A 72,089-nucleotide genomic window follows, 5' to 3' on the forward strand; every position below is an offset into this window, starting at 1 on the left:
TTAGGTTTCCAGACCATCAATACTACGTCAAGGGGAAATGTTGGGATATAAATTTTCTGTTCAGATTGTTCCCCAAGTGCTGTATCTTCACCACCTTTCAGCAATTGTCCCTCAATTTATTTAAGAATGCTTGGACTGAATGGTTGATCTCCACAAAGCTTTTTCTTCTTCTTCTTTGGCGATCACTCGTAGCTGAGTAAGATTGTCTCCCATGAACATGGTCTTAACAGTGAGTCCGTAAGTGTCTGTGGAGGCCAGTTACGGATCCACACATCCTTCCACAGAGGGGACATAGGTTTCTGGGCAGGAGTTGATCACGGTGAGGGTTTGCCAAGCGTGCCTTCCTCTTAGCACGTTTCTCCTTTTCGTCCTGAGTTTGAGCGTCTTCAAAGCCCATGACAAAGGCTGTTCTCCCATTGGAGTGCTCGCAGGCCAGTGTTTCTCAGTTGTTGGTGTCCATACTACATTTTTAAAGATTTGCCTTGAGAGAGTCTTTAAATCTCTTTTGCTGACCACCAGCATTACGCTTTCCATTTTTAAGTGTCGGAGCAATGATTCTTCAACATTAACTTCGTTGGGCTGGCCATGTTGTGCAGATGCCTGATTATCAACTTCCAAAGCAACTACTCTATTCCCTACAAAGCACTGTTTCCTCAACTAACCCAGTCAAATGGGATTATTATTATTATTATTATTAATGAGCTGTAGTAACCAAAGACTAGTTTTCTACAAAATGTTCCAAAAGGTTCTTTAGTTCAAACTTGTGTTAAACACCAGGTGAGCTTATGAGACTTCCAATATCAACACTGGCCCTACCATCTGTGGAGTCACTATGTGGGGGGTGTAGTGACCCAGAAGACTGGGTGCATTTAAAATGGCAACAGAACCCCACCATTGTGCCTTAGTTTAAAAGGCTCTGCTGACCCCAGATGAACAGCCCAAACAGACCAGTGACAAGCGGTCAATGAACAAGATCACTAGGGGGAACTAGGCTAGTCCCCTAAATGTTCCCCGGGTGCCTCCTTCCCAAAGCCCAGGAAACTTCTGTCCAGGCACATCATGTTCGTGACGCCATGTTTGTGATGTCACATGTGTCACTGACATTAAAAAAAATATCACTGCATGCCACTGAAAGAGAGCCTGTATATGAGTTGGAATAGACTGAAGTGTTTTCTGTAGATGGAGATGTTGTTTTCTAATTCATAAGATACAATTTCTCATCTTTATCATGTGTGTTTTTTAAACAACAACCCCCCCCCAACTTTTTATATATATATAAAAAAAAATTGCCAAGAGGTTTTTCTTGCCTCCACTTTGAGAATTTAATGTAAATATGTTTAATGTAAATCACATGCCTTGCAAATAACAATTTAGTTAACAGGATTCATGAATAATTCATGGTACCTCTATACATAATGCATAATTAAATCATGGGCTGATGGAGTGGAATTTATTAATTGTGAATACACATGTGTTACCATGATACTAATTTATTTCTTTCCATTTTATTGGCATATTGCTCACTCATCTGTGACTGCCTGCTTTGTCGCATTATGCCACAACCGTAACATGTTGTTCAAATTATCTGGACGTTTGGATAAGCTGTTTGTTCGCTGATGGGAACAATATGTATTTAGCAGGAAGACTTAATGTAAATTATTATACAGCGAACACGAGCGTGGTGCTGTGTACCATCTCATTAGAGTTTTTGCTGATGAACTGCATTGACTTCTCAGAAAGGCAGGAAGTTTACTGAAAACACTGAAACGAGACTCTCTCATTAAAGAGACGAGACGCATTGGAAAGTGTACAAACAAGGATCTGAGTGAGTGAGAGTCATAGGACAGCGTCTGAGAACTCGACTCGAGTTAGAAGAGGCTTTGATCCATGACAAGGCGTGTTCTCCTTCATGGAGAGCACGTGTTGCGGTGGGGGCTGACAGGACACTCCAAAGTTGTGGGGCGGGCTAATTGATCATTGGCCACTGTTGTGATTGGGCTTCCCTTGTTGTTGGGAAGAAGTTAATGTTGCCATTTGTTGCTTGACAGCCAGAAATGTTAAAACTCCCTGCACGAGGCATAGAGCTTCCTCTTTTCACTCCGTGCATCAGATTGCCGGTCCCCCTCCCTATATTTAGGGGTTGTTCGCTTTGATCTTGCTATGCCTGTCATGGGGTCATCTGCTCTTGGGGCAGGGGCCCGGTAGGAATTTTGTCCATTTGGCTGATTGGCTGGGGCCATTTGGTTTTTGCCTACTGTGTAGCAAATCGCCACAACTTGTAAGGTTGAGGTTAGGCATTGGTTTATGGTTTGGTTGGTTGAGGGGCATGGATTGGCTGTGCCTGCCCCTCTAATGCTGCTGCTGCAAGGTATTCCGTTAAAGGAATACAGGGGCTCACTATTGCTTTTGTCTGAACCCTGTCAAGGGGCTAGGGCCACGCAAGAGCCCCTGGTTGCATTTGGGGAAGGCTGAGGGCAGGTTCCCTGCTCCGTCGCTACCCCCAAATGTATTCCCCTTTTCTGACTTTCGCAGGCTTGTGAAATGTCAGCCTGTCCCCCACTGGGGGGCAGATAGTCGCAACCAATGCCTAAGCAACCACTCACATTTTTGTATTTTAATAAAGTTGTGGCCAAAATTATGCCAAAAACCTTAAACAAAAAATTCTGTGTGATGTGTGAGTTATTTGGGGTGGCCTGGGGACCTCAACACGCAATAGGAACGGCTTCTCTACTGTGTCAGGGACTGACTAGATGAGGAAGGCACAGGGAAAGCACAGAGGGAGAAGATGTGGATCCGGGTTCCTGGTGGTGGGAAACTGGTCACACCCCAGAAGAGGGGAAGAGCTGGGATGTACTGGAGGCTGGGAGCTAGAAGGATGATGGAGAGGAGGGGAGAGGCAGGTGCCCCAGAACAAGGCAGGGATACGAGTCAGACTTGGCCGTTCTACCACAAAGCCACTCTGATGGCTTCTCTGCTGACAGCTTGCAAGCTCCAACCACTCCGAGAATGAAGTATTTATTGCACGTTGCTGAGCAGAGAGCCAGGCAGACACAGAAAGGGTCCCTTGGATCTGGCCGTAGACAGAGCGAGGGGCCTGACACAGAGGGTTCGGGAGTGAAGGGGGAGCTACAAGCCAGTCCATACAACTGCTTTATCAAGACAGGAACAGCCTCTAGAAGTCACCGTTTGTTCTTTGGCCGGCTTACCTTAATAAAGAGACTAACTCTAAGTTAGTCACAGATCTTTCTCTGATCTGTGAATGACCTGTTCTTCTCGTCGGCTCCCTGACATACTATAAGGCACTCAGGTCCAAGTACCTGGAATTAATGGGGAAGAGGGAACCAGGAAACTGCCAGGAGGTTCTGAGCCTGGGAACACCTCCTGGGAGATTTCAGTGCCAGAGTTTGGGATGATAATCTTACATGGGACAACTGCATAGACCACTTTGGTACTGGCAGAATGAACGAGAACGGACAAAGGTTGGCAGAGCTGTGCTTGTATCACAGTCCTACTGAATCCAGTGGGGCTTACTCCCAGGGAAGTGGGATAATGATTGTAGGTGAGTGGGGTTAATTGTGGGGCGTTTAATCAATGCAAATCAAGGCAAGGCTGTATCTGCTAGGCTGAGGTCTGGGGTGTTAGCCTAGCAAGCAGTGAAAAAGTAAATGTTAAAAATGGCTTTTACTTCCATCGGTGATTAAATTATTGCAGGTTCTTGTGCCCCAATCTTTAAAAGTCATGCATCTGAGGATCTGATTATAGGCAACCAATTAATGACTTCGTTAAAAGTCAGGTGATCAATTAAAATTCTTTATTTGGTCAAAGCCTCTATTCATGGAGATAATGCTTCAGGAGATTTGCTTGAGCAAACCCCATTGAAATGACTAGGACAGTGCTCCCATTTAGTCAGATGGAGCATCCTGGAGAATTGTGCTCAAAATATTTCGCGGGGACAAGGTAATAAACTAAATGCATACTCGGTGACTCTGGACTCTTTTCTTTCTGAGGTCATTTAGTGTTCTCTCTCCTGCCCCCCCCCCCCCCATTGCTGTTGCTTGGCACATTTGTCTTAGGTACACTTTTAATTAAGGGGAAAATTCTTGTTCTGAATACTCATGATCAAGATGATATTGCCCGAGGCAAAGCCATTGGCTACAAGTACTTCAACAGACCAAATACAGTTGCAACGCTCCCTGGAAACCATGGTAGAGAGCAGATTTCTGCCTTTGAACTAACATCTGAATGCTGTGTGTCCCACTTGACAGAGGGGTTAGAATCCTGGGAGCCAGGCAACACAGATTTGTCATAAAATAAATAGATTTTAGAACAACGCAGAATGGCAGAGATTGCAGCAGACTGAACAGAATGGTGGAGGTTCATTGACTTACAATTCAGAGAGCCTTTTAGGCTAAAGGGTGGGGTACAAATGCTACTAATAAATTCAATTAAATACAACATCCTGGTATAATCTTAGAAGGAAAACACTGGGTTCTTTTATAAATTGCTTCCACCCATTGCCTCCCCTGTTATTCTTTCTAACTGACTGGTCTTTGACTTTAGGTTTCTTAATGTTGTTTAGCCTGCATGGATATATCTATAAAAAAAAGAGATAACACACTTTATTATGAAATACACACATGACCCCAGCTTGTAATAACAGAATGCAATTAATGTCAGCCTTGCTTGGGTGATAAATTAGGGGCTGGGAATGGCTTTTATTTTCTGAAACATAACTAGGAAAAGAAAAAGTTTTAAATCATTTGCTAAGATTTCAAAAGACAACACCACCTCCAATCTGAGAATGAAGCTCTAAAATCCAATCTGCTTTAACACTTTTTTCTGTGGCCTGAAGGTTTCACATCCAAATAAAATAAAATAAAATGAATGACAATGCAAAGGAATACGATTACTGGACATGATTAGGATTGCACTCCAGAATAACAATAGCAGCTTTAAATTACGAAAAGATGTTAAAAAGCCTGGGCTAAATGGAAAAGCTTGTGCCTTGTGGCAAAAGGATGAAACTGTAGATACTAGGCAGGCCTCTCTAGGGAGAGCATTCCACTGAAAGGGGAGCCACTGAAAAGACCCTCTGTACTATATGGTTCATAATTCTCTGCAGCATACATGGATACTGTGGCATATGAAATAACAAGGAAAGTGTTTGAAAACCACCACTCTAGACCAAGATAGCCTGAGTTTATGGTATGTTTCCGGGTCAGAATGCTTCCTCGATGGTTTGTTGAATATTTACAGATAAATTGTAAACAGATAAAAACATTGGCAGGATTATTGTAATAACCTGTGGTTTCAGAAGAGTATATATTTAAAGAAGATGACTAAATGAGCAAATTAAGTTAATTCGGCTATACAGAAGATACTAAAAATACATTTAAGGAGCCGCAGAAAGAGGGGGGAGGAAGTCAAGTTTTGGAATTTCAAAATGATTGTAAAATGAGTGAAATATTTGAGTAAACATTCACAAATGTGTGTGTGTGTGTGTGTGTGTGTGTAGGTAAAATTTCTCTCCTGAAATAAAATGACACTTTATCTTGTAACCTAGTAAAAAGTAAAAGGTAAAGGTAAAAGGACCCCTGACCATTAGGTCCAGTCGTGACCGACTCTGGGGTTGCGGCGCTCATCTCACTTTATTGGCCAAGGGAGCCAGTGTACAGCTTCCAGGTCATGTGGCCAGCATGACTAAGCTGCTTCTGGTGAACCAGAGCAGTGCATGGAAACGCCATTTACCTTCCCGCCCAAGCGGTACCTATTTATCTACTTGCACTGGCGTGCTTTCGAACTGCTAGGTTGGCAGGAGCAGGGACTGAGCAACGGGAGCTCACCCCGTCACAGGGATTCGAACCACTGACCTTCTGATCAGCAAGTCCTAGGCTCTGTGGTTTAACCCACAGAGCCACCTGCATCCCTATATATATATATGAATATATATGATGTAAATGTATTAGGAATTAATTGGGGAAATAATACGCAGGATGAATAAATTGAAAGTAAAACAAAGTGGAATATGAGGGAAGTCTAGGGGAGGGGGGCAGGAAAAAATGGAAAATTGTTAGAGAGATATTTCATAAAGGATATATATATATATATATATATATATAACCCCAATAAAAACTATTTAAAAATAAAATGAAATAAAATGAGTGAAATGTATAAAATGAGTGAAACTTGAAAAGTATAAATAGAAATTAAAAGAAAAGAAAAGAAACCTTTGTTGCAACAAATAAACCATCAGGTCTCCTGGCCACTGATTTGCTCCTTCCAAAAAAAGAAAAAGAAGAAGAATAATGTTTCCTCGATCTCAGATAGTGGCAAAATAGTTTCTTTTTAGCTATCCCCCTGCTCCGTCAAACTGACTGGGTTGGACCTCCTAGTTGTGACGTGGCAAGCTACCAAACAGAATGTTGCTTTTGGGCCCTGTGCCTGAATCTCATCCATCTCCATGACTGCTTTCTTTGTCACAGCTGTCCAACACAAATACTGGGGTTGGGATTGATTCGGGGAAGTCGTGCCTGAGCGCTGATTTTCACCAAGATCGGTGTTCTCGTTAGGCCAGCTTCACGAATCAAAATATTGATGCCTGGCAGGCCGACCCGAGTTTATTTGGATTATCGTGCCCTGTGCCATGAGGTCAGACCCGCTGTTATTTCACTTGCACCGAGTGCTGTTTAACGAAAGACAAATCCCGGTCCCCGGGGGAACAAGCCAAGGAGTGTTGGAAGCTTTCCTCAGTGAAACCAATTGTGACCCATCATCGCAGAAATATTTATTAATATAACCGAAGCACAGATGAGAAGTAGAAGACGCCAGGCTGCGCTCTGACCGGCAAACAAGGACTGGTGCAGTTTCTGCTGCTGGAGGGCGAGCCTGGCTTGGCTCACCTTTGCTCCTCAAATGAGGTTTCTCTGTAACAAATGCTGACGTCCTCTTCCTCTTGCTCCCTCTCCCCGCCCTGCTTCAGGCCGGCTGCCTGGCCTTTCAAAGATTTGTTTTCAAAGTGCCTTGCAAATTTAGCCAATTAAATGCTTCACTCAACTGCCTCGTTGTTACCAGACCACCAAAGTTTATATATACAGTGGTACCTCGGGTTAAGAACTTAATTTGTTCCGGAGGTCTGTTCTTAACCTGACTGTTCTTAACCTGAAGCACCACTTTAGCTAATAGGGCCTTCTCCTGCTGCTGCTGTGCTGCTGCAGCGCAATTTCTGTTCTTATCCTGAAGCAAAGTTCTTAACCCGAGGTAATATTTCTGGGTTAGCAGAGTCTGTAACCTGAAGCATATGTAACCCGAGGTAAAGGTAAAGGTAAAGGTACCCCTGCCCGTACGGGCCAGTCTTGACAGACTCTAGGGTTGTGCGCTCATCTCACTCTAGAGGCTGGGAGCCAGCGCTGTCCGCAGACACTTCCGGGTCACGTGGCCAGCGTGACGAAGCTGCTCTGGCGAACCGGCACCAGAGCAGCACACAGAAACGCCGTTTACCTTCCCGCTATAAAGCGGTACCTATTTATCTACTTGCACTTAGGGGTGCTTTTGAACTGCTAGGTGGGCAGGAGCTGGGACCGAACGACGGGAACTCACCCTGCCGCGGGGATTCGAACCGCCGACCATGCGATCGGCAAGTCCTAGGCGCTGAGGTTTTACCCACAGCACCACCCGCGTCCCGTAACCCAAGGTACCACTGTATAATTAAATTTTTTGTTTTACAATTTAGAACATTCACTTAGACAACCTTAAAATACCAATGATTTCCCTTCTTCTCTTTCCATGGTTCATTTTGCATGTCATAAATCCCTGCATATTTTACATAAACTAAACCATTCAGTATTCCATTCTTACTTCCATCAAAGCTTATTTACACTGTTGAATTTATTTTAATGTTGCCAACGTTTTCAAGTGTACATAATTTCCCCCATATATTCAATAAACATTTTCCAATCTTCTTTAAACGAATGTTCTTCTTGTTCTCTTATTCTATAAGTTAGATCCTCAAGCTGCGCATATACCATCAGTTTAAGTTGCCATTCTTCTTTGGTTGGGACCTCACATGCTTTCCATGTTTGGGTTAACGAAACATGGGCTGCTGTAAATAACCATTTTTGACACCTGGGAATTTCCGTCTGAATTATCCCCAACAAAAAGGACTTTGGTTTTTTTTGGAAATATGCTTTTAAACATTCCCCCCCCCCCAATTCATTATGGATCATTTCCCAATACTCTTTTACCCTTTTACAGGTCCACCACATATGAAAAAACGTACCCTAGACCTCATTACATCTCCAACACTTATCTGATTCAGTCTTGTACATCTTAGCAAGTCTGCTCGGAGTTAAATACCATCTGCAAATCATTTTCAAGTAGTTCTCCTTCAAAGAATAACACCAAAGTTCAGTCTTACTGAGGCATCTAATCATAGCCTGCATTTTTATTAAGGCTTGATCAGGGCCTGTATTTTAAAATGAGCTTAAAGATTTTCAAATGTTCATGCCAGGCAGAAGACCAGCTGCCTAAGAACCTTGGCAAAATGTTTATTCTCCTGGACAAGGGGGCCCCCTGATTTATAGCAGAAAACAATTCTCAAAGTCGTAAAAAGGGAATTACAGGCTGACAGCCAAGGTTACACTGACCCTACATATTACAGAAGATAAAAAAAGAGATAAACATAATTAAGAGTGGGTAAATAGTAAAATAAAACCATGTGCCTCCCATTAAACTTGAGCCATATTTTCCTAAGGTTGAAAGGTCAAGAGCAGTGAAAAAGGCAACTGGCTTGGCTGGAGAAGAGAGGTTTTCTTTCTATCTTATTTTGAGGCTGGAAACTGTTCCTTCCTTTTTTACTTTGAAAAGGTTTATTCTCCTAAAAAGCTATCTATGTTATGTATTAAATATATTGGCTTAAATGTAATTATGCAAAGGAATTAGAAGCTAAGAAATGTTAAATCCTTATGCTAGATTCTTATTTCATATAGTTGGAAGAGATCACAGGGGCCATCAGCCACCAGCCCAGCCCCCCTGCCAAGCAGGAAACATCATTAGAGCACACATATGGTTGTCAGGCCTTTGTTTAAAGACCTCCAAGAGAAGGAGATCTTTCAATGATGATGTGAACTCAAGATCCTTGACATCTGTTTAAGATAAAAATTTGAGATTAAACCATTTGTTTTGGAGGGCAATAGGGCGAGGTGAGCTGGTAATTAAGGTTCCTTGTTGAGACACATGTAAGATATATTACTACTTAGTTGTCATTTATAGATAAAAGAATATATATCTTTTTGTTTCCCATAAAAGGACAAGAGGAAATGGGTGTATCTTTTGTGATTGGTTCTAGCAAACAGCCAATAGGAATTTCAACCAGGCTGATTGGACAGAGGCAGCCACAGGAGGAGCAAGGGGGCTGGATTAAGGAAATATAAGTGCTGGCCAGAATGGCAGGAGGGCAGGCCAGAGCTTGGTAACCATATACCACTGTGCCTCATATTTATTTGTCTGACAAATAAATTATTATTTTAATTTCTCTATTGCTGCGTTGAATATTTCATTCCAGCTAAGCGTTAACCACAAGCAGGGTGCTACATTACAAGTTCAATAAGGCAAGGGATTTGAAGAGTGCAGTGGGGAAAAAGAAGTCTTAAGCTGGCATTTGGGTTTCCAGATCCAAAACTGCAGGAATGGTGTCGATTCAAGTTGCAAAAGGGACAGCTTAGGTGGAAGCTAGACACATATAAAAAATGCCATGAAAATGCTTTTTTAAAAAGCATTTTGGAAAAATATATTGAATTTGCCATAAGCTCACTACTGCTATCTTGTGTCACATTTGTATAATGCACTTAAAACACACTTAAAATGTTTTATTTGCTGCTGTATAGCTGAGTCCTAAGGGACGTGAGTGGCGCTGTGAGTTAAACCACAGAGCCTAGGACTTGCCAATCAGAAGGTCGGAGGTTCGAATCCCTGCAATGGGGTGAGCTCCCATTGCTCGGTCCCTGCTCCTGCCAACCTAGCAGTTCGAAAGCACGTCAAAGTGCAAGTAGATAAATAGGTACCGCTCTGGTGGGAAGGTAAACGGTGTTTCCGTGCGCTGCTCTGGTTCGCCAGAAGCGGCTTGGTCATGCTGGCCACATAACCCGGAAGCTGTATGCTGGCTCCCTTGACCAATAAAGCGAGATGAGTGCCGCAACCCCAGAACTGGTCACGACTGGACCTAATGGTCGGGGTCCCTTTACCTTTAACTTTTAGCTGAGTCCTTCCTTGGTAAAAACAAGCTGTTTAGGAACTGAACCCAAAGGCAATAAAACGGGGACAAAGGGTGGTGAAGAATTGTTGTCCACAAATCTAGCACACTTGTTTCTGTTTATGGGGAATGTTAAAGGCTGCCTTCAGATGTCTTCTAAAGGTTGCATAGTTAGTTATTTCCTTGGCTCATGGGTTGCATAACTCTATACCCTCCAACATTTCTCTGATGAAAATAGGGACTTCCTAAGGAAAAGCGGAACATTCTGGGATCAATTCATAAACTGGGATGGCTTCTGTAAATTCGGGACTCTCCCTGGAAAATAGGGAGATTAGGAGAATCCATAGTCCATTTTTTGTCAATCCATTTGGGGCACAATCCAGCTTGTTCTTATTCAGAAAGCATATAACAATGAACAGGAGCTCTTCAGAATTTCCAGACCGTGCTGTGGAAGAGTATTGAACGATTCTCACTTTAATGATACAGTTGTTCTTGTAGCTCCAAAATAAAGTGAACAGTTGACAAATATTGCAGCTTTTAAATTTCATTAGTCTGTCCCATTACTCAGACTGTAATAATAACTGTTGCTTATTCAGACTGTCTCATGGCTCTCCCTTCTTGCCAGTACTCTGTCACTATCTTATTATGGATGTGTGAAGCTGCCTTCTCATTCGTCCATTTAGATGGAAAACAGTACAAGACAAAATTTGGCTCAGATTGCAAGAGGGACATTTTTTTCCACCGTCGTACTAGCTCTATAAATGTGCCCATGTGGAGGCGAAGTGGTCCAATAATTAGAAAGCAGTTAAAAAAATAAGGGGACAGATCTACCTGTCGATGCCTCTCCAGGATCTTAATCATGCTGCTTGAGATTTTTTAAAACCGAAAATGGGTTGAAACTGCCATCTTGTAATGAGGCATCACAACAGGTGCTTAAGTCATTTTTAGGACACTGCTATGTTATTTTTGAAGGGACGCGGGTGGCGCTGTGGGTTAAACCACAGAGCCTAGGACTTGCCGATTAGAAGGTTGGCGGTTCGAATCCCCGTGACGGGGTGAGCTCCCGTTGCTCAGTCCCTGCTCCTGCCAACCTAGCAGTTCAAAAGCACCTCAAAGTGCAAGTAGATAAATAGGGAAGGTAAACGGCGTTTCTGTGCACTGCTCTGGTTCACCAGAAGCGGCTTATTCATGCTGGCCACATGACCCGGAAGCTGTACGCCGGCTCCCTCGGCCAATAAAGTGAGATGAGCGCTGCAACCCCAAAGTCAGCCACGACTGGACCTAATGGTCAGGGGTCCCCTTACCTTTACTATGTTATTTATGAGAATACTTTTTGATGTTTTTACTGATGCATTTTGCTTTCTATTACCTTTTTGAAAACTGCCCTGGGATCATTTTGGCGAAGGAAGGAATAGAAATCTATAAATAAATAAATCATGCACTAAGTACAATCGGTGAAATTTTGCCGTGTAGAATTGCAGAAGATCTAGCAAAGCTATATCGGGCTTGTTCACACTTCTGATTGTCCCGCGCCCACAAAGCACAGGTCCGAGTGGTTTCCCACTTGTTCCGTGTTTTCCCAGGGAAGACCCGCCTTTTTACCACTTAATCAGAGCAAACTTCAATCTGCAGAGAACCCGCTTGACGTTTGCTCCGATTCAGCAGTAAAGAGTAGGTTTTCCGAGGGACATGTGGAAGTGGACCATCTTGGATGGGCAGAGATGCCGGGTGCCACCCAACTTTGGGGGAGCCCAGTACATGCATGACATCGCCCGCACCACGTGCACATGTGATGTCACGCGGCGGAAGGAGGCCACAAGGCCTGTCGCAGCTGCAGGGAGGCCTGTCGGGGTCTGCTGAAGACCATGGAATATTGAGGGGATCTGCCCCCTTCTTGAAATTTGTTGGGAGCCCTCGAGCCCTCACCCCACCCCGATGGCACCCCTGTGGATGGAAGTCCTGGAAGCCCTTTTTCCACCTGGCCTGAAGGGGCTCTGATTGACTCCAACTACAAAATCTGAGGCTGCTGAGGAGGCCAGAGACCATCTCTTAGTGCAGACCCAGGTGATCAAGCCTGAGCTTCCACAGTCGGCCGCCATGAACTGCCATTGGCAGGATTAACAGCAGCAGATATGTTGCATGCTTATGATAATATTTTCTTCTCTCGCTGTTTTAAACGTGGCTTCCTTTAGTCATGTTTATTTTGAAATCTTGAAGATAATATTTTAGTTTCCTGTAAATTCTGTTGCTTTGAACGTCTGCTTGACTTTTGTTTTACTCTGGATTGTTTTGTTTGATGGTTTAATGTAGGTTGTAAACCATTTTAAGAGTCCCCCCTTAAACATCTAAAGCTGGATAGCAATAACTATCATCATCATCATCATCAGTGCAATTTTTTATTTTTTTGAAATGCATTTTATTATTTTTATTATTTAATAAATTTTATTATTTATTTTTGACAAAGTAATAATCATAAATAAATAAGAATAAAAATGTGCACCCCACCACTGAGACCATTCCATTGTAACCAATCTCCCAAAATTTCAACACCTCTTGCGATGGTTTGACCCCTTTCCGTTTTAACAGTACAAATTCTGCAAACACCCTCCATATCTCCTCAAAATCATTTCTCCTGCATATTCCCCATTTTACCTTAATGGCACATGTTAATTTATCATTAATAGCTATATCCCATGCCTCTTTGTTCCATTCTTCCATTTTATATTCTGCTTGCCCCTTCTACTTCCTAGCTATAGTAATTTGTGCAGCTGTCAATAAATTTGTGAGCAAGTCCTTCACAGCCTGTGAACCTTCCACTCCATCGTAAGTTGATAATAATGCTACCTCTGGACTTTCAGTCAATGATTTCTGTTATCCCCTTAAAAACCCTTTGCCAAAAATATTGTACATATTTTTACAATAATATTTACAATAATAGTGCAATTTTTCTAGAAAGAAAGGTGCCGGAACTCACCGTGAATTATGGCAATGGCACCCACCTGAGAGGTGCCGGAACTGAGTTCTGGAGAGTTCTGTCTGAAAAAAAGCCCTGATAATGATGATGACGACGACATGTAGACGAGCCCTATGTGGTACATGAGGGGTGAAAATAACATATTCATGTAATGGTGCTTTGAAGCATCTTCTGTGACGATTCACACTTTTGTGGGAAAGCTTGGTTTAAACTAAGAAGTGAACAGCCAATTCAGCCACGCATCAAAAACATCATCTATTGACATGGCTCACATTTACATACTCACATGTCTCTATAAGATTTTTGCCCAAAATCCCCACTCACGCCCCCAAATCTATTAACATTTCTGCTGCTCAAACAGACCATGTTTTGAACCAATAACTTGTATTTTACAACTTCCTCACAAACACAACATACAAATCTTTCGAATCTAGTGTATCTAAATACACACAAGTATTCCCCATGTTACTTTCTTTCTTGCATTAAAAAAAAATCATTATGAGGAAATTTCATGACTCACGGAAATTCTTTTCTCTCTGAAATTCTCAAATATACACATTTTCAAAAGCTCAAATACTGTGTCAGCATGAGCAATCACTTCTAGCCTTTTTTTTATAGCCCTGCAGCTCATCTTGTAACTGAGCTCATAACTTCTGATCTTCTGAAATGAATATAAGTTTACTGTCAAAGTGTAGCTACATTTATAACTTACTTCCCCTTAACAGCATCATCACCAAAAGACCTTTTATTTAGAATTAAGTGAGGCCTTGTCTCATGTTTCCTGGAAGAGATTCTAGATGTTATAAATCGTGCTGCTTGGGGAAGTTCTGTCAGAATAGTTCGGCTACCGCAAAAGAAAGTATAAATGAAAAAATCTTGTGCAGAAATACTGCTTTTCCCGACAGGAAAAAATTAATTTGCTGGCAGTGGGAAATATTTCCTTCTATATATCTTTCACTACAGGCTCACTGCATTCTCTTATATCAGAATCTGAGCTATGAGCCAACATGATTTGGGGACTTTTCTGACAAATTCCAAACTGGTGTTTTCATTGAAGCTGTCAGGGGTTCTGGGGCTTGAATTGGGAACCTCTTTGCCAGAGGCTCTACTCCTATGCAGCAGGGGTTTCCAATGTGGTACCCTACAAATGTGGAAGAGTCCAATTCCTGTAAGTCCCAGCTAGTATTCTCTTGCTTGCATTCCCCAGCAACTGGTATTCAGAAGAAAACTTCACTTTCACCAGCCTATGCATCGTTTTCTACACTCCTATTACGTCTCTCCCTTACCCATATTTTTTCTAAAGTAAAAAGTCCCAGACATTGTGACTGTTCCCTGTATGGGTGTTGCTTGAGTCGCTTGATCATTTTGGTTCCTTTTTCTGCATCTTCTATAGCTCTGCAATATCCTTTATGAGGTGCAATGGCCAGAACTTGATGCTCATGTGAATTTTAACTTGTAGTAGTATTTTAAGTTTTTGTATGTGTTATATACTGAGAACAATAAGATCCAAAATGCAGCAGTCTGATTGGTCCTAGAACAATAGGATTCAGAATGCAGCAGTCTGATTGGTCCTAGAACAATGCAGCAGTATGATTGGTCCGCAGGAGCCACCCAATCCAGCTCCAAGTAGAAGTGAATCCACAACCTGATTGGGCTACAGGAGAATCCTGGAATTGGCCAATCACGTGCAGCCCATTGTGTATATAATGTATATAAAGCAGATATTGTGGGGGAACTTCCATTCCTCCTCACTACTATGAGCAGAATAAAGAGCAAGAAATCCACTCTCGACTCTGAGTATAGTTTTAAATTATTGTTGTACTTTTAAAATTATTGTTGTAATTGTAAATCTTGTTTTGTATTTTTGTGAACAGCTTTGAGGTTTGTTTGTTTACAATCAAGCAGTGTATAAATTTTATGAAGCAAGCAAGCAAGCAAGCAAGCAAGCAAGCAAGCAAGCAAGCAAGCAAGCAAGCAAGCAAACTGTACACAGTATTGTGTGTTGCACTGTAGATTTGTATAAAGCGTGTTCTCCTTCATGGAGAGCACGTGTTGCGGTGGGGGCCGCCAGGACACTCCAAAGTTGGGGGGCGGGCTAATTGATCGTTGGCCACTGATGCGATTGGGGCTTCCCTTGTTGTTGGGAAGAAGTTAATGTTGCCATTTATTGATTGACAGCCAGAAATAGTAAAACTCCTTGCACGAGACTAGGGCTTCCTCTTTTCGCCTGTGCATTGGATTGCCCGTCCCTCCCTCCCTAGAATAGGGTTGTTCGCTTTGACCTTGCTATGCCTGTCATGGGGTCGTCTGCTTTGGAGCGGGGGCCTGGTAGGAATTTTGTCCATCTGGCTAATTGGCTGGGGCCATTTGGTTTTTGCCTACTGCGTAGCAAATCGTCACAACTTGTAAGGTTCGCGGTTAGGCATTGGTTTATGGTTTGGTTGGTTGAGGGGCATGGATTGGCTGTGCCTGCCCCTCTAATGCTGCTGCTGCAAGGGATTCCGTTAAAGGAATTGGGAGCTAACTATTGCTTGTCCACTCTGTCAAGGGGGCTCGGGCCATAGCAATGAGCTCCTGGTTGCATTTGGGGTGAGGGCAGGTTCCCTGCTCCGCGTAACCCCCAAGTGTATTCCCCCATTCTGACTTTCGCATCGTGCGGAATGTCAGTCTGTCCCCCATGGTGGGGGCAAATAGTTGCAACCAATGCCTACGCAACCACTCACAAATTTGTATTTTAGTAAAGTTGTGGCCAAAATGATGCCAAAAATCTTAAACAAAAATTTCTGTGTGATGTGTGAGTTATTGGGTGGACCTGGGGACCTTGACACGCAAAAAGCTGGGATTTTGGCGATTTTAGTTTTGATCTCTTTTCTAACAATTTCTAGCATGGAACTCACCCTTTTCACAATGATGTACTCCAATGCAACGTGCAAACTTGGGATTGTGGGACCATGACTTAACAATGGGATTTTGCTTTGCGCTTAGATGTCAGATAAGTGAGAAACCCCTGGCACCTACCCTGGTCACTTTGATACATGGTCATATGCAACACTGGTCAAATTTATCTACTTATCAGCATAATGTTGCCAGAGTTAATGCTTGATTGCAATCACTAGCTGTAATTTGATGTTTCTCAAAGTTATTTTAAAGTGTTTAAACTGTAGGATTAACTTATTGCAAATCACTGTCAGTGCCTGTGGCAGAAAAAAAACGATTAAAAAAATGTTAAAAAAATAAGAGGATAATAAAAACATATTCAAGTTCTCATAGGATACCCTGGTGGGAGACGCTGGATGCTTTAAAGTATAGATGGGTAACATAAAACGTCTTGTGCATCCTGGGTTTTCTTTTCTTAAGAATGTATGAACTCTCAAAATGGGGTTCTATTAAGACTCAAGCTGTGTACCTCCAATCAGACCATTCAGGTTCATAAATCACTTCTGTGAAGCAAGTGCTTAAATTACTGGATGAGTTTTTCCCCTCTACTGCAACAAAATGTCAACTACCTGGGGATATATTTATCTTTATTTGTACATGGATGACACATAGATTCTCAATATCAGAAGGATGGTATATGTGTGTTACTCTGAAACACTCTCTCTATAAATCTCTTACAGCTGTTCCCTATAATTTACTAGAATTGATTATTCTCTCCACTGATTAGCCACTTTCCACCCTTCACATCCTCCGCTGTAAATTGAAGAAGGAGCCGTATTTCAGTGGGAGAAGAGATCATTACAAACCTACAGGGAGATTTATTTATTCACTATAAGTTAGCAGCTCTTTCTGAATTTGGGTTTTCAGTCAATCCCACATATATTTATATTACAGGCAATGTCCAGAATGTGGTCACTGTCGACATTCACATATGAATCCTGACGATCCCAGATGAATTTTTTGAATGCTTGAGAATAGAAATGTGTTTCCCCATTTTTCAAAGAATTGCAAGTGAAAGCTGACAATCCCATTTAGATGGCTGTCAGCATTCACTGGTACATCCTGGATTGTTGCTGTTGTTGTTGCTGTTGTTGTTGTTGTTGTTGTTGCTGTTGTTGCTGTTGTTGTTGCTGTTGTTGTTGCTGTTGTTGTTGCTGTTGCTGTTGCTGTTGTTGTTGTTGTTGTTGTTGTTGTTGTTATTGTTATTATTATTAGGACACTGAAGGCAGTATGAGAGAGCTATCATTGCGTGTGGTGTGCAAACTCCCATTCACCCTGCCCCACACCCCAAGTTTTGCAGTTTCATGTTGTGATTCACAAACCTATGAAACCGGTTTGACATTGTCATTGAAATTCTACTCAAGATTGATCCAGAGCAGATTCCAATGTATAGTTAGCAGAGTGAAACTTAAACACGTTGCAGGATTCCCCCCAAAATAGACCAGAGGTATTTCATCCAACAGAACTTTACTGCTACTGAAGGCAAATGAGCATAATAGTCACAAATCCAATACATTCAGGATTGACACTGGATAAGAAATCCAGTTGCAGCACACTTAACGTTAAACTTACAAACTTGTAATAAGACTAAACCTTAACACTACGTACTGTGTACAGAACCCCACACCAGAACTAAAGAGAGGTAGAAAGAGAAGGGGAAACCTGGGCTCCTTCTGGCCACTTATTATAGTCAGCATGACTTTGACAGAAGAGATAACAGAACCAGTTTCGACCAGCTGTACTCAGCTTCTCTGAAGGAATAACCCAAACATCACGGACCTTCTGCTTTTTTCTTTCACACAGAGAAGCTTCCAGAACAGTCTTGAACTAAGTAGAATAGGAAAGATCTTTACACATCAGAACAATACTTTCTTTACTAAGAAATGCAAACTGACAGACATAAACTCCAACAGTTCTCCAATTAAAATAGGGACGTGTTAGGGACAATGAAAATAGGGACTGACAGACATAAACTCCAACAGTTCTCCAATGAAAATAGGGACGTGTTATTCCATTATTATTATTATTATTATTATTATTATTATTATTATTACAGGTAGGTAGCTGTGTTGGTCTGCCATAGTTGAAACAAAATAAAAAAATTCCTTCCAGTAGCACCTTAGAGACCAACTAAGTTTGTTATTGGTATGAGCTTTTGTTTGCATGCACATGAAAGCTCATTACTACTACTACTACTACTGTTACTACTACTACTACTACTATTACTATTGTTCCTCACCCATCTGACTGTGTTGCCCGATAGGGTTGCCATACGTCTGGATTTTCCCAGACATTACTGGGATTTCAATGGCAGAAGTGACGTCGGGGGGTCAGTTCTTTGGCAACCTAACTGAAATCTTCCAAAAAGAGAGAGAGAGCGCTCAACTATTTATTTGTGTCCAGATTTCCACTTCTTGAAGTATGGCAACCCAACCCTCCAACATTTCTCTGATGAAAATAGGGATGTCCTAAGGAAAAGCGGGACATTCTGGGATCAAATCAGAAACCAGGATGCCTTTTATAAATCCATGACTTGTTCCTGGAAAAGAGGCACACTTGGAGGATCTGGTTTGACCGGAGACAACAAGAGGACAAAAGATAGAAGCATGCATGCAAGCAATAGATGCATTGTGGCCAGGGGCATCACAAGGAGGGTGTGTGGGGTGCAGTCCACCCTGGGTGTCATGCCTGGGTGTGTGACAACCCCCCCCCCCGGGTGGATATGCACTCACACCCCCAGCAGGTGGATTTTCACGATTGGTGCAATCGTCATCATGAACATCCACCCACTGATTGTGCAAATATGCCTGGCAATCAGCCTGGCACCCCCTGGTGGGCAGTGCTTCCATCCCCGGCGGGTCTTTTATGCGATAGGCGATCGGATTTTCGCGGTTGGCGCTGCCTGGCACCCCCGGCGAGCAGTGCTTGCGCCTCTGTGGCTGGTGTGCAGTGCTGCCAGCCAGGGATGCGAGCACTGTCTGCTGGGTGGCTGGGGGTGCTAGCGCCACCTGCCAATCATGAAAATCCGATCACCGATTGCGAAAATATGCCCAATGGCATAGGGATGGCACAGGATGGCACAGCATGGGGTGCACCACGGTGTCCTTAGGCACAGGGCACACTGTGGTGCCCATAAGGATGGCACGGGATGCCGAGTGCCCTGTTCTATCCCTATGGGCGCTGTGTGCCGTGCCCCTATGGGCTGTTTGCCCCACCCCTGGGCACGCCGCCCCAGGTGCCCAAGAGGCTCCTCCACCACTGATTGTGGCTCTTTGAGAGACACCCCAAACAACTGCATATTCCTTATGCCCCTATTTGCAAAAATACCTCATTATTGCTGCTTGGGAAAAGGAGCATGCAATAAATGCATATGTGAGCTGATGTATGTACATCTTGGGATAGACCCTCTCTTTCCTGCTGCTTATATAACTTTGAAGCCAAGAGATGAATTATGTGAATTGGGGTGAGGTGGGGGAAATCAATAGCTCACATCAACAAGCTGTATTTCGAGACAGATAGCTTAAAGGCCTTTACAACAAACCCTGCCTCTCCTCTCCTCTAGTCACAGGGCATATTCATTTCTCTCTCCGACGCACCCCCAGTTCTCTATCAAACATGAGATAAGGCTTGTCATGGAGGATTAAAAATAAAAGCCTTTTGAGAAGGGATTCTGTGCATTTTGGAGCCACTGTGAAGCAGTCTTAATTAGGAAGGATGACAAACAAGGAGGGCAAAAAACAGAGTTGGCTGGCTTAGCGAACTCACATGGAAAGGGCTGGGCTCTGTTAGGGCCAATAGTCGCAGTTTTAATGACGTTTTAGCACAGGATGTGATCAAATGTGTTAAAAGGTTATTAGGACTTTCAATATACAGACCAGGACCGTACAAAATATGTTCTATATGGGTTAGTGGACATAATTTGTCGTGACAATTCAGCCTAAGTTCTTGGTCTTCAAAATATAAAGCAGAGCTGCCTAAGGAGCTATAGCTAGCACCTCTGGTTCCCCCGAAACCACCTCTCATGTTGAAGATCAATAAGTGGCTCAGGCTGCAAACATTTTAAGCCCTTACTATTCTCCAGCACAGGGATGTGGGTGGCGCTGTGGGTTAAACCACAGAGCCTAGGACTTGCTGATCAGAAGGTCAGCGGTTCGAATCCCTGCGATGGGGTGAGCTCCCGTTGCTCAGTCCCTGCTCCTGCCAACCTAGCAGTTCGAAAGCACGTCAAAGTGCAAGTAGATAAAAAGGTACTGCTCCAGCGGGAAGGTAAACGGCGTTTCCGTTCCGTGCTCTGGTTCGCCAGAAGCAGCTTAGTCATGCTGGCAACATGGCCTGGAAGCTGTACACCGGCTCCCTCGGCCAATAAAGCGAGATGAGCGCCGCAACCCCAGAGTCGGTCACAACTGGACCTAATGGTCAGGTATCCCTTTACCTTTACCTTTACCTTTACCTTTTATTCTCCAGCACATTTTTCCAAGTTCTTTTCTTGCTCCTTATGGGGAGAGAGTATTGTGTGGCAGGAGTACCTGTGCTGTGGAACTCCCTGACATTAGAAAGGCACCCTCAATATAGAGAAGCCAGCTGAAAACTTATTTTGTTTCAGCAAGCCTACCCAGACATATATTTTAGTTACTTATTTTTGTGCTTTTTATTTTGTGACTTGATTTTGATTTTCTGTAATTTAAAATTGCTTTCCTATTATAATGATGATGCACCATGTGTTGTTTTGATGCTGTTCTCCACTCAGGGATTTGTTTTAAGAGTGGACTAAGGGAGCCCCAGATAAATAAAAAAAAAACTTGGCTTTTGTGTAGCTCGAAGTCTCCTCTGGTGGGTTCGCTGTCTGTCCTTGTTATGTACTGAAGTTCTCACCCTGGGCCAGCAGGGGGATACTGTAGATAGTTTTCACTCAGGTCCACATATGCAAATAAGGAATTGAAAGCGACGTTCAGTGATTGGATAGTTACAGAAAGTTGTTACTGTTGCTTTGTAGTTGAGCTCTATATAAGCAGGTTGGCTGAACCCTTCAGCCCAGTTCTGTTCTGGGCCTGTGAATAAACAAGAGCTGTTTGAAGAATCACTGTGTCGCCTGTTCACCCACAACTTAACAGTCCTCTCTTGTTTCAGGATTACAAAAACCCAGAATTAGACAAATTGGATTCATTGTAGATTGCATTGGGATTGTAAGAACAGACAGTTGTATTTAATAGGCCTGGGCAATGTATCGATACATCGTCCAGGACTGGTTTGAGAGCTAGATCGCAAAGGTATATCGTGGGTGGGGCTAGCCAGCTGGCCGGTCCCTTACCTTCCTTCTGTGGCTGAGTGGGTGGGTTGCCTCTTTCCTCCCTGTGCCGGACACTGGTGACAGCGGAAGTGGTGTCAGTTTCACCCTGGGGGTGGAGCCATTGCTCCTTCCTTTTCACCACCGCGATGTATTACTATATTGCGATGTTTAGCCGGTGATGCATTGTGATGTTGAAAACGTGATATCACCCAGCCCTCTTATGTAATGGTCTGAGGTTCTCAGTCACCTGGCAGGTCACAAAACGCGGTTGGTGGGTTGCAATAGTCTTCATGGGTCACAAGTTACGTAGGGCAGGATAGCATTCCAGGTCACCCCCCCCCCCACAAAAGCAACCACTACAAACCCAATCCAGGAATTGAAAGCCAAAATAAAGAAGTCAAAACTGCCCTCGCTCAGAGGGCTGCTGCTGACAGCCGTAGCAGAAATGCTGAACAAGAGACAAGGCGAGGGTTTGTTCAGCTTTTGACTGAGCAGAGCCTTTCAGTCGCCGATATCCCCTCATCCAGATTCATTCTCCCTCCAGTGCTTCGAGCAAAGCCACAGAAAGCTCCATTGAGGAGATTAAGGCCAAGAGCTCATTCTCTCCCTGTGCCTGGGATATTATCATTCCTGTGCAGGATGGGAAAATACTTTACCTCTGGCCTTTCTGCGCTTGCAACACTCTGGTGTGTGGGTGCCTTTTTGAGTAGCTTCTGACCAGCTTTTCACAACGAGGCTTAGCAAGTGCTTGAAGAGAAAATTTCTGCTGAATGTGTGCCCTCCAACATTTCACAGCTGAATGTAGGAACACTCGTATGGACTTATAAGGTCCCTATTTCCACTCCAAAAACCACTGCCTGAGTGCTCCCCCCATCATGCCACTCCACTGTGCTTTAATGAAAGCTCTTCTCTGCTTCCCAGGCTCTGTTGTAATTTACTCTGGATTCCCTGGCTTTCACGAATTTCCGAAGCTGTGTGTGTTAGAATAGACCCATTTTTTAAAAAGCAGCGTGGCCTAAAATTGCCTCTGGGGTCCCTCTGTGTTTAGGGGCCCTGAAGCTTAAGCTTAATTAGTTTCATAGTAGATCCATCCCAAATCCTTTCCACCAACATTTAACTTCTATAGACTTGGAGGACTACCCTTACAAAATAAAATAAAACTCTTCAGCTGACTCAATGTTCCATACCTAGTGAGAATGCTCAGTTCTCATTGGATTTTGGGGGGAGGTTCTCCTACCTTTAGGGTTCCCTTAAGCCTGTTTATACCTCTCTCTCTTGTGGCTTTTGGCTACAGAGAGATTGATGCTTGCTTCTGAGCTATGCATGCAGAGAGAATGATAACGCCAAATGGAACCTTCAGGTTCAGTGACTAGCATGGTAGCAATGGGAGAGGAATGGTAACAAGGTTCTGCTTGAGGGTTTCTTGGAGGCATCTACTTGGCCATTGTTGGCAACAAGATGCTGGACTCAGTAGACTTTTGAAGGGCTCTTCTTATGTTCTTATAACAAAATACAAAGGCATGGTTTTTTTTTTAAGCTTGCAATGATTACATAAATTAAACATGGTCTATGCAGCTAAATATAACTGAACCTCGCACGTTTGTAAATTACAATAGAATTCAGTCTCACCCATCTCTTACAAAATGCTTTGGCAGAATCAGCATAAGAAAAAAAAAGTCAACTTTTTCCAAAGCAAGTAAGCAACGAGAACATTTGGTAGTTCTCAAAGAACTACAGTTTCATTGTCCGTATTACCAGCTTTCCCCAGATCCTGAAATTTTTGTCAGTAATAATAATAATTATATATATATATAATTTATACCCCACCCAACTTGTAATACTGAGCTTTCGTGTTATTCTTTGAAGGAGAACTACTTGAAAATGATTTACAGATGGTATTTAACTCCGAGCAGACTTGCTAAGATGTATAAAATCAGATAAGTACTGGAGATGCAAGGAGGTTGAGGGAACGTTCTTTCATATGTGGTGGACCTGTTAAAGGGTAAAAGAGTATTGGGAAATAATTCATAATGAAATTTAAAAAGAAAGTTTAAAAGTGCTTTTCCAAAAAAACTGTTGGGGATAATTCAGATGGAAACTCCCAGGTGTCAAGAAAGGTTATTTATGTAAGCCACTACTGCGGCCCGGGTTTAGTTAGCCCCCAAATGGAAAACAGCGAGGTCCCATCTAAAGAAGAATGGCAACTTAAGCTGATAGAATATGCACAGCTTGCGGACTTAACATATAGAAGAAGAGAACAAGAAGAACATACGTTTAGGAAAGATTGGAAAATGTTTACTGAAAATAGGAGGGGAAATTGTGTACACTTGAAAACGTTGGCAGCTTTAAGATAAATTCAACAGTGTAAATAAGTTTTGATGGATGCAATGATGGAATACTGAATGGTTTAGTTTATGTAAAATATGCAGGGATTTATGACATGCAAAATGAACCATGGAAAGAGAAGAAGGGAAGTCATGGATATTTTCAGGATGTTTAAATGAGTATTCTAAATTGTAAAACAGAAAATTTAATAAAAGTGCACACACACACACAAACACACATGAGAAGTTCCTGGGATGCTCTTTTGTCTGGTCTGGTTTCCTCTGGAAGACACTGAAGCCTTTAAGGCATTGTGCAAAATTTGAGTTTATTAGCAAGCATACAGGCTGAGCATAGGAGGAAGGCAGACAGCTTAAACAATACAACAGCCAATCCGTTGCATCACAAATGATCTGCCAGAGATGCAGCCCCACAAAAGTACATTCCAGGGCTCAACGTTATCTCTTCCTTTCTCTGTTTCCCAGCTGACTAGTACTCCAGTTGCGTTGGACTCTAACTCTCGTCGTCTGCAACCAGCATGTAAATAGTTATGAACGATGGGCATTGTAGTCCAACAGCATCTTAAGACCACAGGTTGTCCGTCCCTGTCCCACCCCCCGGCCTGGTCACATCCCTGCCGTAAATCAAACTCACAGTAATCATTCTAACCACTGACATCTGATAGCAAACAATAGAATAGATACTAGCATCTCAGGACTGGTTGTCTGAGGCAAGCAAGATGATGATGAAGAAGAGTTTGGATTTGATATCCTGCTTTATCACCACCCTAAGGAGTCTCAAAGCGGCTAACATTCTCCTTTCCCTTCCTCCCCCACAACAAGCACTCTGTGATGTGAGTGGGGCTGAGAGACTTCCAAGAAGTGTGACTAGTCCAAGGTCACCCAGCAGCTGCATGTGGAGGAGCGGGGAATCGAACCCAGTTCACCAGATTACAAGTTCACTGCTCCTAACCACTACACCACACTGGCTCAAGAGAAGTTATGCTGGAAGAAGTAGACACAGCAACTTTGATGAGCAAGTAAAATCCTCAGTGATACATTGAGCAATAGATATTGGTCATAATATAGACATGGAAGCATGGGAACGATTGTGGAATATGGATATCAGATTTACAGCATGTTATGGTCTAAGAGAAAATAATATGAAAATGATATATCAATGGTATCTAGCACTGAGTAAATTGGTGAAAATGTATAAATCTAAATCAAATAAGTGTTGGAAATGTAACGAGAAAGAAGGTTCTTTTATCATATGTGGTTGTCTTGTAGTAAGGTTAAAGTGTATTGGGAAATGATATATAATGAATTGAAAAGGATGTTTGAAACAACGTTTGTAAAAAACCCAGAAGCTTTTCTTTTGGGAATTGTAGGGACAGAACTACTGAAACTGTACAGAAACTTATTCATGTATGCTACTACAGTGGCAAGAATGTTACTTGTACAAAAATGGAAAGAAGTCCCAGCAAAGGAAGAATGGATACAAAAACTTATGGAATATGCAGAAATTGCGAAACTTACCAGAAGAATAAGAAATCAAGATAACAAACTTTTGATAAAAGAATGGAAATGGTTTCTTGAATATTTACAGATAAATTGTAAACACATAAGAACATTGACAAGATTATTGTAATAACCTGCAGTTTTATAAGTATGTATTTAAAGTAGATGAATAAATGAGCAAATTAAGTCATATGCAGGATAAATTTAAGGAACTGCAGAAAGAGGGGGAAGGAAGTCAACTTTTTGAAATGTTAAAATGATTGTAAAATTATTGAAAGGTCTAAACCTGAAAAGCATTTCTTTCTTTTTTTAAAGACACAGGAACTTTGGAGATCAGAGCGAACCACTTTGAGATCAAGCCAACAACTAACACTCTCTCTCTCTCTCTCTCTCTCTCTCCTCTCTCTCTCTTGTTTTTGGCAAACTCCCACAATGCAGAGATTGATGCACTCGGGAGTGCCTGGTTTCAGAGCACCAGTGACTGATAGCTCCATGTAGTGCTTATTCTTATTTGCAAACCATCTTGGTGAAATGCTAGCTAACTGGGAAGGGTGCTGCGAAATGTGGATTTCTGCTGGCATAGTCCAAGCATTTGGTTGATGGTATGGACAGATACATTGGTGCAAATGTTAACAACTGGGATGTTACAAGGGTGGGTTTAGTGAACGGGGTGGTTCCACTGCACCCATGTATAATGAGACAACTTCTTCCCTCGCCTGCGACTGCAGTCTGCGAAAGAACAGGCTGTCTCTTCGAAGCATTTGTGCTAGCTTGTTTGGGGAGCTGATATTTTTGCCTTTGTGCTTGGCATTTAAATCCTTTTCTTTTCTCCTCCTTCCGGTGGCAGTATCAGGGACATGAACTTTGAACATGTTGCGCCTGATTGCTGTAGGACAGGTGTACAGATAGGGTTGAATAAATGCCGAGAAAATGTTGTAGTCACCAAATGGCTATAGATGTCCTAATTCAAGACACTCAACGTTATATATTAGACAGGAGCCCTGCTTGAACAGTAAAAGAACACGTCACTATATATCCCTGTCAGATTAAAAAACTAATTTGAAAAGATTAATGTATTCCATTCCTGTTAGCCTGAATCAGATACCGCTGTGCCTACAGCACCACTGCCTCCTGATTATTGAATTTTTATGGCCTTGTAATTAATTGCAGATTCCCTGTTTTGTTCTATTTCTTTTTCTCTGACATTTTAATTTCAACAAAAAGCAGCGGTCTCCATGCAGCCTCTCTCAGGAGATCCTAATGGCCTATAAAACAAAATGACTTATAGATATGGCACCCACTTCAGCTGGCTAGCGATTGTTCGAAACCTTGCTGATCATGCGGAATTTAATTTCCCCCTGTTCCTCTACTGTACTTATTCCTTGCCTATTAAATTGCAGCTCTGCCGTCTTGACTAACAAATGGATGTAACAAAGTGCAACCCTCCGGTAATATATTACTGTTACTATGGGCAAATTTTTATCCCTTAAAACCCCCCCAGTTTGTTTTATCTACCGTATTTTTCACTCTATAAGACGCACCAGACGACAAGACACACCTAGTTTTTGGAGGAGGAAAACAAGAAAAAAAAAATTCTGAATCTCAGAAGCCAGAACAGCACGAGGGATCGCTGAGCAGTGAAAGCAGCAATCCCTCTTGCTGTTCAGTCTTCTGGGATAGCTGGGCAGCCTGCATTCCCTCCATAACACGCACACACATTTCCCCTTTCTTTTTAGAAGGGAAAAAGTGAGTCTTATAGAGCAAAAAATACGGTAATTATCAGTGAATAAATGGCCGGGGCACATGTGTAGAAGGTTGGCCTTGAAACTGCACGTGAGGATCTTGGATCCTGAGGAATCATCCGAAACGCCGAGGAATTTAAAGAATCACACACACTGCTTTACATGTCCCCAATTCCCCTTTGAATACCTGAAGGAGTATACCTGTATACCGGAAGGAGAGTCTCCACCCCCATCGTTCTGCCCGGATGCTGAGATCCAGCGCCGAGAGCCTTCTGGCGGTTCCCTCATTGCGAGGAGCAAAGCTACAGGGAACCAGGCAGAGGGCCTTCTCGGTAGTGGCGCCCGCCCTGTGGAACGCCCTCCCATCAGATGTCAAAGAGATAAACAACTACCTGACATTCAGAAGACATCTTAAGACAGCCCTGTTCAGGGAAGTTTTTAATGTATGACATATTAGTGTATTTTTGGTCTTTGTGGAAGCCGCCCAGAGTGGCTGGGGAAAGCCAGCCAGATGGGTGGGGTACAAATTATTATTATTATTATTATTATTATTATTATTATTATTATTATTAAACTAAATGACCCAACATGTCAGTTGTTTATGCAGTCTTGACAGGAATCTGGAAAGAGACCACTTGACAGGAATCTGGAAAGAGACCACAGGTTTCATTGTTGAATTATTTTGAACTTCTGGGTGGTGTCTAGAATGATTCCAACCACAAAATTCCTGAGAATTCTTTCACTTTTTAAAAACATCTTTCTAGTCCTCATGGTTGAAGAGATAGAATAGAATGAAAGAATATCTGCAGCAAGGTCATTAAAGTTCTAAAACAGGGGAAGTCTTGGGAAACGTGGGAGAGAAAATTATATTTTGGGCTGCATGTGGTTTTTCCTTGTTGGCCACCTTACTGGTATTACCATGTAGCCATGGTTTTATGGAATTAAATGATCAGGCTTATGAGGGACGTATCTCAAAGGCACAAATCCTTTCACTTTTAAAAAATGACTGTTGTGCCTGGGTTGAAAACATTGCTATATCTTTTACAAGGTTTAAAAAGTAACCACAACAAAGAATGTCACTTGCCCAAAAATGGAAAGAAGAAATTCCAGCAAAGGAAGAATGGATACAAAAACTTACGGAACATGCAGAAATGGTGAAACTTACCAGAAGAATAAGAAATCAAGACAACAAACTTTTTATAACAGAATGGAAATGGGTTATTGAATATTTACAGATAAATTGTAAACAGATAAAAACACTGGCAGGATTATTGTAATAACCTGCAGTTTCATAAGAGTATATATTTAAAGAAGACGAATAAATGAGCAAATTAAATTAATATGCAGAAGATATTAAAAATAAATTTAAGGAACTGCAGAAAGAGGGGGAAGGAAGTCAAGTTTTGAAATGTCAAAACGATTGTAAAATCAGTGAAATGTATAAATCTGAAAAGTATAAATAAAGTTTTTTTTTTAAGTTATCACAACAAATGTCCTTAAACGATAATACAGTATATTGGTTAAAAAAAATCCCTGAAGGAAACCAAAACCTTGAAATGGTACCTATGTTTTCATCCTTCAAGGCACCATATTCCTCCCTCTGGGCTCCATTTCAAATTTCCTATCTCCAGATCACCAACATGTCATCTGACTCCCAGCCCTCTTCATCTTCTGCGATTCCTCTGCTGCAGTCTTAGAGAGCAATCCTTTCCCCTGTTGATGGTTTAAGATGGTACCTTGATGCCTATCTGCTGGCCTCCAGTGGCAGAAAGGAGAATGCCAGGGATGGGGAGTCCCCTGCAATGAAGGCTCCAGTTGTGCCCTAGTGGATGGAAAGCTAGTGTCAGCAGTTCTCCCACCAGTGATATCAAGTGCAAAGCCCCCAAGCTGGAGTTTCAGGGACAGGGCTATGGTAGCTTTGAATCCATTGGATCTAAATCTCAGGTCCTCCAAGGGGCCTGATCTCTGGGCCCCTCAGCTATGCCAGCCCAAAGGAAGAACTGCCTTCCTACTTTCTGCATGTGATGAGGTGGTGGAGCCCTTGTTCTACTCATCCCTGGCCCCCCAAGCTAGAACTGATCCATTAGACAAATAAGGAAAGGGTACCTCAACTTAGCATGGCAAGGAAACTGTCTTAGATAAGCAGTTAGCACATTTGCTGACATTCAACAGTGCCTTTCCTGTCCAATATATCAAACTCGATTAGCATTTATCAAGCAAATTATATTTCCATGCTTTGTAAAAAAAATTGCATATTTGGCTTTTATTGGGTTCCATGTTTTAATTTATGAGTTGCAGTAAGCAATCTGGAGGGACGCGGGTGGCGCTGTGGGTTAAACCACAGAGCCTAGGACTTGCCGATCAGAAGGTCAGTGGTTTGAATCCCCGTGACGGGGTGAGCTCCCGTTGCTCGGTCCCTGCTCCTGCCAACCTAGCAGTTCGAAAGCACGTCAAAGTGCAAGTAGATAAATAGGTACCGCTCCGGCGGGAAGGTAAACGGCATTTCCGTGTGCTGCTCTTGTTCACCAGAAGCAGCTTGGTCATGCTGGCCACATGACCCAGAAGCTGTCTGTGGACAAACGCCGGCTCCCTTGGCCAATAAAGTGAGATGAGCGCCGCAACCCTAGAGTCCGTCACGACTGGACCTAATGGTCAGGGGTCCCTTTACTTTTACCTTTTAAGCAATCTGGGTTGCCAGCTACTCTTTATTTTTCAAGTCTAGCCAATAAAATGGGCTCTAGTACTGGGATATGGAAAGCCAAAGGACTTCAGATGTTCTAATGCAGTTCAATGCTTTCCTGCTGCAGTACCTTGCTGCCAGAGGCAGAAGAACAGTTTGAAAATTGATTGGGAGATGAATGTAATCGGCTGTGTTTGGAAACTTGCAGCCTTTCACCTGGCACAGAGACCCATGAGCATGTTTGGGTTTTTTTTTGTTTTGCTATTGACCTCCCAGCCCCATCACCTCCCAAGTGATGACTCTATCCTGGTCATCCCCAACAGATTAGTACTTCAGAAATCAAACTGCAGCAGCCATCCAGACCAATACAATCTTCATTCCTTCCATCACAGCAGATACACAAGGACTAGGAAATCTTCCTTAACCTCAAGGCCTGTAATCCTGGCATTAGTATAGGCCACAAATCAGCATACAAACCAAAGTTAAGTTGGCTTAAGTCAGGGATGGGGAAATGGTGGCCCCCCAGGTAATGTTGGACTGCAACTCCCATAATCCCTGACCATTTGTGATGATGGGCTGGATGCTGATGGAAGATGGAGTTCAACACAACTGGAGGGCAACCCTGGTCCTCCAGACGAAGCCCTGGCCTAAGCCATAACCAAGTTGCCCCGCGTTCTCCAAAATAACGATACCCATTATTCCTCAGCTGGGTTCCATCAGTAGAACCTGACAGGTTGCAGCAAAAATCAAGCAACCATGCATTAACAATTTAAACGGCTCACGAAGGGAAAACCAGGTACTTAAAAGCATGGTTAGAGGCTTACAACAGCCTGGTACATTTTCTCCCATCACTGGGTTGAGCATTTCTTGGGAACCCTAAATCTGGTGATCTGCTGCCTTGCAGGACATCTCTGGAAGAAGAAAAGTCTAAGAAGTAAACCCTACACAAATCTGGAATGGAGTCCCTAAAGTAGTCAGATGTCATCTTTATGCTTCCTTCCCACAACGCCTTCAGCTAATCTGGTGCCAAGTGCATTGCTCTGCTTTCCTTTGGACCACAGAAGCAAAGGTGAGAGGGGCATCATGTCATCTGGGCAGCCAAGGACCTCAGTAAGCACTGCCCAGGCCTGCACCCTGGAGAGATCATTTTGGTACTGCTAACGCAGCAAAAAACAACGCTGGAGGGAGCAGTTGAAAGTTATAAGCTCAACCTGATTGGCTTTAAGGTAGAAACACTACAGGTTGCCTTTGTCGTCAGGAGAGATCATCATGTCTCACTGGTCGGTGAGGTGGTCAATGATTTTGTTGAATTGGGCTCCACCATGACCAGAAACATCTCAATAGATGGTCTCTCCCATATCTCTCTGTAGAGAGATGGTCTCTCTACAGCCACAGCAGGCTCTGTAACTCTCCAACGGTTTGACTAAACATCTGAAGGAGCCCTCTTCCACTGTCTCCCGAGACGGACAGAGGCCAACCAGCTGAAATCTCTGTGAAAGAAATCCTACACTGACAGCCTTCTGGAGAGAACAGTCCCATGTCTCCTTTAGTATAGATCCTCTGGCCCCCACATCCAGTGGCCAGTCTTTACCCTTCCCACTGTGCATTTGTTCTGCATGGGGTTAGGATTCACGCCGTGTGGAAATGATGTTACGTGACTTAGGTGAGGAATGAGTGGAGAGCAAAAAAGGGCAAATTATAAAGCAAATACTTTAGTTGTTGCAGTGAATAATGCATGAGCAAGCCACAGGCAGAAATGTGTTCAGATACATCAAATAATTCCACATATCAAGCACATTTCTGAAAATCAAAGTCAGGGAGAATAGTGCCTAATTTTTTCCCCATCAGATAAATTATTAACAAAGTATTTAGTGCAATCGTAGCAAAGCCTCGCTAATTAATGCAAGGAAGCTGCTTTCCATTTCCACCCAACGAGGCCTTTGAATTCGTGCTTGCTTGGGGTTGGGGTAGCCTAAAAAGCAAACAAAAAGAAAATCCTTAGAAATGTGGCTGCTTCTTACCCTGTCTCATGTTGAACATTTGAAACACAGAAAAGAAGAGAGAAATAGAAGGCTTGGGAGTCACTCCTCGCAACTGAAAGCCACGACTGTTCTGGTACCATTTAAGACGCTAAGAGCAAACTCCTATACATGTCTACTTCAAAGTAAGCCTGGTTGAATTCAATTGGACTTGCCCCCAGGTGACAGAACATTTAGAGGTGTGCTATGAATTAGGAAATCCTACCTTTGCAATGAGCTGAGTTGATAACCCCCTTGGCAAGCCTTTTGTTCTCTGAATCAGCCTCCATCTGCAATATGGTGGCAATAGTACCGGCCTACTTTTTTAAAAAAATTATTTATTCAAAGTTATAACAAAACATATTTTCCAAAAACATATCCTTATTCCCCCCCCATTTTTCCTCCCTCCCCCACCCACAAAACCCATCCTCCCCCCCCCACCCGACTTCCCTCAGTTCCAGTCTTTGGTTTCTCCAATAACGCTATTTTCTGCATGTTACAGAATTGTGTAGATCTGTTTAGCTAATTATTATCAGTAAAAAAAAAAGTGAATGTTTATTTATAGTACCGGCCTACTTTTTACCAGGGACGTGGGTGGCGCTGTGGGTTAAACCACAGAGCCTAGGATTTGCCAATCAGAAGGTTGGCGGTTCAAATCCCTGCGGCGGGGTGAGCTCCCGTTGCTCGGTCCCTGCTCCTGCCAACCTGGCAGTTCGAACACACGTCAAAGTGCAAGTAGATAAATAGGTACCACTCCAGCGGGAAGGTAAACGGTGTTTCTGTGCACTGCTCTGGTTCACCAGAAGTGGCTTAGTCATGCTGGCCACATGACCCAGAAGCTGTACGCTGGCTCCCTCGGCCAATAAAGGGAGATGAGCACCGCAACCCCAGAGTCGGCCATGACTGGACCTAATGGTCAGGGGTCCTTTTACCTTTACCTTTTACTTTTTACTAGGTTACAAGATAAAGTGTGATTTTATTTCAGGAGAGAAGAAAAGGTGTTGACATAATACCGCCATATATATATATAAATATATATATATAGAGAGAGAGAGAGAGAGTTAGAGAGAGAGTTGTTTGAATTATTCCAAATAATTCTCCCTCTTAGTTAATGTGGATTTTTCAGCACTTTACTGTTATGTTATTTTCTTCAAACATTCACGCCTGAAAATGCATTGAAAATTATTGTATTGTTGTTATGGTATAAGAGATAGAAGATAAGGTGTAGCAAATAGGGAGAGAGAAAAAACTCAATGGGAAATGGGAAGTTGGCAAAAACAGAATAAAAACCTATTATGTATTGAGGTGTATATGTGAAATTTTTGAAAATTTATTAAAATATAACTGGGAAAAGGTACATTTGAAAACTTGCAAAGTATTTATTAAATTACTAATGGGTTCAATATTTAAAGAAAATTAACTTATACTATATAATTGAAAATCTCCCTGATAAATACTGTGGGCTGACAGTATTGTGGTGGGAATGCACCACAATCCTGAGAAAAATGGACAAAATGATGCTGAGTCAAAAACAAATTCACCTCAAGATGCACTCATGCATCTATAACTTATTCTCATGGTTTTTAATAGTCACTTAGCAATGCTGTGTCTATATTTGATCATGATTGTGGCACTGAAAACCCCTCGCAGTGTTTGGCTGTGCTGCTGTGACATCACGGAATGTCTGCAGAGACTTTCATGCATGCAGCAAACCTGCTGGCAACAGGTCCAGGGCCATGTTCTGTTAGGAAAGGGATGTCATTCATTGCCCTTGACAATGATGTCCCCAGCAGGGACTTAATAGGAGCGGATGCAAGTATCTGTGTCTGGACTGCACATCATATTCACAGGGTTTCCTCTTCGTAAAGAGGCTCTTCCTCCCTCATGCTTTGCTCATCATGAGAAACAACTAGTACTAGTAAAATAACAAATAGCACAATTCAGCCATCTAGTAACATCCCTGCATTTTTCTAGGGAACCATTTTTCTTCTCCTGTGGTAAAGGCTATGTATATGGATTGCCACAAGAGAGGCAAGCTTTTGCACACCAGCATAATTTCACCACAATGCAATGCCTTACTTAGTCACTCTGAAAGTAGACAAAATCGTGATGTTTTGGCTCGCTGGGCCTTCAGAGTACATAAATAACATCTATTATTGCACATAAATTACACTGGAGTGCGGCAGCTCATTCACCTTTCGAAATTTATCTGCATAGATTAACATCTCCTCGCACAAGTTCATGAAACAAACTGGAATAGAGAATAAGCCAAGCTACAAGCTCGCAGAAGAGAATTCACCATGCAGGGCAGGCGTAGTCGAGGGGGTGCCCTCCACAGGTTGTTGGACTATAATTCCCAGCAGCCCCAGGCAGCATGGAATGATGAAAGTTACAGGGCAGCAACATATAGAGTATACCACATTGGTTACCATGGCATAAGGTTGTACGGAATGGTAATCTCTCATTTATGTGGACAAAGGTGAAGGGTTGTTTTCGGGTTCAGAATTGTTCCAGGACGAAATCTGCCACATGTCTCTGGTGGCCCCACTGTTTGGGGCCAAGGATTGCCCCACAAAAAGTGTTGCATTGTGCTTGCTCCTATCTGCGGTACCTCAACCTCAGTTTTGACGTTGTCCTCAGTTTTGTTTCTTGTGTTAAGGGCAGTGCTATTTTTAAAGAGGTGCCGCAACTTGCCATGAACACCTCTCTCATTCTCTTAGAATGGCAATGGTGCCCACTTGATTTCTGGGTGGGGGGGGGAGCCCTGGATAGAATCATTTTGCCAATGGAGCCTGTGGCTATGGTGTTAAGTCCCTCGGAGGCTCCAGCAGACCTGGAAATGGATGAGATTTGTCTTCTTCTTCTTTGGCAATCACTCAGCCAAGTAAGATTGTCTTCCGTGAACACAGTCTTAACAGTGAGTCCATAAGTGACTGTGGAGGCCAATTCTGGATCCATCCATCCATCCATCCATCCATCCATCCATCCATCCATCGGTTTCTATTTTTTTTTTTTAATAATATTTATTAAAAATTTTCCAGAATAAAAAGGAAAGATAGCAAGAAAAAAAGAAAAAACAAATATGATTTACACTTGGTTTCAGTGGCATCTTTCCTGGACTCCCCCCCCTCCCCCTCTTGTATTCCATTTCCCTTAAATTGATTCCACAGATTCTTAGCCCAAATTTTAAAACCTTATTTGTAATTTTAAATAACCCATTTATTCCAAATTAATTTATCTTATTTATCTTAATGAACCATTTCTCCTTATATTTTATATATCGACCCCATTTCCCTTCCACGAATTCCCCTATTTTCAAACAACAAACATGAAAAAAGAAAAGAAAGAAATAATATATAATTTTACAGCCTTTGGATTCCAAATCCCCCCCCCCCCCATTCCCCGGTTCCAATCCCCAAAGTTCATCCATTGTCTACTGCCAGCCTGGTGTACCCACGTCTATATCTCAACTCCACTTTGCCGTCTTTTGATAGCTTTTAATTTCAGAAAGTCCAATCTCGAAAAAACTCTCAGAAAAAGTCATTGTTCTTCCATCCAGACCTCTATGTTTAAGAGTCTAACTTAAATTCTACTTCTTGGTCCTTTTAAAGTCTGGATGTTCCAAATACTCCGGCTTCAAATTTGGTCCAGCTCTTATTCCTCAGGTTGCTTTTTCCTGTTCTGCTGCAGAAACCTTCTAATTCAGAAACTTTTTGTTCTCCACAGAGGCTTTTGTTATTCAGGAACATAACTTGCGTCAAGTCCCTTCCTTTCTTCAATAGAGAAATCCATTGTCTCCTTTAGTATAGAAACCTCTGTAGACAAAATAATGCTTCGTTTTTGCAGCTTTCCCAAGAGATAACAGATCCTGCTCAAATTCATAGTATTTTTCCACTTGCTGCTACTGTTGCAATGTCCCAGCCTCCCTCTAGAGGGAATATGGTAACTTAATTTCTTTCAAAATCAGACCCAAAAGTCAAATAACTTGTTGCCTTTATTTCCAATAATTTATGTCCAAATTGTAACAAATCTAACCAGCAAAGCCATCGTAACAAAGTTCTCTTTTATTTTCCTGCTTTGACAGCTACTTTGACAGCTGTCAAAGTTTCTGTGTCTCTTCACCAGTCTCTCATAGCGGATCGTTCCCGGTTCCCGGGGGGGGGGGTTGCATTTTAGTTCCCACAAATCAGTCTTCTCCTCCAGCACAATTATTGTAATTTCCCTTCGTGAAGTTAAATTTTTTTTTCAGGTAAACAAGTTCATCTCTCGATCTTAGTTGTCAAATCCTTGCGTTGAGCCATCTACAACGGGGGGGGGCTTCCTTTTTGCACTCCCCCCGCTCGCTCCAAATTCAAAGATCAAATTTCCCTTTTAAGTCCAATCAATTTACTCACGGGTTGTTCCTTTTAGTCCAAATCCGAAATTTTCAAAGAAGAAGTCGTTGCTCTCCGCTGAATGGCATGCGGCTTCGCTGGGCAGGGGAAGCATTGGACTCACAGCACCCCCCCCCCCCGTCACCCGCTCCGCAGCTTTTAAAAAGGCTCCTTCGCGGGTCGGGGGCGCAAACGGTGCCCGCTGAGTCACCAAGTCCATGGGCATCTCCGCCCATGGTTTTTGAGGGTCCCCGCGTCGCCGGCACGGCAGGACCCGACCCCTACCCAGCCGACTCCCTCCGGAGCTCGGAGAGAGTCCGCCATTCGGCGATGGCACCGACCCGGAAGTGCCATCCATCGGTTTCTAGATGGGAGGGGGGCTTAGGTTTCCAGGTGGGAGTTGATCATGGTGAGGGTTTGCCAAACATGCCTTCCTCTTAGCACGTTACTCCCTTTCGTCCTGAGTTCGAGCATCTTCAAAGCCCATGACAAAGGCTGTTCTCCCATTGGAGTGCTCGCAGGCCAGTGTTTCCCAGTTGTCGGTGTTTATACTACATTTTTAAAGATTTGCCTTGAGAGATCTTTAAATCTCTTTTGTTGACCAGCAGCATTATACTTTCCATTTTTAAGTTCGGAATAGAATCATTGCTTTGGAAGACGATACATGGCCAGTCTACCAAAGTTGATGTTGAAGAATCATTGCTTTGACACTGGTGATCTTTGCTTCTTCCAGTACACTGGCATTAGTTCGTCTGTCTTCCCAAGTGATGTGTAAAATTTTTCGGAGACACCGTTGATGGAATCTTTTGAAGAGTTGGAAATGGCATTTATAAGTGGTCCATTTTTCACAAACCTACAGTAAGGTCAGTAGTGCAATAGCTTTGTAAATAAGCATTTTGGTTTCCCTATGAATGTCCTGGTCCACTTGTACAGCCCTTTCACACATAGGGCTATGGTGGTGTATTTGGTTTTTGCTTGTGGTTGGAGTGGGTTGGGGTTTGGCGGGCTAGCTGGTGTGGCCCTGCTACACCCCCTTGCAGTTTTTTCTCGTATGGCAGGAAATGGTTTGAACCTCCCTAGAATGGAAGCTGAGGGATGGATGGATAGACATACTGTGGTACCTCTAGTTACGAACTTAATTTGTTCTGCAGGTCCGTTCTTAACCTGAAACTGTTCTTAACTAGAGATGTGCTTTCGCTAATGGGACCTCTTGCTGCCGCTGTGCTGCCGGCACACAATTTCCATTCTCATCCTGGGGCAAAGTTCTCAACTCGAGGTAACTCTTCCAGGTTAGCGGAGTTTGTAACCTGAAGCGTTTGTGACCTGAGGCATTTGTAACTTGAGGTACCACTGTACAGATATTGTGTAAGGTGAACAGCAACCTATTTGCTACTGTCCATGGTACTGCCCATAGTCTTTGTGTTTGTTTGTTTTTTTGTAATAACCTTTTACTCTTTTTTCCCATATAGAAAGTTACATTTGATAACAATTCTATTCCTGTTCCACAAAACTAGTGACTTCCCGCTCACCTAACATCAATGTCTATAACTCAAATTACATACAATTGTGTTTAAAGATTCCATCTTATTTAATCTTCTCTAACATGCTTATTGATGCGGGTGCCGCTGTGGGTTAAACCACAGAGCCTAGGACTTGCCAATCAGAAGGTCGGTGGTTTGAATTCCTGCGACGGGGTGAGCTCCCATTGCTTGGTCCCTGCTCCTGCCAACCTAGCAGTTCGAAAGCACGTCAAAGTGTAAGTAGATAAGTAGGTACCGCTCTGGCGGGAAGGTAAATGGCGTTTCCGTGTGCAGCTCTGGTTCACCAGAAGCGGCTTAGTCATGCTGGACACATGACCCGGAAGCTGTATGCCGGCTCCCTCGGCCATTAAAGTGAGATGAGCGCCACAACCCCAGAGTTGGTCACGACTGGACCTAATGGTCAGGGGTCCCTTTACCTTTACCTTTAACATGCTTATTAATACAATCTGCTGTTTCCTTACCCTTGAAACCCGCTGTGGTCTTTGCATATGGAAGGTAACTTTTTAGATAGACTAGAGAGGGCTTCCAGTCTTCTTTAAAAGATTCTAAATTTGTATCTTTTATCACTGCTGTCAATTTTGCCATCTCTGCCTATTGCAAGATTTTCGTCAACCAATGGTACCGTCCATAGTGATGAATTCTTTTTCAAGGACTTGTGTTCTGAGCTCCTTGTCATAGAATCATAGAACTGGAAGTAACCCTTAGTGTCGTCTAGTCCAACGCCCTGCAATGCAGGGATATTTTGCCTAATGTAGGACTCAAACCCACAACCCTGAAATTAAGTCTTAGGTCCTACTGACTCCACTGTGCTGCTGCCTTGAGCTGCTTTTCTGGACACTTGCTTGTCTATATCAACAACTGGTGGTACAGTGTATTCTTGCCAGGCTTTTCTGAACAGATTTCAGAAAGGAAGGCCACAGAAATAGTTCAATACATTTCTTTGCCACAATAATTGTGGAGCTGAAAGGTTATACTCTCAGCCAGCAAAAGGCTCCGCTAAAGAGGTCAAAGAAGGGGCTTATTATCACCTCACTGGGAATAGCATTCTATGTACTTAAAGCTGTGTGAATAGAAAGCTAATTCCTTTGGGGACACTGCATACTCTGAACTTTCAACTAAAGTATGTACCTGAATTGCTATATTAGAATAATGTTGCACAAGGGTTCTATAGATTAAAGACCTATCGAGTCAGGAGTGAAACCCAAGAGGAAATGGGTAAATACCAATAATTCCAATCACAAGTATACTATTTAAATGGAAATCCAGTTTCAGGTTTCTTGTCCGCCTTCCTAACTATAGCAGTATACTTATCTAGAGTTCACCAGAGAGGTATTCTGCAATTGAGATTCCTTTGCAGTTAACTCTGGGGGTGAGTTATACTAACATTAGCTAATGGCATGAGCTTATTAACCAGGCACGCAGCCTTGGTTAGAATGAATGTGTTTAACTGTAAATGTAGGTTTAACTCTGTGATTCATTCGCACGATTTCTTTTGCATAGCAAGGGATAAAGTGGCTGGCCTGCTGCAAAGAGATGGGCAAGCTAAAATCTGTGACACACACACACACACACACACACACACACACACACACACAATCAACATTCCCTCCCCCCCCATTTTTTATTTTTTTTTTGCACATGTAATTACAGTAAAATCGTAAAGGTGCTATAAACTTATTTAAACAACCACCACCACCTTAGTTTATCAAATAAATAAATGCAACCAGAAATGTGAAATATACAACCCAGAGTCTCTTAAGACAATTAAACATCAAATGCTTACTCAATGCACCATGAAGGGCCTTCTTGGCAGTGGTGCCCTCCCGTCAGATGTCAAGGAGATAAATAACTATAAAACTATGCAACTTTTAGAAGGCATCTGAAGGCAGCCCTATATAGGGGCGTTTTGGATCTTTCATGTTTTGTTTATTACATTTGTTGTAAGCCGCACAGAGTGGCTGGGGCAACCCAGTCAAGATGGCCGAGATACAAACATCATCATCATCATCATCATCATCATCATCAATACTAATACTATTACTATTGTGTTTGGTTTGCTTATACAGTGGTGCCTCGCAAGACGAAATTAATCCGTTCCGTGAGTCTCTTCGTCTTGCGTTTTTTTCGTCTTGCGAAGCACGGCTATTAGCGGCTTAGTGGATTAGCGCTATTAGCGGTTTAGCAGCTTAGCGGCTATTAGCGGCTTAGTGGCTATTTGCGGCTTAGCGGCTTAGAAAAAGGGGGGGAGGGAAAAAACTCGCAAGAACTCGCAAGACATTTCGTCTTGCGAAGCAAGCCCATAGGGAAATTCGTCTTGCGAAGCACCTCAAAAGACAGAAAACTCTTTCGTCTAGCGAGTTTTTCGTCTTGCGAGGCATTCGTCTTGCGGGGCACCACTGTATACTTATGAAGACCCTTGTTGTGTTTTTATTAAATATAAGCTATTGGAGCTAATAATTTGCTCAAGGTCTAAGGCTGAGCAGGATTGTGGGTCCTCATCCCTGCCTAACCTTGATAGCCTATGCGTAATTTATTTCAAAAAGCCCTTTTAATGTGATGGAGTTGAGAAGGGTTGGTTCATCTCTGTTTATCTTGCTCTGCCAAGTGAAGTATGATTGCCTGGCTATGCCTTGCAACTCATGCAGCCAAGTTTGCTATCCTCTCCCAGTGTCAAAGGGAATCTTTTCTTTGGTCCCTAAATCATTTAATCTGCTGTGTGCGTCTGTGTTTTCAAAAACAAGAATGTAAATTACCCCGTTATGAATTAACCGTGTCTGAGCTTGAATTACATACCTGTCTAAGGAAGCCCATGAAATCACTCAGACACTAATGCGACTCCCAAATTTTAAAAGGATGCTTGGATATATAAATCCTTGAAGGCAGGTACAAACCTTGCGCTCAGCATCTACTGGTTTCATCAAGTGTGTGTGACACAATCTGTAATTCACATAGCTCCCAGGGCTGTGTTTGAGCCAGGTAGAAGAATATAGGCCTGGCATAAGCACACGACACTCTAGAGCAACTATTTTAGGGTCCCAGTTTAGGATTCCATTTTAATTTGCCCTGGAGTGTCCCTATATTGGATGCTCTGGGGCACTGTGGGAAATTAAAAATGGCAGCTGCCAACCTTGGAACTGCCACCACTGCCAAGTAACCCTGAGATGATCCATCAATGTAAGAATGCTCTCAGACCATTAGGCAGTTAAATTTCGGTGTCATGAATGGGGAGCAAATGGGCAATTGCTTAATTTATTGTTATGGTGTGTACTTACTCACAATTTTTCCATCTAAGTTGTAAAAAAAAATAATAGGTAGCCTTACGTTCCTTGACTTGGGGTAGAAGGTTCAATTTCCTGTTCCACCTTAGGAAGCAAAATGCCTTGGACTTACCTAGGACTCAGTACTTTGCTGAAGACCTCCTCAAATCTCAGACTTCCCAAGTGTACCTATTTTCCAGAGACAGTCCCAGACTTACAGAAGCCGTCCCAGTTTCTGATTTGATCCCAGAACGTCCTTATTTTCACTGGAGAAATGATGGAGGGTATAGAGTTATGTGACCCCCCCCCCCAAGCCCAGGAGATAAGTAATAATACAACCTTTAGAAGACATCTGAAGGCAGCCCTGTATAGGGAAGTTAAAAATCTATATATATTAGGTTTTCACATCTTTATACACTTTATCTCTCACAAGTTCAAACATCGAATTACAAGGTTCTCTGAACCTTCAGTCTTCCTCCCCCCACCTCCCATGGGTTCATATACTAAAAGTTTATTTTTTCTGCATCCTATGCTTTATCCAACTATTGTATATCCCTAATTAACATAATCAATTTCACATTAAAAATGTCATTCCAATGCTACCAATGATTTTAAGTGTTTACAGTGGTTTTTTAAGTAAACTACAAATGTACTCCAGTCTCTAACAAATACTTGATCCTCTAGGTTTCTGATCTTCCCCATCAGCTTCGCCATTTCCGCATATTCCATTAGTTTTGTCTGCCATTCTTCCTTTGTTGGTAATTCTTCTTCTTTCCATTTTTGGGCTAGTAGCACTCTTGCCACCATCGCTGCATACATAAAAAGTCTTTTAGCTTCTTTTGGTATTTCTTCACCTATTAAACCTAAAAGAAAGGCTTCTGGCTTGTTAACGAATGTATTTTAAAAAAATTTCTTTAATTTGTTATAAATCACTTCCCACAGAAGTCTTTTACCTTAAAACATGACCACCACATATGATAAAATGTACCTTCTCTCTCTTTACATTTCCAACACATATTTGATACAATTTTGCAATTTTACTTGGTGTACATCATATTCATATAATTTTCTTTCAACAAACAGCATGCTGTAAATTTTATTTCCTCTTTCCACAACTTTTCCCATGATGAAAGTTAAATATTATACCCAAAATCTCTAGCTCAGTGTATCATCACTGCCTTGACTTCTTCATCTTTCGTATACCATTCCAACAATAGTTTGTACACTTTTGATAGTATTTTCACCTTATTTTCCAACAGATCAGTTTTCAAATCTCGATCTTTCTGTGTCAAACCGTCTTTTTTATCTACTTTAAAAACATCATTTAATTGGTGATACTGTAGCCAATCTGTTAATATTCCTCTTATCTAGGGAAGTTTTTAAACGATTAATGTTTTGTAATGTTTTTATATATGTTGGAAGCCGCCTTGAGTGGCTGGGGCAACCCAGCCAGATGGGTGAGGTATAAATAGTACAACAACAACAACAACTGAATAGGACATCCCTATTTTCATTGGAGAAATGTTGGAAGGTAAGAATCTACAGCCAGCCCTAGAATGTCTACAAGTACCCAAAGAAAACAATGTTGGAAAAACTATTTCCATGGTCCACGCCTTGTTGACTTTGAGAATGATATAGTTATTGATTTATCCATGAACAAATCTCATAGATATTGTTGTGTACTGCCTCTTAGAGAGGCAAGCTCAGAAGACTTCAGCTTAGCGGATCATGTGAGAGGAAAAGAAGTGAATGATTTCACTTTTGGATGCAATACGTGAGAAAGACCTTGGGTCTGCTAAGGCCTCAAAAGTCCTGAGCAATTCTGGCCAAGATAAACAGCAATCAAGCCATTATTCAGTTAATGTTTATGTTCCTCTTATGAGTTAAAATTGTTAGCCTGTGTTCTGTAAGTTTAAAAAAATAATTGTTAAGTCTGAAGACATCTGGCGTGTCCTGCTGTTACCCATATACAAATGATTTGGATTCAAGGCAAACCAGTCGTTTATAATTCACATGGAAAAGCGAGATAAGCAAACGTCAACTACCCTTTGAGTGAGTAACAGGCAAAGCCGGTGGAGAACAAGAAAACAAAGCTTTTTAAAATTTCCAATGGATTTCCATTGCTCAGTGATAAGGCAAATGTGTTGCACACAGAGGTTGCTAGCTTCAGAACCTGGCATTGCCAGTGAAAAAAGGATGTTGAGTACTAAGGGCTGGAAAAGATGTGGGACCACAAACTTGGAGATCTGCTTTCAATCAGGACAGAAAGTTGGACCAGTGATCTCAACAAGGCTGATGCCCTGTATCAAGAGTGAGGAATTGGACCTGGCCAGTGGGCCCAATTGTTCTCTCCCCCGCCCCTCATAGGTCAAGTTTGACAAGTGGGTAGGGCTGCCCACCTGTCAATAACCTGATGCCAAGTGACCCATTTTTGCCTGCCTGGCTTGAAATTAAACCATGCAGGCAAAGGTGGACTTTGGTAATCTTTTGTAAAATGGTGCCCTGCGCAAGGCCAATATTGGGTGCCCCCAAATGGATATTCTCAATTATGGATCATCTCGATTTTGCATCCCCTTGGCTCGGTGCCCTGTATGAGGGAACCACCCAAAATCGGGTCCCGGTGCATAGCACTCTGCAAGCCCAACAAAGAGCTGATGGGTTGTCCAAAGCCCAGTGCAGCTGGCTCCACAAGCTATAAATAAAAAAATCAAGTCCTTTGCAAAAAAAAATAAAAATATTCAGGAGATTCTAAACAAATGTCAGTGGCAGAAAACCAATATGGGAGCCAGCAAAGTGTAGTGGTTAAGAGCGGTGGACTCGCAATCTGGTGAACTGGGTTCGCTTCCCCACTCCTCCACATGCAGCTGCTGGGTGACCTTGGGCCAGTCACACTTCTCTGAAGTCTCTCAGCCTCACTCACCTCACAGAGTGTTTGTTGTGGGGGAGGAAGGGTGAGGAGATTGTTAGCCACTTTGAGACTCCTTAAGGGGAGTGAAAGGTGGGATATCAAGTCCAAACTCCTCCTCCTCCTCCTCCTCCTCCTCCTCCTCCTCCTCCTCCTCTTCTTCTTCTTCTTCTTCTTCGCAGATCAGCTGATCATTGGAGTGCACAGGTTGTAGCAGGTGTCAGGCAGTTCCTGCAAGCTCCCTTTCAGCTCAAGCCATGTCCTTACCCACCTCAACTCCTGGCATCAAATACGACAGCAGGTGTGGGATGGGTAGACCTAGCTTGGTCAAAATGGGGGCCAAATGAGGAGACCTAAATTAGCCTGTGCATTGCTTACCATATCCCTTTGCTTGGCAGGAAGCCCCACTGAATTCAGTGGGACTTACTTCTGAGTGGACATGTCCAGGCCTGCACTATTTCTATAAATACACTTCAATGGTTAGGTAGGGGCAGGTGTTTTTCCCCACTGAGCAATTTCCCCATGCACATTCCCACTGCAGGGCGGACCTCTTTCTGGCAGAGAACTAAAATACAAAGTTATTGGGTAATGATGGGGTTGCTGTGCAAAAGGTTGCTCTCCGGTACAGCCCTCACATGACTAAAGAGAGAGCTATTCCATGGGCTCCTCCGTCTCTCTTTTGTGCCGTTCAGAATTCTCTTTAAAATGTAAAGAGGATTAAAGCCCAAATCCGGTTAAAATTATCCTTTTCAAATTTTTGCCTGAATCTATGTTCTATTAATTTAACCGCCCTAAAATGTTTTGTGATATGCGTCATGCTTTTAAACCCTGTAAAGGGAGATGGCCCCCCAGGCTTCCATGGAAATTATGTTTATAGTATGAGATCTCTGTTTGCTCCTCATCGCCGTAAGCGGCGCAGCGTCGCCGCTCGTACATTTTCCCTGGCAAAAATGGATGCATCATTTAAGTCATTACGGGTCTGGTGATCATTTGTTACAATAAACTATACCATCCTTGCTAGGAGGCCAGAGAGAGCCTGTAGTCGCAAATATATACATCTTCCTGGGCTAACTCGATTCAAAGCAGCAGTATGCCAGGGTAAAGTATTACTTAATTTATACTGTAATGTTTAACATTGATTCTGTGTGGGAAAATGAAGCCCAGCACATTCAGAGAACCCACATCATTAAGGTTTAATAATTTAGGCCTAGTTAATACAATAATGAATTTACTGACACCTAAAAGTGCAGCGTTAGTACTTGCTTTTCTAGAAATACTTACTCTGAAGCTTGGCTTTCGAGACAGAAAATGTTTATTATGAGATTGGCTTTTGCAATTTCCCCATTCACTCCCTTCCCCACACAGACACTTTTCTCACATGGTGAAGAACAATTCTTTAGATGTATTTATTAACTTCCTGGTACACAAGGACTTTCATGAATTGTATAACTTCTATCACTAGGAACTAGGGCCTGGAGGCTAGAGGAATCTTGCTCCAACCCTGAATTCCCCTCTTCTGTCCAATCCCATATTTCCACCTCACCAACATTTGCCTCCATACCATATACTTCCTCTCACAGTTCACTCACTTCCCCACCAGAGGAGATACTCCGGTATTCCCCATTGCACAAACTTTCAAGCTGGGTTCATCTTTGGCTTCCTCCTTCTGTTTGCAAAACCGCCAACGTCCAGTGTTTCAGCATCTTCGAGACATGTCTGTACATTGGTGACCCTACCACTATAAGAAACACCACTCTTATTTATTTTGCATTGAACATTAGCAAAAATGCCTGGGTAAAAATGAGGCCCATAAGTGTTGCAGTAGGACTGTGTGCTCTGCACATGGAGACACAGTGCAACCAACTATGCGGTTCCCAATGGTCAAATTCAGGCCACTAAGCATCAAGCATGAAGGGTAGGTTTCACCCTCACTGAAACAGTGTCCCCAAGTCGATTGTTTTCCTCTCCTCCAAGGAAGGCATAGCATATGGGTGGAAGCTGAACCTGATCCTGGTTCATGTTGAGCCTTATGACCTATAGAACACGACTAGATAGTGAGACTCAACCCTGCAGAGCGTTGTATTCCAAGGTGTTATCCTTGTCTCATTCAATCAAATCTAAACAGCTGAGCCATAATCGATGCTTGACAACTCTAGAGGGAAGCTCCTTTATATAGGTACAGTAAGGATGGATGGAAGCATGACTTTCTAAAACAGTGTTTCCTCTGCTTCCTCCTGATCTTCCTATGTTACTGCCTGGACTCCAGCCATCTTCATTTGCCCCTCTGGGTACCCTATGCCCACCAAGCTTCTTTTGAATGGCTGAAATCACAAGTATCCTCCCTATGTCCAGATGTGTCAAGTTCAGCTAAGAGACGAAGGAGCTCAGCAGGACAAATTCAACAAATACTAATCCATTTCCAGTTTTGCTGGACCCTCCAAGGAATATAATACCGTAGTCACTGGCTCCATCAGCAAAAGGATTCTAGCCAGGGCTTTCCCCCCCAGCCAGAACTCTGTTCCAGCACCTGTCAGGTGGGCTCCATTGCCATAATAAGAGAACAAGGGAGGCATTCATGGTGAGTTCCAGCTCCTCTTTTTCTAGAAAACAACAACAACAACAACAACAACAACAACAACAACAACAACAACAACAGTGATCTGCTCAACCCAGCAGCCTGACTTGTTTGGAACATCTCAGGCAAGGAGGACTCTTGCACTCAGGCAAAGGTCTTAGAAATCTTACCCTGAGAGTGAGAATCCTTCTTGTAACTCCTCCTCCTCTTCCCCTTAGATGCTCCAGAAGAGGGTTCGGCTGCAAGTCCTGGTGCAGGCATGCCAGCTTGCGCTGAAGATTGGGGGCAGCGTTGCACACAAAGTGTGTGTGTGTGTGTGTGTGTGTGTGTGTGTGATGTTCTGATGTCAGGATGAGCCAGGACCGAATGTGGTGCCAGCATGTCTTCTATGGCTGGCAGCTCCTCCTCCTCTGATGCTGTTGTCACGAGAGGGGCACATTCCCCCCAAATTATTGGGGGTCCTAAAAGAGCTTAGCCCCCAGGAGATGGTACCCCTGCCCTTGTGAATTGTCCTGGAGGACAATTTCTGCAAATAAATGCTCATTCGTCTGTGGCCAAGGTCCTTTCTGAAAGATGTTCCCGCTTTCTCTTATATGTACTGTCATTTCCCTTCAGTTCCAATAGAATATCATAGACATCTAACAGACATTTATTTTTAGTGGGGAATTATTAAGGGATGGGTAATGCACTGATTGTGTGGCTATTCCCTCCCCCCCACAGGTGGAATAAATGAAGACAACGGACACAGAGTTTTAGGTTAATGGGCGAAAATGGCCACAACTTTATTGATTACAGGAAAGAAGGGTATTGGCTTTAGGCATTGGCCCTAACCGACTATCCGGTCTGACCGGGAAGGGTTAAACACCAACAGGGGGAGCCACCCGAGATGCATATCCCTGGGCGCTCCCCGAGGGGTTACCGCTCGGGGGCGCGCTTTAGGCCCTAGCCTCCGTAGGTTTCGGACGAGGCGTCGCCCCTCGGAGTCCTTTAACGAACTACCCTTCAAGCATTGGGGGAGGTGATGGCGTTCCTCCCCCCCAACCTCATCTGCATGATAATACCCCGGCCAATGCCTACCGCCAAAACCGAGGGAGTTGTGACGATTTGCTACGAGGTAGGCGAAAAAACCAAGTGGCTCACAAAACCAGCCAATTAGCCAAATGGAAAAACTCCTACCAGGCCCCTTGCGGCGACCAGCCGAAGCCCATAGCAAGGTCAGTGGCAAAACCTAAAGGGCGGGTGGGTGGGAAACTGCGTCGTCTCCAGGGAAGAAAGGGGGCGAGCCAGGGGCTGCCCTGACCTTAAGTGGCCCTAGGAAGGCCCGCCCCTGCCGCCAGCCAATTGGCTGGCGCCACAGGGTATGCTAATTGGGTGAATCCCAGTCTCCTGCGAGGCTGACGCCAGCCTCGCAGAGTGAGTGTGGGCGGGGTCGTGATCCCACAACCCCCCCTCCTCCTGAAGATCGGAAGGGGCATTGTGTGGCTATTCCCTCCCCCCCACAGGTGGAATAAATGAAGACAACGGACACAGAGTTTTAGGTTAATGGGCGAAAATGGCCACAACTTTATTGATTACAGGAAAGAAGGGTATTGGCTTTAGGCATTGGCCCTAACCGACTATCCGGTCTGACCGGGAAGGGTTAAACACCAACAGGGGGAGCCACCCGAGATGCATATCCCTGGGCGCTCCCCGAGGGGTTACCGCTCGGGGGCGCGCTTTAGGCCCTAGCCTCCGTAGGTTTCGGACGAGGCGTCGCCCCTCGGAGTCCTTTAACGAACTACCCTTCAAGCATTGGGGGAGGTGATGGCGTTCCTCCCCCCCAACCTCATCTGCATGATAATACCCCGGCCAATGCCTACCGCCACCGAGCCGCAAGCCGGCTCGCCGCCAATACCCGCAGACCTGTAACCAATCCCTAATGCCTTGAAAAATATCTGCCAACCAAATATCATTGCCAGCATCAGATAGATGCACGCCATCCCAGCGATAAAGCATTTCCTTGTCAAACCGTATGCATGGGTGCTGAATGACCCGACCGCCCCATGCGGCCACTCTACCAGCCACCGTGCGCTCCACAATCCTCCTGGCTTTATTCACAGCCACGGGTTTCTCTGCATCCCGCCAACATCGCCTTTCCAGCAAAGAAGACCAAATTATTGTAATGTTTTCATGGGATGCCCTCAACAATTCCAAGTCATTGATAATGTTCCATATCAAGTCCACCCCTTTCCTATACGCCAAGTCGTTCTCGCCCAGCTGGATGACCATGGCACTGGGTGGGCCCTCGGCAGCGATTTTTCTGGATACGACTGGGAAAAACTCTTCCCAACGCATACCCCTCCTAGTGATCCATGACAATTTGACCCTGCTGGGTAGCCATAGCTCCTTATCCCAGCCCCTTTGTTCGGCGCGCCGCTTAGCCCAATATACGATGCTGTGGCCGAGGATCCACAGTCGAACCACACCAGTACCTGAAAAGAGAGAATCGGAGAACCGGATCAGGAGGAGTGCCCGGGGAGAAAGCTGAGGGGAATTTAGAAGGGCTTACGGATATAACCCTGGTATGCGTTAGATTTCCATCGACCCATGTCCATAATTCTTTCCGCCGGTAAGCCCATATGGGCGGCGGTGGTCGCTGCTCCAATGCGAAAGGAGTGCGCGGCGTACTCCTCTTGGGGAAGCCCAATGGCGGCAATTGCTTTGCGCAAGACCCTGGTGAACTGCTGCTTTGAGAGGGAGGAACCGTCGGAATGCAAGAAAAAGGGGCCCCGAGATTCTGGTCTTACACACAGGTATTTTCTAGCATCCTTTACAGGGCAAGGGCCCGCCTTTTGAGTCGCCTGAAGGCGAACCAAGGCTCCGTTGCCAAGCTGATCAGTCTTAGAACTACGGATTTTTAACATTACATGCGAGCTACCCACAGTTACGTCCTCCAGCAATAGTCCCCTAGAGGCTGCGCGGTCCTCACAGACCACTTCGCCTATGCGTAGGGCGCCAAAAAATGCAAAAGAAAACGCTGCTGAAAATAATCTTGCTTCATATCTTGACCAACACAGGGCCCTGAGCTTCCTACGGATTTGGGTGAGTATATCTAAAGTTATTGGCCTTCTTCTGTCCCGGCCTTGAGGCCTGGCCCTGCGCCAGCCCTCAAGCATCTTACGCACCACGAAATGCGAACAGGGATCCGCCGAAAATAGAGTTTTAGAAAAGAAGGATATAGCCGCTGAATGAATATTGAGGGTTTTGGGGGCCCGGCCAAGATCTCTAAGATGGACCAAATACTCTATGACTTCAGACTTGGACGGTGGCCTGCCTGGCTTGGACCGTCCCTTTCTGATGCGGAAGGATGTGAAGTCTAGCCATGCCTTATTATACGATCTCAGGGTAGAGGGCGCTAGCGCAGACAATACTCCCTTTATTGCTTCTCGTTGCCAATATTCCAGAGGTGCTCCGGGAATGGTTGCGGCTGCTGCTGCGCATCCGGCGCCAATGAGCGAAAGCGCTCCATCTGGAAACGAGATAAAGCATCCGCGATGTTATTATCAATACCAGGGACAAACTTGGCTGAAGCGTGAAGGTTCAAGCGCAAGCAGGTAAGGACAAAGTACCGTAAAAGGGACGCTACTCTGGGTGAGCGTGATGACTGTTTATTCAAAACTGACACGACCGATAGATTGTCCGTCCAAAAGCACACTCTATGGTTTTTGAACTGGTCTTCCCATAAATGAATTGCAACAACGATGGGAAAGAATTCTAAGAATGTCAGGTCACGTAGTATCGGTTTGCCTTGCCAGGAGGGAGGCCAGTGCTGGGCACACCACTGGCCCCTGAAGTAGACCCCAAAACCTAAGGACCCAGCCGCATCCGAATGTATTTGGAAATCAGACTGCAGCGCCAAACTATCCTGCCAAAGCGATATGCCGTTGAAACCATCCAGGAATTGCAACCAAACAAGGAGGTCCGACTTTACTGCCTTGGAAAGGCGTACCCTATGGTGGGGTGACCGTAAGCCCGTGGACAGCTTTGCTAGGCGGCCGCAAAAAGGACGACCGGGGGAAATTACACGGCAGGCAAAGTTGAGGTGCCCCAGGAGGGATTGAATTTGCCTCAAGGTGACCTTCTTTAGGGGCAGCATTTGGCCGATAAGCTCTCTTAAGGTAACCAATTTTTCCGCCGGTAAGCGCGAGGTTTGGGCTACGGTATCAAGTTCAATGCCCAGGTAGGTCATGGTAGTGACCGGACCCTCGGTCTTCTCGCTTGCCAGAGGGACCCCCAGCTCCCTAGCTAAGGACTCGAAGGCCAGGAGGAGGGACCTGCACTCCCCTGCATCACTTGCCACCAAAATAAAATCATCGAGATAATGACCCACCCCTAGAGAGCCTGTTCTAAACTTTAGGGCCCATTCCAAGAATGTGCTGAAAGTCTCAAATGCAGCACAGGCAATAGAACAACCCATGGGCATAGCTTTGTCAATGAAGTAAGCTCCCTGGAATTTGAAACCCAACCAGCGGTAGTCTTCCGGATGAACCGGAAGTAAGCGAAACGCTGACTCAATGTCGCATTTTGCCAAAAAGGCGCCCCTGCCAAAGCTCCGCACCAACCGCACAGCTTGATCGAAAGACGAATACTTCACCGTGCACATCTCTTGGGGAATGGCGTCATTAACCGAGGTTCCTTTGGGATAGGACAGGTTGTGTATCATTCTAAATTCGCCGGGGACCTTCTTTGGGACAATACCAAGCGGGGAGATATGAAGCCCTTCGATAGGCGGAGTTGCGAATGGACCGGCCACCCTGCCGGCTGTAACCTCCTTCTGTATCTTTTTAAACGCGATGTCAGGCCTTTCCAAGACTGATTTCTGGTTAGGGGGGCAACTGGAATTGGGTGTGAAGGCAACCGGAATTCTAAAACCTTCAGAAAACCCTTCATCCAGTAGGTGGGCTGCACATCTATTTGGATAGAACTTTAGCAATGCTCTCAAGGGTTCCAATTTTATCGGAGAGCACGCGAGGCCTAGGGAGATGTTAGAAACGAACCCCAGCTGGCCCTTGGGCGGGGGCTGCTGGTCCGACGGAGCCACCCCTGTTTCCCCGAGCGAGGTGACCCCTGCCTCCCCGAAAGGGCTGCTGCCTCCCTTTGAAGCAGTTGACTGCAGGGTGGCTGCCTAAGCACCTATCGCATTCATGCAAGTACTTACAATTAACGCGCTGACAGGTACCCTTGTTGAAGTCCCAGCACTGCCTACGGCGTTGGGTCTCCACCTTACCAATTTTTGGCTGTTGGGTGGCTTTCTTCTCGATATTGGGCCCCACATGGTCAAACCAGCAATTGTTGTCCTTTTGGTCCCAGCGCGTTGAAGACAGTAGCGAGGCATTCCTCCGAAAGTCTTCATCATACGCCAAAGCAGCTTCATCTCCTGCCAACTCCCGTGCCCTCCTGACGTGTGCCAGATAGGACACGAGATGCGCGCCCCTCTTGGGATAGCAACTTGACACCACAGCCATAAACACTTGATAGCCATTAAGCCAATTCTCAAACGTTCGCTCTACCCGGGGTACCCTGTACCTCCTCTTCCCATAGTACTTAATTTTTTCCCCTTTTCCCCTGACCTGAGCTGGGGGCAGCAAGGAGAACATATCTACATAATTGCCATTCAATATCTTGTTCCTCTTCCTCTTAGAGAGGTGGTTCCCCAGAATAAAGTCAGTGGCGGCGTTGGTTGAGACTTTAACGTCTGGAACCAGGGCCCCATCCTTCCAATCAAGCGTGCCATTAAATGTCTTCCTGTGTGAGTTGGCCCTCCGTTCGTGCACCCACTGGGGAGCTCCAATGTCCTCCCCCTCTCCCCAATATGATTCCATTGGAGCGTCACTATCCCCATCTGAGGAGGAGGTACCTGTTTCATCGTCGGAGTCCGAAGTATCCCTCTTCTTGCTTTTCTTGGACCGGTGCTTCTTCTTCGCCTTCCGCTTTCCGCTCCGTGATGTGTCGTCACCGGGGGCCGGGTCGCTGGCTGAGGCCACCTGCTGAGGGGGCAGCTCTTCCTCGGAAGATGACTCCTCCGAGGTGCCCGGTCGCCTAGGGTTGTCCCGAAATACACTGGGAACATCCACCACCTCTTGGCGGGGGGCTGATGTAGAGGCCACCGATGGCCCGGCACTTTGAGCGCTCGCTCTAGGTTTTTTAGCTGGTGCCTTGCCTTTTTGGGAACCAGACTTAGATTTTTGAGTTCGGGCAGCTTGTAAGCGTGTCCGTGGCCTGCTGGGGGCCTGCTCAACCACGTTGGCTGCACTAGTGGAGGGACCATCCTGACCCTGCTGACTGGGGGGGGTGTCTGGTATGCAATCTTGTGACACCTCGACAATGTTCGGGGAGGGAGTGATGGGTGTCCTGCACTGTGCGTAGAATGCTTGCAGCGCGGAAAAAAGCTGGGCCATGGCCTGAGGGTTACAAGGGCCTGTTGGTACCAGGGCGTTACCACGCTGAGATTGTTGGGGATTGCTGTTGCTCTCCATGTCCAAGCCAAAAGCAGCAACTTGGGGGGGGCAGTCAAGTTTTATGCAAATCGGGAATTTATTTATTTATTTATTTATTTAATGTTCATTTATTGTTTTCTACCTATCTTTACCAAAACAATTTTTTTTTATTTATTTTTTATTTATTTATTTTTTATTTTTTTATTTTTATTTATTTATTTATTATTATTATTATTATTTATTTATTTATCTTTATTATTTATTTATTTATTATATTTATCTATCTTTATTTATTTATTTATTTATTTATATAGTTTTTGTTTATAATCAACAACCGCAATGGGAAACAGGCAACCTGATCTGCCCCACAATCACTGGCTGTTGCTGTAAATAAGGGATCTGAAATGCACTTCACAAAATGCTGCAATTATACTTCTTGCCGCTAGATGGCAGTGTTCGCCAGGAATTCGCTTAAACCCACCGCAGAAGACGGGAACCAACGTAAATAGAAATTTGCTGTTCACCAAAACGCTAAATAAACAGTAGCTGCCAATTGCAAATGTGATATATATTAGTATTGTCTCCTGGATTTTTACTGATTAGTAGTTAGGAGCGTAAGTATGAGGCTTTTTTTATTATTATTATTTTTTATTTATTTGTCTATTTATTTATTTATTTATTTCCCAGTGAACTGCACTGGCAGGGGCTCCCCTGCTGGTGGCTTAGAGGCGCGCTGATAGAAGACCTGAGTGTATCAGAGCCTAGAACCACGTGAAATCTATATAAACTCAAAACAAATCGCAGGCAAGAATATTTAAAATTTTAAATGCGGTTGCCAGCCCCTTTCCCTTAAACAAAATGGCTGCCCCAGCTTCACACGTGGCCTCCCAAAATGGCGACCGGCAGGGGAACAAGGAACCAAACTCAGTACTATGCAACAGCGTATAGCAGATCAGCCTCTGGAGACAATGCCCTTAATTATCGCTCATTAGCTGTGAATTGCCCTGCCGGCCAGCACACAAAGACGTTTTTATGGCTACACAAACAGCCAGCAGGCAACAAAAGCCTCCTTAATGGAGTAACAGCAATAGCGTTTCTATGACAACCACAGAATGCAGCCCCCAGCAGGGGTAGGGAGGTGGGGGAAGGAGCTCGGAGCCCAGGGAAGAATTAAAACCCCAAGCAGACACGGAAGTAAAATGCCCACTTTAAACAAGCTGGTGGGGAGGGTAACAGGGAATAGGAGCAATCACAATGTCCACAAATAACAGAATAACAATTAACAAATACAGCAGGAGAAGCAGAGACTGTTCAACATCAGCTGTTTAAAAGCAGTCAAACCACGTGGTTTAGAGGGGGGAAATGAAGGGGCGGAAAGGAGACTGATTAAAGTCGGCTGTTAAGGGAGGGGGAGAAACGAAGAGGCAGAATGGAGACCGTTTAAAATCAGCTGATTAAAGAGCATTCAAACCACGGGGAGAGAGGGGGAGAAGGGACAAAGGAGGAAGGATGAGGAAATTCTGAAGCACCTCTGCTGACCACGGGAACAATAAACACACACACACACAGCAACACACCAGCGGAATTAACAACGAATGGCTATGCAGTCACCCCCCAGGCACCCCAATCAATTAAAATTCAGCCGAAGTACCCAATTATGAAGAGAGCAGCGCAATAAAGGCGAATTAAGCAGCGCTCACTCCTAGAGGAGAAAGGAATAACAAAAGGTAAACTTCCCTACTTCCCTGCCGGCAAGCCTCTTCCGAGATAACTCCACGTGGTCCAGCAGCTGAGGGAAACCCAAACTGCAAGCTGCAAACTGCGTCGTCTCCAGGGAAGAAAGGGGGCGAGCCAGGGGCTGCCCTGACCTTAAGTGGCCCTAGGAAGGCCCGCCCCTGCCGCCAGCCAATTGGCTGGCGCCACAGGGTATGCTAATTGGGTGAATCCCAGTCTCCTGCGAGGCTGACGCCAGCCTCGCAGAGTGAGTGTGGGCGGGGTCGTGATCCCACAACCCCCCCTCCTCCTGAAGATCGGAAGGGGCATAAGCTCTGCTAAAAATAAAAGTCCAATAAAACATTTAACTTTCTATCTCAGTTGTCCTCTCTGCCACTCCTTAACCTCTACCTCCTACCTTGGAGTAAGAAAAATGGCTGGCTTTGTTGCAGATGAAGAAATAAAATGGGAGGGCTACAGATGACTGTTCAGCACTGCCACTGATATTTTGTCAAGACAAATGTCACATTTGCCTAATGGCTTGGTTGGGCCAACATCTGGGGCTACTGGCCACTTCTGTTCCCCGTTGCTCCTGTTTAAAGCTCTGTTATTTTGACCTATGACTTCATATGACTATTGGGCTACAAAAGACTTTTGAAACCAATAGACTAAAGTTCCCCTTTCCTGCTGGTCTGGCTTGAGAAGCAGCCGAAAGAAATGCATACTGCACCTTACATAACATAATGTTATTTCTGAACGTACAGTTTTAAATGTTCCTTGGCACCAGCCAGCAAATTAGGACTTTTGGCATGGAACCATATTTCATTAAACTGTAATATTGGAGGTGGGAGTGTGTAGTCACTGCCACTTAAGATGGATTGGAAATGTCTGGCCAAAAGCCATTTTCTCCAGATGTGCTGCTTGTACCATGTCCTGTAGCACTACGACTAACCCAGTTGAGAAAGGTGAAGTGTATGTGAGTTTCTACGAGGTGAGACACAGTGGTAACAGCAAGAGACTTCAGTGAGCCAATGGCTAACAGGACAGGACAGCCCAACAGGGCAAAGCAACTGCTTATAAGTATTTCTGAAGGCCTGGGCCACTCTCACTCTCAACGTGATTGGCTGTCTAAACCCCCAAACTGTGAATCGTAACCCAGAGCTTAAGAGCCAATGCCAATAGCCCAAATCCTGACAATACTATGTGACTGGATAACATGTATCAGATCAAAACACAGGGCTAAGGATCCTAGTCCATACTCAAGCTCAGGCAAACATAGACCACTGTATACATAACCGAAGGCATTTAGATTTAAGGTTGCTTGTGGATACAGGAATTAGTATCCACAATTTGGATATTTGCAAATTTGGATTGTTAGGCAGTGGAAAGTTTTTAACCATTAGAGGTGAAAAGAATCTGAGGGTGCTGTTCTTAATATGTGTGTTTAACTGACCTCAATACAGAGCTGAATATATTTTATGATGGTAATCTAGTTATTTCTATTCTGATGCTTCACATGGACAAGTGGAATTAGCAATGATCCCCAAATATTTGCCCTTTAAATAAATAAAGATGAGAGGCAGTAATTGTATTAGCACCACTTCATGGCTACATAGGGATATAAATTAGTGCTGAGCCCAAAGTATCACCTCGGTCATGCTTAGGCACAATTTTTTGGAAGATTTCAGGTTATAAAATGTTGCGCGACTACCTTCTCACGCTATGTTGTGAGCCAGAAAATAGAGGCATACACCCATTACTTAGGCAACCAGGTAACACTTCCGATTGTTGTGGCTCACAACAGATGGAGACAAGAGAGAGACACCCCTGCATTGTTAGGTGACTTGGCAACATTTCCCATTTTACCAGTGGCTTGCAGTGGAGCGCTAGAAAACAGGCCATTGGGTGAGTGACCCAACCTTTCCAGATTCTTCTGACAGAAAATAGAGTTGCCTCTGCATTGCCCTTGATAAAAGGCGGGGTGTGGGGAATCCAGCTTCACAGTCTCCCCACAAATGGCTCATGGTTCCAGTCCATAATGGATTCCCCAAACTTTGCCAGGTCTGAGGTTCGACTTTGAAGTTTCAGGGTTCCCTTTTTCCTTCTCACCGAGAATGAGGCAAATGTCACGAAGAAGGAAACCAAACCAAACCAAACCAAACCAAACCAAACCAAACCAAACCAAACCAAACCATCAAGCTCTTTCCCACACAGCACATTTCTAGCTTCTTCCCAACTCTAAAGTTTATACTTTGAAAAATTCAAACATCCCCCCTGAATTTGTGGGAGGGGATCAGCAGCAAAAGGGAGACTGAAACCGTCTCCTCTCCTTCATCTTTTTAGAAGTGGGGTGCCCAATTTTCATGAGTGCAGAAACTTACGGAAGCTCTTCAAAGCTCTGGCTGGCAACTGCCATTTCTAGATTCCCAAAAATTCCTTGTTCTTAGGGGCATGGAAGGAATGGTGGCCAACATAAAACCTGCCACTTTTTCAGCCTTCTTGTGCTCTTCTTGCTCCTTCTTTTCCTTGCTCTCCCTGTCCCGGTAACATTTGGAGACTTTTCATAAATGATATTGATTAGCAATATGCTTAACTTTGGAAATTTACTCTGAGCCAGCAGATGTAAAGTCCTAGCTTCCAGAAGCACACTCACAATGTTCAGATTTAATGAGGTCAGTGGAAAGAATTGTCACATTGTACATCACAAACAGGTGAGGAATGTTCTGGTCGCATAGATTCTCATGGGAAAGACTGGTGACTTTCTTTTTATGCTATGATTATGAGAGCTGATAAGCCGTATGCTTATCAGACTGAGTTACTAGGAATCATTTGAATCTCGTCTCTGTCATGGGCTTACTAAGTGACCTTAGATAAGCTAACGGCTGCACACCGGCATAACAGTAAACCATGGAGAATGTGGAAATTGCTTCTTTTACTTGATCAACTTGTCTGGTAAAATGAATGATTGGTGAAAACGTTGAGGCAACCCACCAGTTGAAAATATTGAATAAGTCTCCTGTAAAATTCCTTTGTGTTCCATCATGTTAATAACAAAGAAGAATATACAAATATATCAAAGTTTCAAAATGTTATTATTAATACATTAATGTTCACATGGGACAATTACACAGAAAGATTGAAAGTGAATCTCCTCGCTTGCTTAAGTTCTTAGAGATCCAGACTCCAATCCGTACAGAAAAGCTGGAATTGTTCATTTATGGGGAAAGCATAAAATAGACTGTTATCTAGACATTTTAAAATAATAATAATAATAATAATAATAATAATAATAATAATAATAATAATAAACTATATTCACTTCTACCAAGAATTAAGTCAATGAGCTACACAATTTCAGCTCACCTGATTTCAGTATCTCCAAATGAGGAATTTTTCTGTATACATACAGTAAGTTCACTTTTTAGGAATTCTGACTAACTTCTCAGGAATCTGGCTGATTTGGGGGGGGGGGGATGATTCTGAATCCATGCAAAAATATTTCCCTTAAAATATATTACACAGTAATATTGCAGGTGCAAAATGTTATTAACGAAAACAGGGGAAAGGATTTAGAAAGGGAAAGTTCTCTAGAGGTTTGGTATTTCCTTTTCAGGCTTGGAACTTGGTTTTACTGAGGTTTAAGAGAGGACCGTGCAAAAATGGCAATGGCATTTAACATGTCTGAAATTAGATATGATCTATAAATTTGGAAATAGTAACTGCTTGTACTGTGTTAAAAACAGAGCAGACTTCTTTCACATTTGGTGGATGTGTTACAAACATAAAGTGTTTTAGGAAGGGATTATATCATCCTGTACTAATGTTAATGGACTTATGGATTTACTCATGTTTGTTTTCTCAGTTTTATACCAGGTTTAACCCTCTAATAGGGTGGGGCTGTGGGTTAAACCACAGAGCCTAGGACTTGCCAATCAGAAGGTCAGCGATTCGAATCCCCGTGATGGGGTGAGCTCCCATTGCTCGGTCCCTGCTCCGCCAACCTAGCAGTTCGAAAGCATGTCAAATTGCAAGTAGATAAATAGGTACCACTCCAGTGGGAAGGTAAACGGCATTTCCGTGCTCTGCTCTGGTTCACCAGAAGCGGCTTAGTCATGCTGGCCACATGACCCGGAAGCTGTACGCCAGCTCCCTCGGCCAATAAAGCAAGATGAGCACTGCAACCCCAGAGTCGGCCACGACTGGACCTAATGGTCAGGGGTGCCTTTACCTTTACCTAACCCTCTAATGTTGATGGCTGGGGGAGGAAGGTTGTAGTCGCCTCTCCACTGGAAAGGAGAGAAGCCGGAGAATACTGGACATCAAGTGTACAAGGGAGAGTTCTTGGAAGCCAAAGTTTCAGCTGTTTTGAAAATGAAAGCTTGCTTTTGGGAAAACATTGTATTTTCCCCAGTACAAAATATTGATTTTTTAAAAGGCCCTTAAAATATGACGTCTCATCAACAGAAGAGCAACTTGGAGGGATGATAGCTCTATTACTACATTTATTTCCCACTTTTCCTCCAAGGAGCTTGTAGTAATTTTGGCACACGCCCCCACCTTCCTCACCTACCCTCTAGTCCAGCAGGACACGGCTGAGAGAGAAAGGGGTGTGCTAAATACTTTTATTTTGCAGAACAAAACACAACAGAACGGGTAATTGCTGCACCACTCCCTTATCTGGGGTAAGCCCAGAAGAATAACCCAAGGGAGAAGGTTACTCTTCTGTTTGACCGGCTGCCCCACCCCTGCATTGCTTTACCACAAATGACAGGCAGAAATTCAACTGGTTCAGTAGGCGGCTAAGTGGTCAGACGTTGGATTCAGAATTTCCCCACAGAAGGCACACAGAACAAACAGGAAAAATCCTTTTCAAAAATTTTTTTTTTTTAAAAAATTAATCATACTTAAAAGTAGGCACATCACTTACAGGGTTCAAACAAGAAAATAAAAACATTGTTCAGTATAGCTGGCTAAACATACTTACAAACAAGAACACAAAGAAACTTAGGACAGGTCATAAAGTTCTCGACTGAATCCGCATCTCAAGAAGACAACAGGACTTCTACATCACAAAGAATGTGCATATGGATGTAGAGAGGATGACGACTGTAAAAACTGTTACTGTAAAGTAACAGATACACATTTCCCATAAATCCTTTGGCCTTTGGTTCTCCCACAATGCTTTGACCAAAGTTTGTCTAACTAAGACTTCCTAACATCACTACAGAGCTCATGATGACATTCATTATTTTACTACATATTAGCAGCTGCCAGATGACTCCTTAAAATCCTAGTTTGGGATGCATTCCTGGCACTAATCAACTCACCATTCACATGTGCTCTATTTCAAAAGTCGGAGTGGTTCATTTGTTTCCTATACACGAGAATAATATGTTTTTCATAACATTACATGATATAACCATAATGAGCAAGCCAGAATGGCAAGTTCATTCTAATTCTATATTTAAAAAATCATAATTGGCGACATTGCCGCTGGGAGCCATTGATCTCTGCTTTCCATTTGCTCAATGTTTCCACTTCAATGAATTGCTCGAATTGGGCTGTTGGGACTCACCCCCTCTTCTTGCTCACATGGTATTGCTTGCGATAGACAATGCTGCTATTCAGCCAAAGGAAAGCAATAGCCCTGGACCATCATCTTCCAGTTACATCATACACCTTTTATATAGATATAAGATACCAAGCATCAGGACTGACATAACCACATTTTGGTTCAGCTGATTTTGCTCAACATTTGTCTTTTCTTCACTTGCAAGCCTACAGTGGGAGCTACACTGCTGCAAGCAGAACGTGTGCATTGAACAGGCATTCATGTGAGAGCCAGTGTGGTGTAGTGGTTAAGAGCAGTAGACTCGTAATCTGGTGAACCGGGTTCGCGTCTCCGCTCCTCCACATGCAGCTGCTGGGTGACCTTGGGCTAGTCAAACTTCTTTGAAGTCTCTCAGCCCCACTCACCTCACAGAGTGTTTGTTGTGGGGGAGGAAGGGAAAGGAGAATGTTAGCCACTTTGAGACTCCTTCGGGTAGTGATAAAGCGGGATATCAAATCCAAACTCTTCTTCTTCTTCTTCTTCTTCTTCTTCTTCTTCTTCTTCTTCTTCTTCTTCTTCTTCTTCATGGGATCTCTAGCAACTCTCTGCCCATGTTGGGAATGTTCAAGCCCAGCAGCTCAGGAGAACCCATCCCTCTTGAACAGTGGTAAGCTGGCCTGCTGCTTGTCACAGGGGCTGAGTATTTTGCATTGGGCAGGGGCAACAGTACCCCAATAGAACAATAAATGGGATGTACCTCCAAGTATTACATAAGTATTACAAAATACAAACTACTGCACTGGCTCCCACTGGAGTACAGAGTCAGGTTTAAGGTGCTGGTTTTGACCTTTAAAGCCCTATATGACCTAGGACCCTCGTACCTACGGGATCGCCTCTCCTGGTATGTCCCGCGGAGGACCTTAAGGTCCACAAATAACAACACTTTGGAGGTCCCAAGCTTCAAGGTGGTTAGATTGGTCTTAACTAGGGCCAGGGCCTTTTCAGCACCAGCCCCAACTAGATTGGTCTTAACTAGAGACCAGGGCCCTGCGGGACTTGACATCTTTCCACAGGGCCTGCAAGACAGAGCTGTTCCGCCGGGCCTTTGGTTTGGACTCAGTCTGACCCTTATGTTTCCCTCCCCTTATGGTTTTGATTTATGGGCTACTATTAAAATGAGGCTGCATTTTAAATTGTAATTTAACCCGTATCTTTCAGGGGTTTTCCATCCTCACCACTCGTAGAAGAGGGGGAGAGGGGGTGTGAGGGGGGCCCTGGAGGGGAGGTGGATGTCAGGGAACTGCCATCGGAGAGTCAGGTGGTGGAGGGGCTCACGGAGGCTAGGAGACCCTCGGATGCAGAGGAAGGAACCAGCAGGGGGAGAGAGAGAGTTCATGGAGAAACTCAGTCGGAGGGATGGCTCCAGGAGACTTCCAGTGAGAACAGCGGGGAGGTCTCAGGACCTCCTCTGGGTACACCTACCCCTCGCAGGAAGCTGTCACGCTGAGAATCCCGAAGGAGAGTTTCCGTTAAGGAACTCTTATGTTGGCGCAAATTCCGGAAACGCCCACTGACAGATTCTGCCAGCGATTGAGGGAGTCATGCTTTGAGGGCTCCCGTTAAGGCAGAGCTTTGAAACCTTTGCAAAGCTCTGAGGGATTCTGCTTTTACGCACAAGCAGCTCATTATCCCATCACAATACGTTAATCTTTTTATTTTATTTTACACCTATTAAAATTTGACCTCATCCTTTAAATTTGCTTTCCTCCCATGAATCAACTGAAGTGTTTTAAGGTCACAGTTCAACCTTGGAAATTCTCTTGTGCCAACCCTCTTGAAATGAATAGGATCTGCACAGGAGGTCTGCAGCATCTTGGAAAGTATTTGTCTGACCTTCGTTTGAAATATCAATAAGCTTTATTTTACAAGCACTGCAACATACAAATACTTGAGTATGTTCTGTCATGATGGAGGTACACTTGGATTGTGGAGGCCGAGGCTTCCTTTGGCTTAGCTCCAGCTCTTTGGACTTGATGTTAAAAATGTCAATATCATTTGTGAGATTCTTTGGATGCCTGTAGGCAGATGATTTTCGCTTGCCGACAAGCTGTGTGGCGACATTGTGGCCAGGCTTTAATGTTTCACCCCCTGAATGTAGGCTTATTTTTAATGCTCAGAAGTTCACTGCTAGCCTTTCCTGCTTCCTCATAGCTGTGCTAGAGATTGAGAGAGCACGGAAACCGAATGCCCTTCTTCTTTGGCATGGCATCCATCAGGAATCTTTGCAACTTAGTTCTTGGCTTCTAAAAACAGAACTGTTGACACTCCAGCTTGAATGTATAAGGTGAGAAAGAGCAATTCCATCTGCTGCTGAGGTGCTGGATTAATACCCAAACACACTGATCTTTTTTTTTTATTAAAAAAATCATGCCTATATATAGGAACCTTGGAATTGCCTTGAGAGATTAGACCAAAGGCTCATCTGGTCTAGACTTCTGCATCCTGCACTGGTCAACCAAATTCCTTTGGGAGTTCAGAAACAAGGCAGGAGAGAGGTTGCCTTCTCCTGTTGCCCCTCACTGGGCCTCTGGTATTCCATGATAAATTGCCTCTATACATGGAAGTTTCATTTAGGTATCAGGGCTATTAGTCCCTGATTAGGCCTAATCTCCACGACATTGCCAAATCAAGAATCACAGAGTAGAAAGGACTCTCAAAGATTTTCCAGTCCAACTCCCTGCAATACAGGTTTCTCCACACACAGTTCCCCATCCAATTTGAAACCTTACCGGATCCTGCTTAGCTTCGCAAATGTGCTAGCAGTTTTATTGCTTCACCACTAGGACCTTAATCCTTCAATAATAATAATAAAAAACAAGCAACTTGCCGTCATTACACTTTGTGGTTGTGAATTCTGTATTGTGTGAAGTAGTAGTTTCTTTTGTGTCTTAAATCTATTGTTAATTTATTTCATCGGGTGACCTAACATCTCTTTGTCTATTCCTTCTGCATTGTTCATAATTTTAAAAAACTTATAATTATATTCCAACATACAGCACAAAGGATATCCTATTGAATTCATGGGAGTATAAATAGGATTATATGAGACTCTATTTGTTTAAAAAGAAAAGAAAGCGAAAGACTATATTTACAGCTGCTTGTATGTACAGTGTTACAGCTGTGTGTAGGCTTGCCATATGCCAGGAAAATTTCTGACGTCCTGGTTTTGGGTGTAAAAATGGCGTAGGGGGGAATTTTGTTGAAGTGGTAAAATGTCAGGGAAAACCCAGATGTATGGCTACGCGATGGAAAAAGCAGCGGAAACAGCTCAGAAAGCTTAAAAACAATTTTTTGTTCCCCCCAAAAAACTTAACAATTTTGTGGGTGTCAGGAATTGAAATATGACAACCCTAGCTGTGTGCAAATTGGAGGGGCTCAAAATGGGAAATAAATAGATATCCAGCACCACAACTTCACTGAAGCAGTTAGGTTACCGGTAATTGTTGGGGGGGAAAGATCTATGCACCCAAAAACTCGGAAGAAAATTGTCTGCGACTCCCTTGGAGAAATGGGCTTTGGCTTAGTGTTAAGACTAAACCTGGGCTTGTTGCTTGTTTCCATCAAACAAACCATGAGTAGCAAGTCTTGGTGACAGTCAGTAGTTTGTGTGGAGAAGAGCAAACCGTGACTTAGCTCCTGGCAACAGAGGAAGTGAGCACCTGCAATTGCATGGTGTAGATATCTAATCGGTTGTTACACATCTTGAGCCTCCTGAATAAAGCTGAATTAAAATCTGAAGAGTAAATAAAAAGAGATGGACCCATAACCTTACTTTCCACAGCCTGCCATTGCTTCTAGAAATCAGTAGGATAGTTTGCCCCCCCGTCCCGCTGAGACAATTTATCTAGTTATTAGGAATAATTATGCATATAAAAATGGTGACATAACCCAAGGGACAACTTTTATGGAGAATCTTGTATTGTATGAAAAGCATGATTTGTTGGCAGGCTGGGAGGAACAAGACTTTCAAAAAAGAAAAAATGGCTGTGTGTGTCTGACTGACTGTATTTAAAGTGATAGAATCCAAAAATAGACTCTCCTTTTGCTTGTAACTATTATTAAGTCTCCTCCATAAATGGGAAGGTGAAGAGCCAGGGCTAATAAGTTTTTTATTTTATATCGGAGTCTCAAAAAGCCCCAAGACCTCTGAAATGGCTGGCTTCTGTGTCTGAACTTTGCGATGCTTCCTTGGCGTTCCCTCTTTTGAATGTGTTGTGCTCTCCTCCAATCATTAATTACCATCATTCATCATGCAGGGCTCCTTTTAACATCCATTAGCATCGTATGCCACTCAAGCGTGCTTGTAAGCATATAAATGTGCTGGTAATCCTGCTGAGTAGGTTTACATCAACTGTAAATTATCTTCTTGACCAGTTGCTGCTCCTTCCTGGCAGGTGGAGTCGTCTTATTTTGTATCTTGCAGCCGTGAGCTTTGGAAATAAGATCTGCTCTGAGGCAGGCGCCAGCCCCCTTTATCAAAACCCGGGGCCATCTGGTGTTTGAAGATACATTGCAAGGCAGCAGCAAGAGTTGCACTCTTTTTAATAATATTTTTTATTAGTTTTCAATTACAATAATCCAATAATAGCCTCATTATAACAATGCCAAGTTATGATACAATTACTAGCACCAATCATTCATATACCAAATTATATAATTTAGGTGGCCCCCGCGTGCTGGAATTTATGGTTTGATGATTTACTTTGTTTCTGCGTTCCAAAATCTTATTAATTTCAATTACACTCCAGTCAAATTAATAATCCCTTATACAACAACTGTGATATTAATAACGTCTATTTGTGTTGGCACATTAAATGATTTATAAAACTGCAAGTGAGGCACTCAAACTATATCCTTGTTCTTCCTGTGTGTGGCAATGATTCTGTCTATGATGTTTCTTCCTGTCCTTGTAAAATATTATGTCTATCTTTACCTGTTGTTGCTGTTCTCCATCCTGCCGTGGGCGGAACTAATATCCCATTGTTGTTTCAGAAATTCTCCATTGCTCCGTCCTGTGCTTCATTGTTTTTCAACTTTAACAGCAGCTGCAAGCATCGCACTGTCCCAACAAATAACCTGTACAGTGGTACCTCGGGTTAAGAATTTAATTTGTTCTGGAGGTCTGTTCTTAACCTGAAACTGTTCTTAACCTGAGGTACCACTTTAACTAATGGGGCCTCCTGCTGCCGCTGCACCGCTGGAGCACGATTTCTGTTCTCATCCTGAAGCAAAGTTCTTAACCCGAGGTACTATTTCTGGGTTAGCGGAGTCTGTAAGCTGAAGTGTATGTAACCTAAAGCATATGTAACCCGAGGTACCACTGTATTTGCCATATCCCCTCTCAGCCTGGGAAGGAGAGTGATCTGTCAAACTGCAAATAACTCAGTAATGAACCTTATCAACTCCAAGAGTTGCACTCTGGACAGCTTTTGGAGAGAGCTATGCACAGGTGTTTTCTTGTGAAGGGGCAAAGTAGCAGCCAGGCAAACTCTCAGAGAGAAGTTATGCGGCAACTAAACTTTTCTGCATTCGGACGATGACGTGGCTTTAAGAATTTACGCAGCTGAACACACTTTCCCCTGCACTTCCCTATCTGAAATTCATATTTGCTTTCTGTCTTCAATGTGTCTGTTGCATGTCATTGCTGGGGAAGCCTGTGGAAGAGTTTGCTTGTCTGCCACCCCATACCCCTCAACTGTCCTGCTTTTTAAGCAGGATGTCCCGGAATTACAGAAGCCATCTCGGCTTCTGATTGAATCCCAGGCTGTCCCTCAACCTCATGTTGAGGGTACGTTTTATCATATGTGGTGGACTTGTAAAAGGGTAAAAGACCCCTGTGGTCCCTTCCAACTCTACAATTCTATGATTCTATTAACTATACTCAAAGTCAGCTCTTGGAAGCTGGAGAAACTAGCATCTGGAGATGCAAAGAGGTGGAAGGAACATTCTTTCATATGTGGTGGATCTGTAAAAGGGTAAAAAGAGTATTGAGAAATGATCCATAATGAACTGAAAAAAATGTTTAAAAGTACTCCCCCCCCCCCAAAGGAGACTTTTTTATTGGGGATAATTCAGAGGGAAATTCCCAGGTGTCAAAAAAGACTATTTATGTATGCTACTACTGCGGCCCGTGTTTTGTTAGTTTATGTAAAATATGCAGGGATGGATGGTACACAAAATGAACCACGGAAAGAGAAGAAGGGGCGTCATTGATTTAAGGTTGTTTAAATGAATCTTTTGAAATGTAAATCAGAATATATCCCAGGCTGTCCTATTTTGGATCCTGCGAGAGCACAGCCCTGAAAGATGCCTGTTTTGGGGGGCCATGCTCTCGCACGAGTCACCTGGCTCCGTGATATTGGGGGGGGGGGCTGCTGCCTGAGCGCCGCTACTTGTTCTAAGCTTACTTTCAAATTTCCTTAGTCAAGCTCCACCGTCAGAGCAGCCCTGCTGGTGAGAATCTCTCTTCTCTCTTCCTCACCCCACCAACCACCTTCTTGTCCATCATTCCTGCCTCTGGTGGGAGTTAATGAGGCCACGCAGAGAGGGGGGAAAGGATAGGGATAGGGCATATTCATGGGAAAGGGTTGTGAGGAGGAGGAAAGTTGGGGGTGAACATTGCTTGGGATGTAAAAAGGAATAATAATAATAATAATAATAATAATAATAATAATAATAATAATAAATTTTATTTATATCCCACCCTCCCCAGCTGAAGCTGGGCTCAGGGCGGCTAACAACAATAAAATAGTACATTCTAAAATCATTTCATTATAAAATTAATTCAAATCAAATTGATGGCAACCATTGGGCTAGAGTTCTGTGAAGATTGCCAAAGGCTGTGCCCTGACCAAAGGCCTGGTGGAACAGCTCTGTCTTGCAGGCCTTGCGGAAAGATGTCAAATCCCGCAGGGCCCTAGTCTCTTGTGACAGAGCGTTCTACCAGATTGGAGCCACAGCTGAAAAAGCCCTGGCTCTAGTTGAGGCCAGCCTAACCTCTCTGTGGTCTGGGACCTTCACGATGTTTTTGTTTGAAGACCGTAAGTTCCTCTGTGGGACATACCAGGAGAGGCGGTCCTGTAGGTACAAGGGTCCTAGGCCGTATAGGGCTTTAAAGGTTAAAACCAGCACCTTAAACCTGATCCTGTACTCCACCGGGAGCCAGTGCAGCTGGTATAGCACCGGGTGAATGTGATCTTGCAGCGAGGACCCCGTAAGGAAGGTGTGCATTGGAAGGTGATTAGATTGGGGAGGAAGAAGAATGGAAGCAGGGTGTTGGGTCTCTTCCCTCACTTTCCAGCCAGACAGCTCATTCACTAGTTACCCCTCTTCAACCCATGCTTGTCACGGTTGTGGATTTTCTGTGACTGGATTGGTGGTAGTACTATGGTAATGAAAAGTGTGAAGCTGCTGGCATTGCCCTATAAAACTACTGACTTGTTCCGCATTCCCACTCTATGTCAGGTTTGCTGAAACCCAGGCCTTTTCTCCCCCTGCTTGTATGATGCAGAAATGTCAGTGCAGATGTTCTGCTGGTACGTTCTGAATGGGCTTAACAGGGAGCGTGAATGCCAATCTCTTTCTAGCAGAACTGTGCCATTTGATGAACCCTGGCTTTCGCCTCTGTGACGCTTGCCTGCAGATTGCTTCCCTGGTCCCATCACATTTATGCTATGCCCAGCTTGTCCCCCCCCCCTCTCCCAGTTGCAGAGGGTGCTGGCTCCACCACACACCTGTTTTGCCAAGGAGTCCAAAGCCAGCCTCCCAGAAACAACATGAACAGGCCCTCCAACCTCAGACTTGAAATGTCTCCAGATGAATTATGGTAGTGTCATCATGATAGCTTTGCAGTTGAGAAGCCCAGGCTGGAACAGGGGAGCAGGTCAACCGTTACCTTAGTAAAGGGAAAAACATACTTGAGTGTTCAACAGATGTCCTGGAAGATTCCTGTTGAGAGGGAGTAACCATTCGGCTTCTCTTTTGGAAGGTCTTGGTGCTTGTTCTGGTATCCCTGGGGGCATATTGAGCGGTTCTGGAAGCATTCTCAACTACATTTAAAGGAAGCTGGAAAACGTTTGACTGATTTTAATGCCCATGTGTTGATTCACATTATGTGTGTGTTTTCACACACACACACACACACACACACACACACACACACAGCTCAACTGCCTTGAGTTATTCAGCCAGGAGCTCCTAGGAATGTACAGATGTTACTTTAGCCACAAACTCAGTTTCATTGTATTTCTTTTGATTTTTTTTTTAAAAAAACTGTGAACTACCGCAATTTCCCCCAACGAATGTCTAAAACGAAGACACCTTAATGAGCATTCGTGCTACAGAATTGCAACCTTAGTTGGCAACCTAGGAAGATTCTGAGTTCCTAATGCCATCCTCTGTGAAGAAGAATTTTATGCGATGCTGAAGTTTGCTAGTCTGCCAATAAAAGGCATTAATCGTTGGGAGCAATTTGAGAGGATGGCTGGAGGCAAACACAGAAACACTATAACGTTTTCCAGCTGGAGCCAAGGAGTTCAGTCTTTCTCAGAAATTGGCAACTTTTACGACTGGCCAATTAAGAAACCTAGGTGCTTCATTGTAATAAGCTGGAATAAGTGTTTGTCAACTTTAGTTGTTGGCTGTTAATTGTAGTATTATGTCGTGACTTATATAGAATCATCAAATTGTAGAGTTGGAAGGGACCCCAAGGGTCATCTAGTCCAACCCCCTGAAATGCAGGGATCTCAGCTAAAGCATTCATGACAGATGGCCATCCAATCTCTGCTTAAAACCCTCCAAGGAAGGAGAGTCCACAACTCCCCGAGGGAGACAGTTCCACTGTCGAACAGCTCTTACTGTCAGAAAGTTCTTGAACCTCCTTTATCGTAACTTGAAGCCACTGGTTTTTACTCCTTTGATGAGAACTAGTCTTTTCTCTAATATTTTTTAACTACAGTGATACCTTGGTTCCAGAACAGCTTGGCTCCCAAACAAATTGGCTCTCAAGCGCCGCAAACCCTGAAGTAAGTGTTCTGGTTTGTGAAGGTTTTTCAGAAGCTGAACATCCGACGCTGCTTCTGCGGCTTCCGATTGAGTGCAGGAAGCTCCTGCAGCCAATTGGAAGCTGCGCCTTGGTTTTTGAACCATTTCGGGAGTCGAATGACTCCCGGAATGGATTAAGTTCGAGAACCAAGGTACCACTGTAAATTTGCCTTTCTTCACTACCATTTCCAATGCAGATGAACAGTCAAAAAACTACAAGATAAAAACAGTGTCTACTTATTTTGGTAGTTATGCATATTGCAAATGTTGGGGAAATAATCAAAATATGCTGATGGCCATCAAAGGTTCCCCCCCTCCTTTTCTTGCATCTTTCAAAGTCCCAGTGTTAGGGCCAATTGTGCTGTCTTCCTTATGCACCTCCTTTACAAATGTTGAACGTAAATAATGTTTTTTTTCTTCTGTTTTGTGACTCCTGCTTCAGATGTAGCAAAGTTTGCTCACCTTGGGTGGGAATTTGGAATATCCTTCCAAAATAAAGGAACAGGACTTCAACCTTTCCCCCTTTTTAATGGCTGCAGCAATCTGAACGTTATAAATTTTATTCTAGTTTAAATGCATAATTGAGTTTACATCTTCTTTTCAGGGAGAGGAATGACCCCCCCCCCCTAATAAAAATGTTCCCAAGGTGAGAAGTACAGCATGCCTGGGCTAATAGGTATAGCAGGGGCGAAAAGATTTATATCCTCAGGACTTGATTTGTGGTGTGGGGTAAAGTAAGAGCAGTGCTTCAATTAGCTGTGTTTATCTTGGGCAGAGATGGACTTCAGCAATTTACTAGTAATTTGAGTGTGGGCATATTGGGTTCATTTACAAGGCACTGATGACATCAGCAATTGGCACTTGTGTTCACGCAGGGCTCCAGCTCGCAATGCTGAGCTGGGGTTAGCCTTGGGATTTGTAGGGCTCAGTTCAGCATAGGAGAATCTTCCAGCCGAGCAAACCCAGATGCCTGACGCAGTTTGGGAACACACAGCTCCTGAAGCAACAGCTGGCAGGGCTTTCTGTGGCCCCATTAGCTCCTTGGAGGAAAAGCCTGGATAAACATGCGCCAAAATTTCTTATAACAGGGACTGCTTTTGACATTCGTACTTCTCCATGCTCAGATAGAATGCTCCTGCTGATGGGAGCGAGTCAGCGAGTCAGCTCAGAAGCTGTGGTGCAGAAAGGAAGGAAGGAAGGAAGGAAGGAAGGAAGGAAGGAAGGAAGGAAGGAAGGAAACCAGCTGCTGCTACTATCCAAATGTCCAATCTTCTCCTGTGTCCTCCAGTAGGCATGGGGTATGCTTTATTATGGGGCAGGTAAAAGGGTGGTGCTGTGGTCTAAACCACTGAGCCTCTAGGGCTTGCCAATCAGAAGGTCAGTGGTTTGAATCCTTGCAACAGGGTGAGCTCCCGTTGCTCTGTCCCAGCTCCTGCCAACCTAGCAGTTTGAAAGCACACCAGTGCAAGTAGATAAATAGGTGCCCCTCCAGCGGGAAGGTAAACGGCATTTCCATGCACTCTGGCTTCTGTCACGGTGTTCCGTTGTGCCAGAAGTAGTTTAATCCTGCTGGCCACATGACCCAGATAGCTGTCTGCGGACAAACGCCGGCTCCCTCGGCCTGAAAGCAAGATGAGCGCCGCAACCCCATAGTCGCCTTTGACCGGACTTAACTGTCCAGGGGTCCTTTAACTTTTTTATTTATGGAAACATGCACAGACTTGCTTATGACAGCATCAGGTGGTGACTTGGCTGTACGAATGGGCCAAATCCATGATAGGAATTTATGATATTACCTGTGGGGACCTGCTTCGGGTCAGGGTTCCAATTGCTCCCTTCCTTTCCCACTCACACCTGGTCCTTCCCCCAGTGGTCAGTTAGCATTCTGTGCACACTAAGCATGCTCAATTATTGCTGGCCTGCTTTTGAATCTTCCCCACATTTTGTTTTTTTCCTTCCATGTTGGTTTCCTCCTCCCATGTTTGGGTTGCCAGTGTGGTGTAGTGGTTAAGAGCGGTGAACTCGTAATCTGGTGAACCGGGTTCGCATCTCTGCTCCTCCACATGCAGCTGCTGGGTGACCTTGGGCCAGTTACACTTCTTTGAAGTCTCTCAGCCCCACTCACCTCACAGAGTGTTTGTTGTGGGGGAGGAAGAGAAAGGAGATTGTTAGCCACTTTGAGACTCCTTAGGGTAGTGATAAAGCAGGATACCAAATCCAAACTCTTCTTCTTCTTCTTCTTAATGCCTATGGCCATCTCCTGTCTCTGTCTCTGAGGACGTCCTAAAATAGCTTCTCAGTAAGAACCAGGAAGTGACCTATCCAGACAACTGGATGATTCCATCTACACTGTTTATATCTCGGTGTCTCCATTGCTCTTTCTTGACACTCCATTTCAATCACTTCACCCTCCCATTTGTCACGGTTCCCCTCTTATTCCTTCTCAGTCGCTCAGCATTCTGTGTCCTAGAGTCTTTACAGGGCTATTTTGCCCCACCCCTCACAGTTTATTCTCTGAAAATGGTTTTGTTTGTTTGTTGAGCAACCTTACCCTGAATCTGTCGATATCACTCTCATGTTCATGGCTGTGCAGTTTTGGTTACATTAGCAAAAGCACAGTATCAGTATTAAAAGGAACAATGTTGTAGTTTAGAGTTCTTCTGTTTAGGATTCTGTCCAATCCATTTCATTCCTCTTCTTCTTGGGTTTTCCCTTCCTTCCGTCTAGCTGTCAGCCAGCATCCTGTGGTCACTGAGTATGCTTAGTCCTCATTGGGCTATTTTGAGTCCTGCCCCTCCATTTTGGTTTTTGGGGTGGTTGGTGGAGGAGTTCACATTCTCAGCTACATTAAAGCCATTGATTTCTTTTAA

General features: G+C 43.8%; 1 long non-coding RNA gene across 1 annotated transcript; it reads right to left on the minus strand.

The window, feature by feature from the left end:
- Nucleotides 1-45,184: 45,184 nt before the first annotated feature.
- LOC307215625 lies at nt 45,185-46,692 on the minus strand. The gene is made up of 2 exons (XR_013838595.1): nt 46,548-46,692; nt 45,185-46,402 (listed from the first exon to the last, which is right to left on the minus strand). It is a non-coding gene; the product is annotated as an uncharacterized lncRNA (long non-coding RNA).
- Between the last annotated feature and the right edge of the window lie 25,397 nt (nt 46,693-72,089).

Source organism: Podarcis cretensis (genome assembly GCF_951804945.1).
Source record: "Podarcis cretensis genome assembly, chromosome: 5".
In the NCBI taxonomy this organism is placed as follows: Eukaryota; Metazoa; Chordata; class Lepidosauria; order Squamata; family Lacertidae; genus Podarcis; species Podarcis cretensis.